This window comes from Lactuca serriola, chromosome 4, assembly GCF_051521515.1.
Source record: "Lactuca serriola cultivar US96UC23 chromosome 4, Lser_US96UC23_V15, whole genome shotgun sequence".
NCBI classification, from domain to species: Eukaryota; Viridiplantae; Streptophyta; class Magnoliopsida; order Asterales; family Asteraceae; genus Lactuca; species Lactuca serriola.
This window is the reverse complement of record NC_136411.1, coordinates 318,837,228-318,909,316: the sequence shown is the minus strand read 5'-3', so window position 1 is coordinate 318,909,316 and position 72,089 is coordinate 318,837,228. Positions and strand designations below refer to the sequence as shown.

The 72,089-nt window shown below is 36.8% G+C and overlaps 1 long non-coding RNA gene, 1 other non-coding gene and 1 pseudogene across 3 annotated transcripts; 2 read left to right on the top strand and 1 right to left on the bottom strand.

The window, feature by feature from the left end:
- The first annotated feature begins 23,832 nt into the window (after window positions 1-23,832).
- Window positions 23,833-28,840, top strand: LOC145097345 (disease resistance protein RPV1-like; annotated as a pseudogene). Its single transcript, XR_013704322.1, has 6 exons — window positions 23,833-24,472; window positions 24,770-25,883; window positions 25,978-26,271; window positions 26,380-28,024; window positions 28,309-28,480; window positions 28,549-28,840. The product of XR_013704322.1 is annotated as a disease resistance protein RPV1-like (transcript).
- LOC145097346 (uncharacterized) lies at window positions 28,099-29,945 on the bottom strand. Its single transcript, XR_013704323.1, has 2 exons — window positions 29,503-29,945; window positions 28,099-28,618 (listed from the first exon to the last, which is right to left on the bottom strand). It is a non-coding gene; the product is annotated as an uncharacterized LOC145097346 (long non-coding RNA).
- A 21,730-nt stretch (window positions 29,946-51,675) lies between these two features.
- On the top strand, window positions 51,676-51,807 carry LOC145049122 (small nucleolar RNA snoR104). Its single transcript, XR_013683236.1, has one exon. It is a non-coding gene; the product is annotated as a small nucleolar RNA snoR104 (small nucleolar RNA).
- The last annotated feature ends 20,282 nt before the right edge of the window (window positions 51,808-72,089 follow it).

Genomic DNA, 72,089 nt, shown 5'->3' with positions numbered 1-72,089 from the left:
GATTGTGGACTTAGGGTAGTTGTTATCCGTCCGACTGTCGTTGATTTATTAGTTATATATCATGTATATTAGTATGGGATACGAATATTTCTCATTTCATTAAATGCCTAAATCACTAGTGACAAGAACCATACACACTAAGTTAACTATAATAGGTATAGTTAATGCTACTACTACTCGCTATAGCCACTACTCTATACCCTATAATACACACTATTACGAGGCTGTACACTGATAAAAGAACACACTATGAACTATACTAAAGACTACTACTCTAGAACATAGAGAAAACACTAAACAGGCGATAACACACTAACCCACTACGAGATACTCTATTCGCTACCCACTACGCCCGGAGTTTTCCGACAGGAAGACGACACTACATGTATAGATCTATACGGGGCAGACGCTATTACATCCCGACTGTTAAATTCAGTCCGCGCCGTACAGGCCCAGGGATGCCACTACTTCACTATATTGTGCATGACCGCGAAGGTCATGGGGTCCTCTATTATCCTCACTATCGATAAAATACAAGGAATACACTGTAACCACACTAAAATACTACACTAAATGCTAAACTACATCCCGAAGTAAGTAAGTATCTATCACTAAAGGAAGCTTGCACCTCTATCGATTACAGGCTTAACCTATCCTATCACATTACTATTTGGAGATTTTGCTAATATACCTTTACAATAAACTGTTTTCAAAGATGAAGAATGCATACTTTTTCACAGACTTTCGCTTACAACGTATTTTCTGGAAAATATAGGATTTTCTAGGCATTCTACTGCTTATGAATGTAAATTGCAATTTTTCGTACTAATGGTTCTAATGCTTTTTTTATACAAAAATTCACACTAAATTCTTATGAACTCCCCAGCTTTATGCTGATACTCGTTTTCAAAATAACTTGTATCCTCAGGTCAAAGATAGACAGGTACAGGTGCAACATTTTGGAGAAGGTGGAGCATACAAGATCCATCTCTTATTTTTGTGTTACGTTTGGTGTTCGTTGAACAATACAAAACACTCTTGTAATTAAATTCACTATGTAAATGCAATGGTTGTATGTTTCTTGTTTTTACTATTATACAATTGTGATGATACTGTACATGACGTCCTCCACCCCGAAACGTATTCCGCCGTTATCGGTTTTGGGGTGTGACACGTGTTCATCAGATGAAGATGAACTGGGCGAGTTGTTCATACAACTCGGCGAGTAGGATCTATTTTGCTATCTTCGGTTTTGGGGTGTGACACTGTTGGGTTTTGAGCAATCTAACACTTCCTAAGTGTGCATGCAACCCTAATAAACCTTGGATCTATGTTTGTCTAAATACATGCAAAATAATAATTTTTCCAAGGTTCATAACCTATCTAACATGGCATTGGGTACCTTTAAACATAAAAGAATTAGATGAGATTACATACCTTTTGATGATGAGTTTGATTCTTAAGGAGTTTGAGGGCCAAGCACCAATAGTGTGAATGCCTCAAATGGAATCACAAATCACCACAAACTCTTGGAAAACTTTGAGAGAGTGTATACGCACTTATAAAATCGGCCACACACAAACACACACACTAGTGACACTAGTGGCTATTTCATGCAACATAAGCATGCTTATATAGTGTACATGATTAGGGTGAAACCCTAATAACCCATGACCTTTCCTTTTCCAAGGATCTATGGGTTAAAAGCTCCATGGATCATCCATGGACTTCCATACAAGCCTAGCCCATTAACAAATGAGTGTTAGCCCACACCATATAAAACCAATAGCCCACAATCTAATTAGTCTTCCTTTTAATCTCTAAATTAATTCATAATTAATTTAAGACTAAGACTAATTAAATAACATGACTTCATATTAATATATTATAACTTATAATATATTAATAATCATATGTGTATAACTCTCATAAAATTATCCATAAATAGTTTGGACGAAATGCAACCCAAATGGACCATGCCAGGTCGGGTCAAGTATATACCAAATAAGTTATGGACTTAGACACCTTATCCAACAGACTCCCACTTGGATAAGTCTAATAACTATATTTGCGTATGTTACTTCAGGAACCAACCATCAATCGTAGCTCTCGAAAACTCTGTTGAACTATGAAGTGCCATTTTAGATAAGTGATCATATAATCCTCTGTTCTCATGATATCAGCCGGACAAATACATGGAACAACGTCGTACTTATTGTCTAGCAGTTTGTTTCCCGATTTCCGATTTGTTTGACAAAGAACTTAATTGAACACATCAATTTAGTTCTGACCGGCCGGTACATAGGTCACAACAAAATCATCGAGGGGCCCAGATATCGCTTCTATTTCTAGAAGGAACAGATAAACTTCGACTCATATGCTTATTCTACTACTTGTTGAATTGTACACAAAGGCACGTTTTATAACATCAAGTTACTGATGCGTTTACGTGCAATCAATGCACAACAAACTCATAGGTAACAACTCATATCTCTAGGTTTGAAGATTTATATGATATTACCGTCTCACGATCACTCGAGATAAATTCCATGAAGTGATACAAGTGAGCGTGGGTTTATTCCAATACTCATACCTTATGAGTACTCATGAATGTTGTAGCAACCACTGCTATGACTAAACCCATTTAGTCATCTACAAACTCGATTCATGACAGTCTTGATTCATACCTACTTCCAACATATGAACGACTGTGGAGTGTTTAAATAACTTAGTCATTCGGAAAGAATAACCTAACTATTTAGGAAGTCAAAACATGCAAAGTGAAACACAATAATAATCGAATCCATTATGGTCTTAGAACCCTTTTGAATATAAATAGAACCCCCTTTTATTTATTACCATATTGATTACACATTATTCATTGTATAATGTTTCAAACAATCAACTTAAGACTTGAATAAAAACAACAGTCGTCCCATGCTCCTAGCATGTACACTTTGTTTTTCTAAACAATAGCTATGCCATACTCCAAGTATGCACACTATGTTTGTCTATGATCCTTACATTGTGATGTAGATCAATTGAACATGATTCCAATGATACTCATTTCACAATCCCAAATCCTTATTCTAAATGTGAGAATCCCCAATTCCTATCATTTACCAAAAAATCTGTTAGATTTTAAACTTTTATGCAATGTTCCTCTTGTAATGATTATGCACAAAGTCACCAAAACCTTGTCACCAGTCATTACAGAGTTTTCCAAAGAAGGTAAACTTCTATGGAACGGAAGTCTCATATTCAAAGTACATTACTTTGAACATCCTTCTTGCATTAAGGTTTTCTAATCTTACATAGATTGAATAACTTCCACCTATGGAGACATTTCCATAGTCCCATTTTGACTATCACTTCCGAACAAGAGTTACTTCTTTTCAGAATATGTCAATATGGTCCTTTCCGACAACTTACATCATACTTCCAACTTTCCCTGAGCAACCAATCTTTGTCGAACCTCAGATTGTCCTCAACAATTTCTTAATCACTTTAGTCATATCCAGTTCTAGACTTTTCCCTTCTCAATGCCTTAAGCATTATGAAAATTTAGAAAAGATGAATATTATAGCACATGCAACCGATCCTATATCCGAAGCATATGGGACACGATTCATGATGTTTGACATAAAGACATGATACTAGACTAGTCTTTTGCTACAATATTTTTTATTTGCCATGTTTTCAAAATTTAACTATGAAGAGGGATGCCGTAATCATAATCGAATTTTGAAAACGCAATATATATAGAATTTCTTCAAGTTGAACCATTCCAACATAAAATTCATATATATATATATATATATATATATATATATATATATATATATATATATGTCCTTGACTAAAGATGATTAAAATCTCAATCTAAGCTTCTAGAATTGAAATGAAGTATAATTTTCTCTCCCTTAATTATAGCAAAATGACTTTACAACCCCTGCAACTTCACGAATTGAAACTTTGTTTTCTATAATTAACATTGTTAACTTGCAACACTAAATGTAATAATCATGCTCCAACTAACATGATGATTATCAGCATAACACTTATGCTCCCACTAGCTCTGACATATTTCTAGAAATCTGCTGGACTTCTGAAATTTAGATTCATACACCCTTTCTTAGATAGCTCACATGTGTGTCTAAACAATTTTCACAATGAAAAGGGATACCGTAATCATAGTCTTAATTGTTTAGACGGTTGCCATTTCTCACAAGTCCATGTTAGTGTGCCGGTGAACCACACGCGCTCCACTAACGACGTTTGAAAATGCAAATAACACAATTGATATCTATGTAAAATCTACTTAGTGACAGCGTTTCCTCACCATCATTTTCATGAATCGGAGAAAAACCTTATGACACTTAGATTTTATAGTGTATGAGTTCCTATCCATGTGAATTTGTTAAAACCATAATCACAAGATAAGGTTAGTGACAAATTCAGCCTTACATGGATTAAACTTGTTCAATCTTAGTTTCTTGTCACCTTGGTAGCACAAGGCCCACCAATGCTTCCAAGTTGAACTCTGATAACTGACATGCAAATTCAACTTATTTGAAGTAGGTATAGGAATAAGAATTATGTCAACACGATAGGTTGCAAACCTTAAGTCGTGTGCTAGTGATAAATTACAGGTTTTACTTTTGATTAAATCTTGAAACTCTTTCAGGATCTTTAAGGCTCCCACTGTCCCCTTGACATATAAGTTTCCCCAGTCAAGAACCATTCCTTGACAAAACAAATATTCAAGGGACAATGCGGATTCTTATCAAGACTAACACTTCACACAATTGGTCTTAGTTGGTCTTTGTCTCATCCAAGACATCATAACTTACCAATCTCAAATGTACAAGAGTAGAAAATATTTTACTCTTACATTTGACTAGTGTTAATAAATCTTCCTTTATGTCACTCAAAGTTACAATCTTGGAGTATGACTCTAAGAATTGTTTTGGAATGAAGTATGACTCATCTTCTTGATTTTAACCAATCCAACAATTCATGACCTCTCTTCTTAGCCATAACAAAGCACTAAGACGTCCTTAGAGTATGAATTTGTGATTTGGTTTCATACTCATTAAAATGATCATGAAATACAATACTAAAGTACTATCCCATCCTTTCAGATTTGAGAAACTTTTATCTTTCTGCCTAATTTGATTCTTCTCATTTGTTTTGTCATACATTGTAACCTTTCCAATGTTACAGAATTATACTTAACCTTATAAGTATAATCATATTTACTAATCTTTAGTAAATCATGACAAATCAATCATTGTGGTGGACCTTGACCAACGCACACCCAGTGTACCTAATTCCTTAGTCCTTCAATTGACTCACATATACATGTGATCAAAGAATTAGTCTTAATTTTCAAAGATGAAAATTCTCATTCATCATACAATACAACTTGTATGATTCCAAGTTTCTGTCCAATTGAAACTTGGGTGATGAAAAACTTTCTTCATTTGGTAAATTCAGACACTACCACAAACGAAAGAATCAAATCCACTTTCCAATATTGCTATTACTGGAAACATATAAGCAACAATTTTCCACAGATGTCATTGTAAGAATATATTTTTTTAAAAATAAATAAAATTAAAACCCTTTTTTTTTCTTTTATTTTAAAACTTTGCGGAAAAACTTATCCTTACAATTCATATGAAAACCTTGTTGTTATCTATTCATAAGCAAAATATTATAACTCTTAAGCAACAACTCAAAATTCTGATTACCGAACCATGCGATCCAAACCCACCTTCACAATCAGAATCAACATATACTTACTTTAAGCTTCCTATCTTTTCTTTGATTCTTAAAAACATCAACATGTGAACCATTCACATTATGTAATCAAAATATCTAAATAGAAACTTAATAGAGTTAGTCAGTGGACTTTACCCGAAGTAGAGTCAAACTTTTTGACTTGATCAATCTTATGATCTTTCAGGTAAATATGGCAGCTTCGCAATCAATGCCCCTTCCTTTGGCAACAAAACACATGGACCCTTTGGTAACGGCACATGAGACTATCTCAGAATTTGCCTTTCTCTTTACTATTTGGTCAACTGAGTTGACTATAGCCGATCCCTTTCCATTGGGAAGAGAAATCTTTTTCTAGATATCCAATGCTACCATTGTCAATGTCCATTTAAGACTTGGGAAGTTGTTCTTTTAATCAAATTTGCTTTACTGGTGTTCCAAATCATTGCCTGATTCCACAACACCAAGCAAATAGATAACATCATTAAGGGTCATGTCATAGTCTGTCTCATAATAGTCCCAAAGAGACTCACTATGTTACTAAGAAAGTGATTGAACATCCAACTTTCACGAGACTTTGACACCCAACTTTCCTGGCTTGTCAATTTGTGACTTTATCTCCAAGATGTGAGCACACATAGACTATGCTTGCCAATAGGGATTGAGTGACTTTAAATTTTTCAAGAACTTGTGGGTGAGGGAGAATAATTGGAGGATGTGGAGGAAGTGAAGCATGATGTTGAGGGACACCATCTTCAAGAGATTTGGGAAGATCATAGTTGTCTGAACCATACATCTATAATGGGAGAAAATCAAGTTAGTTTTCAAAGTCCTTAATATAACACCCAATATGAAATATTAAGGCTAGGACCCAACACAATATTTTATAATTTGAAAGAGGAATGCCGTAATCCAAGCTATAAAATATTTGAAGGTAGGCGAATGACGATTCACCAATTTCCACCATGAAAAAATGAAATAATTTATTAGGTTTTAATTGGATTTGAAATTCCTAGATCTTTTGAGATTTATTGAACTTTTCAATGGCATGTTTCAATCTCGAGTGTGCCCTCTCAGATTTTGTGACTGGGATGCCGAGGATCACAAAACAAGGTGTGAATAACCATACCAATTCACTTGGTACCCTTAATATTATCACCTAATCAATGTGCCAGTTAACCACACACGCTCCATTGATCTATGACAAACATTAAGTCACCCTTCGTGATCCTTACTAGTCCAAGTTAGTGTGCCGGTTAACCACACACGCTCCACCAACGACTTGGTAAGGTACAAAGTGTGAATTCCATGGGCTAGCACCAAATTCACATTTTTCCTAAAGTAACTAAGATTGGGAATTAAATAAAACATTTAGTTACTTTATAATATTCATCATACTTAATGATAATTTATAAGTCCTTGTCTTACCCATTCGGCTAACGACCCTCCACCAATCAAGCAAGCGGTGGGTGAGAGTGGACACCCATTAAGTCGCCATTTTATAGGCAACAACCTTATACCCACCTTATAGACCGGCTTCGTGAATGAGGCCTACTAACGGTAAAACGACTTGTTCTTATACATATATATAATTAACCATTAATGTTATAAATAGTATAAGTGTTGAATTTTAACTTTTAAAATTCTAAGTGTTGGAATTAAAGTTTATTAAAGTGTGTGAAACTTTTCCAAATTCCAAAACTTGAGGGCAAGTTTTGTAACTCTTCAAAACTTTTCATTTCATAACTTATGAATTAAAGGTTCATAAAATGAAGACTCTTCATTTTATGTAACTTATGTGTTTTTAATGTGTGTTAAAGAAAAGTGACCTTTGGATATCCATAACTTGAGGACAATTATGGACTCCATTAAAACACAAAAATGATCAAGAATTAATCCTAAACAATTCAGCAAATAATTCCTATCATCTTCTAAATTCATAAGAACATGAACATGATTATCAAAGTTTCAAGAATTATATGAACACATACAAAGCATGAAATTTTGATATATGCTATTGTAAATGGATTAGAACAACCATTACACTAACTAAAATAAGTTTTAAAACATCAAAACAGTTTAGGGTAAAGTTTCTAGTCCATTTCCAGCAGCAAAAGTCAAAAATCTGCATTCTGAACCTTCTACTCGCCGAGTGCACGAACCTACTCGGTGAGTAGGATGAATTTTGCCTTGGACTCGACGAGTCCCCCCATGGACTCGGCGAGTCCATCATGCAGACAGCAAAAATTTCGACCTTTTTCACTATTTTGCATCAAGTATCAAACAAGCAAGCCTAGGCTCTGATACCACTGTTGGGTTTTAAGCAATCTAACACTTCCTAAGTGTACATGCAACCCTAATAAACCTTGGATCTATGTTTGTCTAAATACATGCAAAATAATAATTTTTCCAAGGTTCATTACCTATCTAACATGGCATGGGGTACTTTTAAACATACAAGAATTAGATGAGATTACATACCTTTTGATGATGAGTTTGATTCTTAAGGAGTTTGAGGGCCAAGCACCAATAGTGTGAATGCCTCAAATGGAATCACAAATCACCACAAACTCTTGGAAAACTTTGAGAGAGTGTATACACACTTATAAAATCGGTCACACACAAACACACACACTAGTGACACTAGTGGCTATTTCATGCAACATAAGTATGCTTATATAGTGTACATGATTAGGGTGAAACCCTAATAACCCATGACCTTTCCTTTTCCAAGGATCCATGGGTTAAAAGATCCATGGATCATCCATGGACTTCCATACAAGCCTAGCCCATTAACAAATGAGTGTTAGCCCACACCATATAAAACCAATAGCTCACAATCTAATTAGTCTTCCTTTTAATCTCTACATTAATTCATAATTAATTTAAGACTAAGACTAATTAAATAACATGACTTCATATTAATATATTATAACTTATAATATATTAATAATCATATGTGTATAACTCTCATAAAATTATCCATAAATAGTTTGGATGAAATGCAACCCAAATGGATCATGTCGGGTCGGGTCAAGTATATACCAAATAAGTTATGGAGTTAGACACCTTATCCAACATAAACTGCCAACATTTTCTCTATGGTTTGATGTAAGACCTACTATTAGGTCAATTTTCATGAACTTGTGTTACATCATTAATACCAGTATATTGGCGGTTGACTACTCTATCGCTATGTCTTTCATTCTGATCTTGGATTATGTTGATTTAATCCATGAAACATTCTATTCATATTTGCACTCGACTCTTATTATTACTATCATTTCTATGATCTTCCAGTGAAAGATGCCTCCACGAAGGCGTTCGAGCAGAGGAAGACCAGCAACTCAAACCCCTCCTCCGCCACCTCCTCCTCCGCAGTTTGACCATGTGCTGTTCCAAACAGCGGTGACAGCGGCTGTGACAGCAGCCATGGCCCAAATGAACTCTGGGGATGCGAGTTGTGGTAACTCCAGGTTCGGTGAAGTCCATCAACGGGTGCAGGGATGCACTTATAAGGATTTCATGAACTGTAAACCTACCTTCTTCGATGGTATCGGAGGAATCCTGGCATTATCACAATGGTTCGAAAGAACCGAAGCTGTGTTCGAGATGTGCTCTTGCCCCGAAGAGAGCAAAATCAAGTTCGCTACTGCCACCCTCACCAGCAGGGCGCTGTCATGGTGGAATGGCCATGTCAACGCACTCTCCTTGGTCTCAGCCAATGCCATGGGCTGGGACACTCTAAAGGAGCTTATGAGGAAGGAATACTACCCTAGGGGCGAAATCCAGAAACTTGAGGAGGAATTCTGGAACCTCAAGATGGTGGGGACCGACATAATAGCTTACACGGCCAGGTTCTGTGACTTGGCGGCTATGTGTCCCAATATGATCCCATCCGAAAGCAAGAAGATTGAATGGTACATCTGGGGTTTAGTGCCCCCATACTGGGGAAATGTTCAAGCCTCACGCCCTACCACTTTTTTGACAGCGCCAAGGAATTGGCCCAGAGTCTGATCAACCACGAGATCTCCTCCACTCCAGCAACAGCAACAAACAAAACAACCACTGCACCATCCGGTCCATCTGACAGGAAGAGGAAGCGTGGGGATAGGAAGAAAGGCAAGAAAACTCAAACCTCCTCGAGGGACCAGCAAATCGTGGCGGTCCATGCTGTCACTACTCCAACCACTCCTGCACCACCAAAAGCTTACAGCGGGAATCTGCCCAAGTGTCCCAAGTGCCCTTTTCACCACCACGGACCCTGCCATGAATTGCAGTGTTCCAACTACGGGCGAAAGGGCCACACAGTTCGTTTTTGCAGGGCCCCTCCCAAACCTATCTCGTAAGTTCCCAGTGCGGCAGTGACTCCGACATGTTATGGCTGCGGTGAAGTGGGTCATTTTAAGAAGAACTGTTGGAAAGCTACAAATGCTGGGGGAACCGGAAGGCTACTCGCTATCGGTCACAATGAAGCGGTAGCGGATCCCACGGTAGTCACGGGTACATTTCTTCTCAACAACTCTTATGCCCGTGTCTTATTCGATAGTGGTGCAGAACGAAGCTTCGTAAATCATAACTTTAAACACTTACTCAAACAAACTCCTCAACCACTAAAAGAAACATTCGTCGTAGAAATGGCTAATGGAAAGACCGAAAACTCTAAAGAAATCTACCCGTGTTGTACCCTCACGTTAGACGACCACTAATTTCCAATCGACCTTATACCAGTCTCAATCAAGAGTTTCGATGTTATTGTTGGTATGGACTGGTTGAGTCTTCATCGCGCGGATATCCTGTGTTACGATAAAGCCCTTCGCCTGAACCTTTTGGATTCCGAAGCCCTAATGATCTATGGAGATAAACCAGGTACGAGCCTTCGTATCATCTCCAGTATTTAGGCTCAGAAATACTTGCGTAAGGAGTACCGCGCCTTCCTTGCTCACGTTGTCGACACAAGCCAGAAATCGAAAGATCCGAAAGACATTCCCGTGGTATGCGAATTCCCTGATGTCTTCCCGGAGGATCTTCCAGGCCTACCTCCCAAACGTCAGGTTGAATTCAGAATCGACCTAGTCCCAGGAGCTACTCCCGTAGCAAAGTCTCCCTATCGTCTAGCACCTGCCGAAATGCAAGAACTATCCGGTCAACTCAACGAACTGCTCAGCAAGGGTTTTATAAGACCGAGCTTCTCACCTTGGGGAGCTCCGGTCTTGTTCGTGAAGAAGAAGGATGGATCTTTTCGGATGTGCATTGATTATAGGGAACTAAATAAACTCACGGTCAAAAATCGCTACCCTCTCCCTCGTATCGATGATCTATTCGACCAACTTCAAGGAGCAAGTTACTTCTCCAAGATTGATCTTAGATCCGGGTATCATCAGTTACGGGTGCTTGAGGAAGATGTTCCGAAGACAGCTTTCCGAACCCGCTACGGGCACTCTGAGTTCGTAGTGATACCCTTTGGACTGACTAACGCCCCCGCTGTAATCATGGACTTGATGAATAGGGTGTGTCGTCCATATCTGGATCAGTTCGTCATCGTCTTCATTGATGATATACTTGTCTATTCACGAAGCGAGAAAGAACACAGGGATCATCTGCGACTAGTCCTGGAGACACTACGGTCAGAGAAGTTGTATGCGAAGTTCTCTAAGTGCGAGTTTTAGATCCGAAGAGTGGAATTCTTAGGACACGTGGTTAGTGAAGAAGGAATCCACGTAGATCCCTCCAAAATTAAAGCTATTGAGAACTGGTCAGCACCGAAGAAGCCTACAGAGATTCGTCAATTTCTAGGCCTCGCTGGCTACTACCGCAGATTCATCCAAAACTTCTCTCGGATTGCGAAGCCTCTCACTACGTTTACACAGAAGGGTGTATCATTCGACTGGGAAGAGAAACAGGAGAAGGCGTTCCAGACCCTGAAGCGAGCCCTATGCACCGCACTAGTATTATCCCTTCCCGAAGGGACAAAAGATTTTGTTGTATACTGTGATGCATCCAATCAGGGGCTTGGTTGTGTCCTGATGCAACGGGGTAAGGTTATCGCCTATGCCTCGAGACAGCTAAAGACACATGAGGTGAACTACACTACTCACGACCTTGAGTTAGGAGCGGTCGTCTTCGCACTAAAAATCTGGAGACACTACTTGTATGGGACGAAGAGCGTGGTGTACATTGATCATAAAAGCCTCCAACACATACTGAACCAAAAAGAACTTAACATGAGGCAGCGTCGATGGGTCGAGCTACTTAACGATTACGACTGCGAAATTAGATATCACCCGGGGAAAGCCAACTTAGTAGTAGACACTTTGAGTAAGAAGGAGTATTCTGGTCGGAGAACCAAGTCATTGACGATGACTATCCATTCGCATCTATCCGCACAGATCAAGGAGGCTCAGCTGAGAGCCTTAAAGCCTGAGAATGTGACGGGAGAATCTCTACACGGAATGGATAAGAATTTGGAGGTTAAGGGTGACGGAGCGTATTACTTCAGGGACCGAATCTGGACTCCAGGCCATGGAGGTTTCAGAGACTTGGTCCTGAAGGAAGCACATAACACTCGCTACTCCGTCCACCCAGGTTCAGATAAGATGTATCTGGATCTCAAAAAGCTATACTGGTGGCCGAACAGGAAAGCGGAGATTGCTACCTTTGTGAGTAAGTGCCTTACTTGCGCAAGGGTCAAGGTCGAATATCAAAAGCCATCAGGACTCCTCCAACAACCAGAGATACCAAAATGGAAGTGGGAGCGGATTACAATGGACTTTATAACCAAACTACCCAAGACAGAGGGTGGGTTGGATACCATTTGGGTCATCGTCGACAGGTTGACCAAGTCCGCACACTTCCTACCCATCAAGGAGACGGACAAGATGGAGAAGCTCACTAGAACATACCTTCAAGAAATAGTACGACTGCATGGCGTCCCTATATCTATTATCTCAGGCAGAGACAGTAGATTCACCTCTAGATTTTGGCAATCATTGCAGAAGGCACTAGGGACGAGGCTGGACATGAGTACAGCCTACCATCCGCAAACCGATGGACAAAGTGAGAGAACGATCCAAACTCTAGAAGATATGCTGCGAGCTTGTGTGATCGACTTTGGGAAATCGTGGGATACACACTTGCCTCTTGTGGAATTTTCCTACAACAATAGTTATCATACGAGCATCAAGGCAGCCCCTTTCGAAGCCCTCTACGGCCGGAAGTGCAGATCCCCTCTGTGTTGGGCTGAGGTGGGTGACACTCAGTTAGCTAAAGGACGAGTTCCTGACAGCGCTCTCACTGGTCCGAAAATTATTCGAGAGACGACCGAGAAGATTGTGCAGATTCGTGAACGACTAAAAGCCGCTAGGGATCGACAGAAAAGCTACGCTGACAAACGAAGAAAACCCTTGGAATTCCAGGTGGGAGACCGAGTCCTTTTGAAGGTCTCTCCCTGGAAGGGCACGATACGCTTCGGGAAGCGTGGAAAGCTAAACCCGAGGTACATAGGGCCTTTTGAGATTCTCGCTAGAATTGGGCCTGTAGCCTACAAACTCAACCTACCCCGCGAGCTAAATAACATACATCCTACTTTCCACGTCTCAAACTTGAAGAAATGCCTGTCTGACGAGACTCTCGTGATCCCCCTCGACGAAATCGAAGTCAATGAGAGCCTCAACTTCGTGGAAGAGCCTACGGAGATTATGGATCGGGAAGTGAAACGAACGAAGCAAAGTCGCATCCCAATTGTGAAAGTTCGGTGGAACGCCAAGCGGGGACCGGAATTCACTTGGGAGCGCGAAGACCAAATGAAACTCAAATACCCCCATCTCTTTGCTTAATAGTATTGTAATTCTTATATGTATGAATTCTAAATTTCGGGACGAAATTCCCCTAACGGGGGGATGATGTGACAACCCAAACCTTTTGCCGTTACAAATCCCGTCTTCACTAACGGAAATCGTCGTTATGTATTATTTTTCCGTGACATTTGGAGTCCTCGACTAATAAATGTTTGTCTATTCGTATTTGCTTGGCATTATCATTCTATTATTGAGTAAATATAACTTTAAGTGTTAAACCCTGTTTCACTAAATATAGTTATATTACTTTTAACCACTTCACCCGGGTAAAAAGTTTTAACCCGTCAAACTTTAGCATCGGGTAGCCGTGTACCGGGTGAAATACCCGAGACATATTTAAGCAAATGAACACCACATTTCATCCCTTTTACCACTCATTCACCCTCTCTCTCACTACTTTCTCTCTCTAGACCCAAACCGACTCCAAACCGCGAATCTGGGCTTCCAAAACGTAAGGATTTCTTCCCTATCTTGTTCTAAACATACTTCATTGTATTTAGAGGCCAAAAACCATAGGATTTAAGTGATTAAAGGGAGTTTACGGCCTAGGAAGCCCCTTAGGCCGTAAACACCCAAAACTTGGCCTAAAGTCCCGTTTTTCCTTCCTATAAGCTTGTGTACTAATTAAGGGAATTACCTAGGTGAGTTTGGACATGAAAACTTAAAGATTTAGAGCCTAAAAAGGAGTTTACGGCCCAAGCTTATGCTTAGGCCGTAAACACCCAAAAACCCTTGTTAAATGTCCCAAAAACTCATCTAGGGCATGTAGTAATTTAGTCTTGACCTAGGGAAATGTTTAAGGACATTAAACAACACCATTTGGAGACAAAAAGAGGAGTTTATGGCCAAGTCTAAGCTTGGGCCGTAAACACCCAAATTTTATGTCAAACAAGTCCTAAAAACACATCTAGGGCATGTAAGGAAATTAGCTATGACCCTAGGAAGTGTTTAAAGCCATAAAACACCTCATTTTGAAGCCAATAGAAGAGTTTACGGTCAAGGCTTTACTTGGGCCATAAACTCCCCAAATTTTATGACAAAATGACCCAAAAACCCCTCTAAGGCCTACTAGAATTTATCTAAGACTCAAGGAAGTGTTTTGGCCCCTTTAAACATCCATTTTGAGGGATTAAATGGAGTTTACGGCCCAAGCACAAGCCTTGGCCGTAAACTCCCCAAAATACCACAAAATGAGGGTTTTAGCCCTCCCAAATGGTCCTAGGCACTTGTTAGAAAAATTAGGGAAGTAATATGAGGCTTAAACTTACACTTTGGAGGGATACATGAGTTTACGGCCAAGCCTAGGGGGCTTATGGTCGTAAACTCCCAAGGAGTGGCCTTTAGGCCTTAAACTCCAAGGGAGTGAACTCATGGACTTCCCCGCAAACCCCTCTTGGCCTTATACCACTCCCGGGAACCCCTTCTAGGCCCTAAAACCCCGAAACGATGCTAGAATGCCCAAATACTTTAACGGAAAGCATAAAGAGTCTAATTTATTGTAAAATACATATTTCATATGAATCTAGGGTCCTAAAATGTGCACAAGTCATTATTTGGCACAAAACGAATAACCGACAATTTTACCCGATTTACCCGATTCACCCGATTTATGTGATTTCAGGTGGGTTCATACCCCTTCAATGAACCTTTCAAATGTTTTACATGTTTTAGGGGGGGGATACAAGTCAATTATACATGTTTATGGAAGTTTATACAAGTAAATTATTCATGTTACAGGAATTAATCACATGTGATTCACTATTCATAGTTCAAATCACATGTGATTTACCACTATGCCTTATAAAATGATTTTACATTTTCAAAACTATTTTGGATAAATGAACAAGTTTTTAAATGTTTCCTTCGGACAAGATTTTCATTAAATAAATTTTTTTATTAAATGTAACCACACTAATATATTTATATAAGTAAGACTTGAAGGACTTAGGACCGATAGCACGCCTTATTTCCTGTTCTTGTTTGATTGTGGACTTAGGGTAGTTGTTATCCGTCCGACTGTCGTTGATTTATTAGTTATATATCATGTATATTAGTATGGGATACGAATATTTCTCATTTCATTAAATGCCTAAATCACTAGTGACAAGAACCATACACACTAAGTTAACTATAATAGGTATAGTTAATGCTACTACTACTCGCTATAGCCACTACTCTATACCCTATAATACACACTATTACGAGGCTGTACACTGATAAAAGAACACACTATGAACTATACTAAAGACTACTACTCTAGAACATAGAGAAAACACTAAACAGGCGATAACACACTAACCCACTACGAGATACTCTATTCGCTACCCACTACGCCCGGAGTTTTCCGACAGGAAGACGACACTACATGTATAGATCTATACGGGGCAGACGCTATTACATCCCGACTGTTAAATTCAGTCCGCGCCGTACAGGCCCAGGGATGCCACTACTTCACTATATTGTGCATGACCGCGAAGGTCATGGGGTCCTCTATTATCCTCACTATCGATAAAATACAAGGAATACACTGTAACCACACTAAAATACTACACTAAATGCTAAACTACATCCCGAAGTAAGTAAGTATCTATCACTAAAGGAAGCTTGCACCTCTATCGATTACAGGCTTAACCTATCCTATCACATTACTATTTGGAGATTTTGCTAATATACCTTTACAATAAACTGTTTTCAAAGATGAAGAATGCATACTTTTTCACAGACTTTCGCTTACAACGTATTTTCTGGAAAATATAGGATTTTCTAGGCATTCTACTGCTTATGAATGTAAATTGCAATTTTTCGTACTAATGGTTCTAATGCTTTTTTTATACAAAAATTCACACTAAATTCTTATGAACTCCCCAGCTTTATGCTGATACTCGTTTTCAAAATAACTTGTATCCTCAGGTCAAAGATAGACAGGTATAGGTGCAACATTTTGGAGAAGGTGGAGCATACAAGATCCATCTCTTATTTTTGTGTTACTTTTGGTGTTCGTTGAACAATACAAAACACTCTTGTAATTAAATTCACTATGTAAATGCAATGGTTGTATGTTTCTTGTTTTTACTATTATACAATTGTGATGATACTGTACATGACGTCCTCCACCCCGAAACGTATTCCGCCGTTATCGGTTTTGGGGTGTGACACGTGTTCATCAGATGAAGATGAACTCGGCGAGTTGTTCATACAACTCGGCGAGTAGGATGAAGGTCTTGGACATCAGTTTAGAAGGAGAACTCGTCGAGTCAACGCCTAACTCGACGAGTAGAGTCGGGATTCAGGACAATTGATTGGATAGGGACTCGGTGGGTTGGAGAGCCAACTCGGCGAGTCGGGTCAACTGAAAGTTGACTCTGACTTTGGTTTATGACTTGGCCAGGGGTAAAATGGTCATTTTACCCAAAGGACAGTTAGCAGTGATTGATTGAGTGTTTTGTGGCGATTATAGCCGGAGGATTTCCGGAGCAGCAGCAGTAGTAGACAGTCCATTCCCACACCGATCAACAGCTATTTCGAGGTGAGTTTCCTTCCGGTAGGAACGAGTCTAAGGCACCAAGGCCGGCCCGTATAGACGAGATGTTAGTATTAGAGTGTGGGCTGAGCCCATATCTCTTGGTTGAGTTGATTATGATATATGCCAGTATGATAGAGTTTCCTATACTTGTTGTCTGCGTGATACTTGTATATTATGGGTTAGCGGTTGAGTGTGGGCAAGGCTCGTATCTCTCCGAGAGTGGAGTGTGGGCGAGGCCAGTATCTCCCAGATAGTGGAGTGTTGGCAAGGCCCATATCTCCCGACTAGCGAAGTGTGGGCAAGGCCCGTATCTTCATGAGTGTGGGCGAGGCCCGTATCTCCTAGTTGTATGTTGTATGCTTGCATGGTATGAGGTATTATGGGGGAGCTCACTAAGCTTCGTGCTTACAGTTTTCAGTTTTGGTTTCAGGTACCTCTTCAGCTAAGGGAAAGGATCCGGCGCGGTAGCGGCATATCACACACACTCTTGTTTCCGCACTATGGATTTTCTGGGATGTACTCTGAAATATTACTATGATATTACCGGTTTTCATACATGGAGTATTATTATGAATGTTTTTTTAATGATGTTTTTATATATTAACCTAAATTAAAAATGAAATTTTTAATCGGTATTTTTGGGACGTTACAAGAAAACTGTTCACTTGTCAAAAAAAATGTTGCCCAGACTTATCAGAATGAGTACTGAAGAATTAAAAATCTCACTTCCATGTGAACTAACATGAGAAGCAGTTCCAGATGAAGATCCCTTATTAAAATCAGACTTAGATTTGAAATCTTTGGGATACCCAATAAGTTTATAACACTTTTCAATTGTGTGTCCCTTTATACCACAATTTTTACAAATCAAATTCTAATTTCTACCTTTAAATTTTCTGTTATCATTAATTTTTCCAGCAAAAGCTGAAGAAGTACTACTTTTGTTGGACAGAACAGAAGTAGACCCATTCTTTTGATTAGACTTTTCTCTAGACACAACAGAAAAAGCAGTTTTAACATCAGGTAAAGGTTCCATTAGCAGAATGTGACTCTTAACCTGATTAAAGGACTCATATAAACCACTTAAAATTTGCATAGGCTTCATGAGCTTAGAATGGCTTTTAGACTGAACAGCAGCATCACAAACACATTCAATACACTTAGTTAGACTATCAAATTCCTTCTAAAGACCATCAAGTTTGTTAGAATAATCAGAAACAGACAAACCATTTTAAGAAAGAGAATTGATTTGTTGATGGACATTAAAAACAACAGACCCATCAGCCTTGTAATAAGTATCACATAGATCATTCCAAATATCCAGAGCAAACTCAGAGCATACATGCCCAATATAGATATTTTCAGACAAGGAGTTAAGAATCCAAGAACAAACAATAGCATTTACCCTATCCCATTTAAGAGATCTAACAGGATCCTTTTTTTCCTGAACTTCAGTACCTTCAATGAAACCTTTTTTATTTCTAGCTTTCAAAGCTAATCACAGAGCTTTTCCAAACTCTGAAATTCTCAGCTCCTAGTAGTTTAAAACTAATAATAGTACTACTAGCATAATCAGAAGGATGAAGATACAAAGGATCATCAAAATCAACTGTTTCAGATTTACCGGAAGTAGATCCTTCAGGTGTTTCACCAGTCATGACTATCAATAACCAGAGACAAGAAAAATCACGAATCCAAACCTAACCTTAGAAGTTTACAATCAGTTTCTGTAAATCAGTCTAGATTCATAATCATATAAGATCAAAGCAGGATGAGATACAGACGTAAAACAACTAAGATTAGCAGATAGATGATAGATCTAAAAAAACCACAAGAAACAAGAAGCAAAAGTGTGCGAGAACTTACAGTGATCCACAATAAAATTGCACAACAAACAGTAAGGTTGTTTCGATAGATCAAAAGATCTACCACTGACCACCACAGGGCATTCAAATGCCAGACACCAACTCTGTTAATGAAACCCTGTTTGCACAATCTTGACGTTGACCGTCAGGATAATGTATGTGTTGAGATTAATTCAAGTTAACCAACCTATACAAGATCTGAACGTTTACTCTCAAGATCGTGACAAGATAACACCAGAATTGATGGATGGAGAGACGACCGCTAGATCTGAATAAGATCTAGAATAATCTTTACGATCTTAAACGCAGACTAACAGACAAACCCTAAACAAAACTACACTCAAACGGAAGTAAATCAGAGCCAGATCGAGACACACCCTCAAATCTGAAACCCTAATAAGAAACCCTAACACGGAACAACAAAAAACGCTGAACCGGGCTCTGATACCATCTTACGAAAGTTAAAAATCATGAACACACAAGAAATCACAACATCAACGATTCTTATTCAAGTAAGAACCAGTTGGTTTTCAATTACTTACACAAGAAAGCTCACTACAATCACAATCACACTCACTCTCAGATATATGTTATAGTCTATACTCTAAACACAGAGAAACTCAAAACAGAACAAGAACACTCAATCGAACAGTGAGTGATTACAGACTCTATGAGAGATTACAGACTCTATCGAAGAACATACAAAGAAACACTAGAAAAGAGAGAGAACCCTAATAGAAGAAGATTGATCAATGAATAATGACCAAAAACACACATACGTATCTACTTATACACCGGGTCAACCCGACTACAACAATTATAACTAGCATGTTCTTGACATAATCCAACTTTACTCCTTAGCCCAAATCTTTCTTCAACTATGCAAAATAACCCCTCCTGCAAATATCTAACAATACAAATACACAACTATTCCAAATAAATAATAAACATAAATTAAGAACATAAAAGGATATAATACTGAATTATAAGTTTGAAGAATAAGATATCAATTATCTCAACAAAATTGCTATCCGTAGGAAACAAAGCCATGTTGATGTTGATGCACAATTTGCAAACAAAGTTTGGAATGAGATAGCTATCAGAGATATAGCTTTTGGTGAATAAGATTTATTTGATAGACTTCCAAAGGTTAGTTATTCCATAGATAATCAAGAGAGATTACTCCAAAGGCTCCTACTTTTAAACTTTTCTAGAAAAAGTCCATTATAAGTAGGGATGAGCAACGGAACCGGGTACCCGCTTTCGGAACCGAAACCGCCTCGTAACCGCTGGTTTTGTAACAAGAACTGCCTTAGGCGGTTCCAATTCCAGTTCCTAATCTTTTTGGAACCGCCTTAAGTGGTTACGGTTCCGGTTTTCATTTAATCGGAACCGTCGGGTACCCGCCGGAACCATTAATATATATATATATATATATATATATATATATATATATATATATATATATATATATATATATATGTGTGTGTGTATGTTAACTTTATTTCAATTTAGAGACAAGTAGTTCCTTTTCTATTTAATTGAATAATAGTCAATTACTTTGATTATATACTAAGTTTGAAAATTTGGTTTGTAGGTAAATAATTAGGAAAAAGCTATATGATTTGTTATGTGAACACATATAAAATATTAATGATATCCAAGTACTCTTTTATATGCAAACTAGGTGAATCCCCGCGCGTTGCTCGAGAATAAAATTATATAGTTAAAATAATAGATTTTACCAAATTATTATGTAATATTTCTACTTTGAAATAAAATGTTAGTAGTAAAGCAAACATATAGTTAACATGTTAGTTTTATTAAACATTATAGTTTTATTTTTAGGTCATTGTGATATATACAACTATTTGATAATTTTATAAACCGTTTAAAATTGTGTAAATTATATATCAAATGAATGATAATATAACGGGTAACAAAACGTATGAACCGCAACTTTTAGTAACATAAAAATAGAAAAAAAAATCTATTATAACATTTGTATTAAAAAGATATATACAACGAATAATAAAAAAATATGAAAAACAAACACTATAACTTTTAATAACATAAAAACACTAAAACATCTATTATAACATTTATTTTAACTCTTCATATTTAAATCACAAATCTCTTCAAATACACTAATGTTTTTAATGAGAAAAACTTTACAACCTTATAAAAGAAAGGAAAATAAAAAGTTATTAGTGATTACTAATTAATAATCATAAGTTAAAAACTTTTGAGTTGCAACTAATAAATATACATAAATTATAAAACTCTTGAGTTGTAGCGTGAGTTTCAAATGAATGCGGTACTTGAAAATGTATATTTATTATTATTATTATTATTATTATTATTATTATTATTATTATATTCGTCTAAATAATTGGTTTTGATGCATCATTTTAATCACTTTAATTATTAAAAATTAAGATATTTAATTATAAATTTATAACATAAATAGGTGCATATACATGTTAAACAAATCACACACACACACACACACACACACACATATATATATATATATATATATATATATATATATATTCGTAAATGTCATATCTAATTCTTGTCGTAGTAATATGGATAAATTACTTTCATATGAAGAACATATCATGATAAGTCTATCATAATTACATATCAAATGTTCAAAATTATGTTATCTTTTAAATATTGTCTTTTAAATATGTTGTGTAGAATAACCTAATAAAAAATAATAGAAAATAAACATAATCAAAATAGAAAAACTACAATTAAATAAATAAGAGCATTGGACGGTTGAATATAAAAATAAAGATGCTACATAAGCAAACATTTAAATCAAAAGAAAAAACTAACATTCGTCAACTCTGCTTAAAAAAAAAAACTATATCCATTTTATGAATCTTGTTTCTTCATTTAACACCATTCAACCATAGAAACTTGATGACAATTCTTCACTAACCTGCAATCAAAATATTTTTCTTGAAAAAAAAGAATCAGAAAGATATTCCAACTAAAACATTGATGTTTGGAGAGTCACATTCAAGATCGAGTAATACACACAAATGACATATAAAGATTAAATGAGAAACTGAATATAAAGAAAGAATAGAAAAACTTCATTTGTTTTGGTTGAAAGCAAAAATCATATTATAATTACCATCGATGCGACATAACCCATTTCTTCAAATCATCATATTTGGATCATGAATGCTTCAACTATATGAAAACTTTTGAATCACAATATCTTCAAATCCTTCTTACATGTAAGATTTTATATAACACAAAAGACACAAAAGATTGGGCTTCTTCTTATAGTAAACTTTTCACTAAATGCTAATTAAACATAATATAAGTTATAAAACTTTTGAGTGTTAAATCATAATTAAGAAAACTTTTGAGTTGCATTAGTTAAAAAATGGAGTTTCAAATGAATGTGGTTTGAGGAAGTTAAAAATGAGGGTTTCAAATGCATGAGATTCAAGAAAAAATGTTAGCTTCATAAGTATGTATGATGATTAGTCAACTTCATTTCTTTATATTGGTTGCTTGATATACAACAAGTTGATGTTTCTATCATCTATAAAGAGGATACATTTCCCACATCGTCTAGTGGTAAGCAAAGTAATGGATTCCTTATTCCATAAAAGAAGAGGAGTTCTATTTTTTTTTCTTAAGTTTAACAATTGGCCTACAATTAAATGGACTACTTCGAAAAGGGCTTGCTCAAGTTATAGAGGTTATTTTAAAACATGATTTTTAAGCAATTTCAACTAAATTTGCTTACCATTAAATTTAATGGTTCTCAGCTTGAACAGGTTGTGCGACTTGTAAGCAACGTAGAACTAGTTAAAAAGATTTTTGAAACCGGGTACCTGGTTCCCGGTACCGACGGTTCTTTGAGCGGTTCCAAAATTCAAAGAACTGGTGTAACCGGTTCCGGTTCCAACATTTCAAGAACCGTCGGTTCCGGTTCCATTCAATTAGGGCGGGTATAATTCAAAGAACCGGTGTAACCGGTTCCGGTTCCAACATTTCAAAACCGCCGGTTCCGGTGGGCGGGTATCCGCTTTTGCTCATCCCTAATTATAAGCATGTCTGCAACGCAATACAAGGATTTATTAATACAATTTTATGCGATGAATGGGAAGGCAGAAGAGGATGTGCGGAGTTCGGTTGGTATAAAGGAACTTGTTGCTATTAATCCTACCCTAAAATTTTCAAATTTCTTTATTAATCATGACTTTGAAGTTGTTAAATTTTATGGAGAGAGGTTTTTTCACATTTGTGGATTTTTCATTGTTGAATCCACATGATTCGATTGTCCTTATATATATTTTCAAAACACTTTTGACAGCTTATTAACTTAAAAAAGAAAATCAATAAGACAATAAACAATTTTCAAAAAAAAATCCCAAAGACCCTTTTAAAAATCAAAACCCTAACAAAACATGTTCAATCAAACGATCTTATATAAAATTGATAGTTAAGGACCGGAGCTCCAACTTTTTGACAAATATAAGTATCAATTACACTAATTATATTAATTACATTTAATTACTGGATGTGTTCATAAACACAATTAGAATAAAATAATAAGTAAAAGTAAGGAGCATATACTCAAATAATGCAACATCTTTTTCAAAAGGGAAATATATATATATATATATATATATATATATATATATATATATATATATATATATATATATATATATATATATATATATATATATATATATACGTATTAGAGATAATAAAAATTGTCTTTTCAAATAAAGCTAGTGTCTTTCTAGACCAAACAAGTGCCTTTTCTTTTCCACCCAATTCCAGCTTTTCCAAACATACACATTCCGCTCACATTCCCTTACAAGTTACAAGTGATTCATCGCATCCAAGTTTCTTTGCAGTCATATTTCATAAACTTCGCCAACAAAGATTTAATTTTTATTAGATCTTTCAATCATAACTTCAAATGGCGTCTTCTTCAACTTCATCCGCTAATAAGAGCTTTAAGTATGATGTATTTTTGAGTTTCAGTGTGAAGATACTCGTACGAGCTTCGTTGATCATCTTTATCATGCTCTTCAGAACAAAAGCATTCATACTTACAAGGACGACGAGAAAATCAAAAAAGGGAAAAACATCAGTGATGAGCTCATTGGATCCATTGAAGACTCCAAATTCTACGTTATTGTTTTCTCCAAGAGTTATGCCTCTTCATCGTGGTGCTTGGATGAACTTGTTAAGATAATGGAGTGTCAAAGGACTAACGATCATATCGCTTACCCTGTCTTCTACGACGTGGAACCTTCGGAAGTCCGCAAACAAAGCGGAGCAGTGGCAGAGGCCTTTGCAGGACATGAAAAGGAAGAGGCTGCTGGGAAATGGAGAGAGGCTCTGAAAGAAGCAGCGGATCTCTCTGGATGGGAGTTGAAGAACACTGCTGAAGGGTAATTCTTTCAATATCTCTGCAATATTCTTGAATTTTGAAAATTTACTGATCTAGTGTATAACCTGGATGTAAAGGGGTGGTATGTGGCATCTTGTCTAATTTTAACTGGAGTTTTTGGTCTTTCTGCAAAGAATAATGAAATATGATTGTGCATCTGTTTTATTTTTCATATGGGGTTGTATACTTGTTTATTATATATAGATCTGAAAGTAACTTGTCATGTGGGATTTTGAGTAGGCTAATTGATTTTTTTTTTTTTTTTTTTTTTTTTTTTTTTTTTTTTAAATAAAAGCAGGCATGAAGCTAAATTCATCCAAAAAATAGTTGAAGACCTTTCACTCGAGTTACATGCCATCAGTTTCAACATTGATGAAAAGTTAGTAGGAATGGAGTCCCGGGTCATGGATGTAGTATCATGTTTAGGAACCGGTTCTGATGACGTCCGGATGATTGGGATAAAGGGAATGGGAGGTGGTGGGAAGACAACTTTGGCCAGAGCTGTTTTTGATCGCATATCCTTTCAGTTTGAAGGTAAAAGCTTTGTGCACAATGTTAGGGAAGTTTCAAATGCTTCTTTGTCCGGTTTGAAGTCTTTGCAGAAACAAGTCCTTCGGGACATCTTAAATGATAAAGGCATCAGTGTAAGTAGTGTTTTTGATGGAAAAGAAATAATGAAAAAGATGATGCGTCATAGGAAGGTTCTTATTGTTCTAGATGATGTGAATCGTATAGACCAGCTTGAGGCGTTAGCTGGTGATATTAATTGGTTCAAGCTAGGAAGTAGAATTATAATCACAACAAGAGATGAGCAAGTGCTTTTAGCACACGGAGTAGAATTCGTTCGTGATGTCAGTCTATTATCGAACAAGGAAGCAATTTACCTTTTCAAGACGTATGCATTTGGCAGAGAGATTCCAATCCAACGATACAAAGAGTTATCAAAACAAGTTGTAAGCTATGCCGCTGGTCTTCCCTTGACGATTAAAGTTTTAGGTTCGCTTCTGTGTGGTAAAAATGAGCTTGAATGGGAAGATGCCCTAAAAAGATTAAAAACAATTCCACTAGCAGAAACTCTGAAAATATTGGAATTAAGCTACACCAGTCTAGAAGACGATTACAAGGAAATATTCCTAGATATTGCATGCTACCTGAAAGGTTGGGAGAAAAACAAAGCAATCAAAGTACTTGAAAGTTGTGGATTTCATGCTAGAATTGGTTTACGAGTTCTAGAGCAAAAATCTCTCATAACTTTTAATTGTGCTTCTTATGATTATGAGTGGGTCGGAATGCATGACCATCTTAAGGAAATGGCTATGAATATTATTCGTCGCTTGCACCCCGATGAGCCTCACAAGCATAGCCGATTGTGGAAAATCGATGAAATTGAAGATATATTGGCCAATGATTTGGTAAGGATCAAGTTTTACTTATATGTTGGGAAAAAATTAACACATCTATAGTTATTATGACACAAGTTTCATGGTGACTTCTTTTGGATTGCAGGGTACAAAAGCAACAAGATGTATACAATTCCACACTAAGAAATTCAATCCGCATATTCTTATAAAAGGTCTGAGAAATATGAAGAAACTTAGATTTTTTTCTGTTCGTGGAGATACTTCCAATGATTTTAAGTTTCGTATAGTCGGTCCACACTTCCCAAATGCTATACGATATCTGCATTGGACTGATTACCCTTTTAGGACTTTACCCAAAACATTTCAAGCAAATAATCTTGTTGCACTTGAGATGGATGGAAGCAAAATTGTACAGCTTTGGGAAGGGGGAGAAAGAAAGGTAAAATTATATATGGTTGATTGATGGTTTCCCATGATTCATTATAATGATATACATTCATAGTTTTGTTATTACATCAATATTCATTTTTCTTTTTGCTTATTTTAGGTTCTTTACAAGCTCAGATTCCTTGACCTCAGTTGTTCAAGTTTGAGGACCCTTGACCTTGGGCTGGCTCCAAACCTTGAAGAGTTGATTCTTGTTGGATGCAAGAATTTGGAAAAACTTCACTTTCCTGGAAGATGTCTAAATCTAAGATGCTTACTACTCACTAATTCAAAGTTGAGGACCCTTGACATTGGGCAGACTCCGAATCTCGAGAAGTTAGATCTTCAAAATTCATATTGTTTGGAAGAACTTCTCATGGGCAATGAATGTCAAAAGCTCGCCGAACTCAAAATTAGTGATTCAAATTTGAGGACCCTTGACCTTGGGATGACTCCAAATCTCAAGAAGTTAGTTCTCACAGAGTGTCGTAAATTGGTAAAACTTCGCATTTCCATTGGATGTCTAAAAAAGCTTGTCCATGTAAACTTAAGTGATTGTGTGAGGTTTAGATCTTTTTTCTTTGCATCAAAAGATTATACATATTCTAGTGTGGACGAATCACTTGCGGTTGCTCCTTTAGCTGAGTTAAGTCTAACTGTGAAATCCCTAGAAAGTTGCCCGCTTCACCCTAAAAGTAACTTGCCAAAGTTTCGGTTTAAATATTTTTATACAGAAGATCGACCCTCATTGACTAGAAATCTTGAGATGCTTTTATCTGTAGGTATGTGTGCTTGCACAAACCTTGAGACGTTTTCACAAAGTATTTGTGGTTTACAACGTTTAAGAAAGCTTAGATTCAAAGGTAGTTTTCTAGAGGTGACCAAGGACCTTGACCAGTTGAAATCTCTCGAGGAGCTAATATTGTTTTCTACAAAGATAAACCATCTTCCAGATAGCATTTGTAAGTTGAAACATCTGAAATCTCTTGAACTTGATGATATACGACTACTTGAGAGGTTACCTGAGGATCTTGGCCAAATAGAATGTCTAGAGAGGCTCAGTTTGTTGTCTATAGATATTAAACACCTCCCTGATAGCATTTGTATGTTGAAACATCTTAAATCCCTCAGACTTATATTCTGTAGTCTTCTTGAGAAGTTACCCGAGGATCTTGGCCAATTACAATGTTTAGAGGAGCTAATCCTAACTAACTGCAAGTTTTTACAAGATATCCCGAATAGCATTTGCATGTTGAAACGCCTGAAAAATCTTCAACTTCATGAATGTTCGCTGCTTGAGAAGTTACCAGAGGATCTCGGTCAATTAGAATGTTTAGAGAACTTAAGCCTATGGAAGAATGAGTTTTTACAAGATCTCCCGAACAGCATCTGTGAGATGAAATGTCTAAAATATCTTAATCTCTACAAATGTATTCGAGTTGAGAAATTGCCTGAGGAACTTGGATGTTTGGAATGTTTAAAAGAGTTACATATAAATGGTACAAGCATAAGTCATCTTCCCCAGAGCATTCTTTCGTTGAATGGTCTGGGTATTATTGGGCCAATACAGCTTCTTAAGTCGTGTGGGTTTGCACCCATGATGCAGATACCCACAGATACCTACAGATATAAAATACATTATTGGGTACGGGTACCCATAATTCAGGCACACACAACAGGAGTCTCCTCTACCATACTCCACGGATGATTTTGAGAAGTTTTGTGGCCCGGAAAAGACAACTCAAAAGCAAGCATTATTGTAAAAGGTACTTTCTGCGTTTTTTTTATTCATCATGTTACATTGATTTCAATTTTGAAATTATTATATAATGATAATTCATTTTTCAGCCAAAATCAATAATTATAACTAAAAAGATACAAGTAATAATGTACTGTACATAGAGACAATGTTTGTGTTACATGTAGATCTTTTGATGTCTTTATCTATGTGGAGGATGGAAATATCAAGCTACTTTTATTTTGTGCTCTGATATTGCTGTTTTGTACTTGTCAAAAAAGTGATTTTGATCATATAACTGATTTCTATCAGGCAGCTGCATCTGGTCTGTTCTTCTTCAACAAGCGTGGGAACTGGGATGAATATTTATTAATTGAGATTAATTTGGTATCTATGTAAGGGAATGTATTTATTATCTTAAGCCATGTTTGTTCTCAGCAACCTCTACTAATAATTTGGTCTTTTGATAGGTCTTCCTCTTGAGGTATAACTAAACTTTATCTCATCATTCCCATGGACTTCTGTTAATTCTTGATGTCATAATTCTTTCAGGATCTTGAGCTTCTACAATTTCAACCAACGAATATGTATTTATGGAGCTGAGTGCCTCATGACTGAAGTTCTGTGTATTTTTCCTCATTTTAGTCACAGATAATTTGAAAAGACTCTTTATAACTTGGTTCATCCTAATCTCATTCTCTTCTCTTGATTTTTTCCCATAAAAAAACAAATTAATAAGTTTTGGGAGTAGAGAAATATTGAGAAATGGATGAAAAACACACTCTAGTAAAATTCTCTGTATCTTGTCTCTTTTATAACATATGGCATATGTATGTATGGTGGTAGATGCATATACTTTCATTTTTTCCTATTACAACATTGAACTACAAAATATATACCCAATTATAGCAATGGCATTAAAATAAAAAGTAATTTCACTTTTCTATCTAGGTAGATTTATCAGAGGATAATGATTTATTTAGAAAAACTTAAACCTTAAAAGTACAATGCTTTATTTGGGTAGATCTTTCAAAGTATTATGTAGACTTTGAAAGCATACTGTTCTATTGAAGAAAAATTAAAACTAAATGCTATAGTTGGGTAGATTTTCAAAGTATAACGTTCTAATAAGTAAAAATTATAAGTACAATGCTACAATTGGATAAATTATCTAAGTATAATGCTTTAATAAGGAAAAAAAATTGAAAGTAAAATGCTATAATTGGATAGATTTTTCAAATTTAGGGGAATGAGATCAATAGTAAAATATTCTTAAAAACTGAATAAAAGATAACATCCGACAAGAAAAGAACTTGGATTTTTAGTGAAATTCCAAAAACAAAGACCATGAATTAACACACTCCGAGTACTGAACAAGAAAACAAGCAATTTTTTTTTTCAAATTCGTCATTTAATTTCACTATATTGACCCATTAACACTAATAATTGAATCTGAAATCTACAAATCAATTATTCATATAGGATTCAAGAAATTAATCTATTGACCTCATTAAGAAGAATTGATCATCGTCTCCAGCCACACCCAGGATGCTGAGGGGCGGAGTACGGTGGGAAGGGGTATCTTTTTTCAATTTGGTACCAGAAATTCAAGATCAATCCATGTTTTCGTAATTAGGGCTTCCTTCTCTGCTATTTTCTTTGAAGCTAAACATCACAAAACGCTAATCGTAGCAAACCCTAGAGGCATCGATGATGAAATGGGGAGTTACTCGGAGGGGGAAATCAGAAAGGGGAGGAAATATTGAGAGGCATCGATGATGGAAGCAGGAGTTACCAGGAGATGGTGGGAATGAGGAACTCCGCCTCCGATCTGGTCCCACAACACCATCTCTTATCCTCGTATCTCTAATCACAAGTCCCACACCATTAGGCTGCTACAGGATGGTCACACCCAACCCACCGGAAAAGTGCTGCTATATGTGCGTCACGTCAGCTTCACACCCAACCGATCACCAACCCATTAAAGATCGGAAATGATTATCACTCCACAATATTCTTTTTTTTTTTTTTTTTTTTTTTTTTTTTTTTTTTTTTTTTTAGCATTAAATTAATTAAAAAGCATAATTTATAACATAAATATATTTAAAAAACATAGAATAATAAAATCATATTTCAATAATATATATATATATATATATATATATATATATATATATATATATATATATATATATATATATATATATATATGGGTTTACTTTAATTTAATGATAAGTATAAGGGTATAATAAGATATAAAAAAATATTTTCAGGGACCATATATGTAACTTCAATACAGGAAACATTGAATGAAAGGGACGTTGTTGATGCTCTTTATTTCCTATTTCTTCACCCGTCTTGCCAACCACACCACATCCAACCCACTCACATTGGGGGCGGTGTTCACGCGTCTCCAAGATGTACACCTCAGCATTCCACGCGTGGAATAAACACCACTCCGGATAGCCTTATCGTTTATCCACTTCACACACCACCATCTCGGATCTGTTTGAACACAGAGGTAATGGTAAGGAGCAGCGACTGTGTTGTGTCGCTTGAAAGGAAGGTGTGGGGGAGAGAAAATATAACAGTTTAAGGTTAGGTATTAAAAAAATATAAAATAAAATAAACGTTAATGAATTATATATTTTTAATCCAAAACTTGGTTTTTTATACAAACTCCAACCACAAAACACTAAAAATGCAATAAAATTGTAACTTTGTAACATTAAAATTAGTTTTTATTCCAACCATACATTAAAAATAATATATAGAATAAAATAATAATTATAATGGTGCTAAAAATAATATATAATAAAATAATGGAGTTATATTGAAAAGTACATTTGGTGTTCGGAGATAGACACGCCAAATTTGGAGGCCACCATGAGTCTTCACAAAAATGGTGATGATTTTGAAGGTCCGTTGGAGTGGTTTTTAGAGACTTTGCACCATTATAATGGTTGGTTGGAGTTGCTCTTAGTCTACATCATGCCATTTGCAATTTGGCACCGTTTGCCCGATAGTATAACTATTATTATTCTAATAAATGAATATGCTTATTTTCCTATTAGTAAATGTCATAATTTTAGAACTCCTCATTAATATTATATGTCATCTATCATACCACTTGTGAACCTATTAACTATCCATTTTAAATTTTAAATTTCTCACTCTAATTTCATTAAATTAATCATTGTTTCTCCATTTTAATTTTTAGTTTTTAAAATTTTTCATTTTAATTATATTAAATTAATAACATTATATTAAAAAATAAAATTAATATAGATGATAAAGTGATATAAATTCATATATTTATTTAAATAAACGATTATAATTTTATGTAACTAAAAATCATATCTCTTAAGAAATAATTTATTTAAAATAACTAATTAATAATTTTTATTTTTTAATATGATAGTTTAATTAACTTTATAACCGACATTCTTACGGGATATAAACTAATTGTGAATATACAAGAGGCTAATCCATTACATATGCATTAGTGACTTCTATATTCATTGGGAAATTTTAAAAATAAATAAATAACTAAAATTAACAAAACCCAGATGCAGAAAAAATAAATAAATAACTAAAATTTACACCAACCAACACATTGTTGGGCTAGATAATGGCCGAAAATATGCCAATTTCGTAGTCCATAAAGCAATTTTCTCATTAAAATAGAAATAGTTTAAGAAAAACTTCACGAATGGTCTTAATGTGTAACATTCGTTTTTTTGAAATGGTCAACTAAAGACTTAAGGATTATGAGAAAAGGTTTTTGGGAAAAACCTAATGTCGCAGCGCATGAGTGAAAGTACCGTGGCGCGGCCATATCTTCTAAGTGGCGGCGTGGTTAAGTAGACTACTCATCGCGGTGGCGGCATGGTTCAAAACCCTAGATTTCGGGCATTGGGTCTTACTTAATGGCTCTGACTTTTAGGGTTACATGTGTCACACCCCGCTAAAGCGGAAACACGGGACACGACAAATACATAGGGTCTCATAGTAAAAATTAAAAGACAACATCAACCATAGTATTTAAAAGCATTACAAATTTACAATGAGTTTGAACAAATAAAAAAAATTACAACGTATTTGAAAAACAACCCATACGAATACTCCTACACATGATGTGTCTCTAAGTGTCAATTACTAGATGAATCCCTGAAAAAGCATGTAAAACGGGCATCGACTAAATAAATGTACATTGCTAAAATGAGTAAATAAGTTTGTTGTCATCATGAGAAATAAATTACATTGCCAAAATGAGATGCAATGTTCATATTCTCATGGGAAATAAAGTTTGATGCTAAAACGAGATACAAGGTTTGTATGTGCATAATGATTATACCATGAGTTCACAAACTAAGTCTAATGACCGAGGGGTTCCCTATTAAAATCCACGTATGTCGCTCACATAGATAGAAATGGTAAAATGCACTTCGCGAAATGAGCAAGTGAGGAGTTGTCTACCTCCTAATAGTCCATAATGACCATGGGCTCAAAAGAGTTAAGGAGTTGTGTGAAATGGTTCCAGGGACTTTACCGCGATACAGGCCTCATGAATTAACAATTGCAACACATACACAAAAAAAATCATATTTTATACAATTTAAAATAAATACAATGAACTTAATTGAATAATTGACATGTTTTTCCACCCAAAAACATTTAAAAATTTTAAATAGTGTTCATGAATACGCATAATGCTTTGAGATGATGCAAACGGTGCCTTGAACTACACTCCACTCATACCACTACCGACTCATACAACGATGTTACATACTAATGAGTCTCTAATCGAAATTTAATACTAGTATATTTACTACTATATTAGAATTATGCTAATATTGTATCAAAATTTTGATATTAATAATTTACAAACATTTTTCTGTGAAATACGAATCGATTTGTTATATAAGAAATCCAAGTGGAATTTCCCATTATTGAAATATTAAAATTTAACATTTTTGGAGGTGTTCCAATGATTAAATACTCAAAAACTAAACCAATTTAATTCTAAAAATTTCTAAACTTTAGATTTAAGTTCTTACTGTAATTTAGAACCTCCTTGTAATTTTTCATGATTTTTAAATATGTTTAACTATTTTTGTACCATTTAATTCCTCGAAAACATCATAAAATCGTGAAAAATACTAAACGGTTTAGGTAAATTACTAATATTTTTGTACAACTGTTATACAATGTATATAAGATGGGAAAAATATCAAAATTCATTTTTAAATAGTGGAAAACCATTTTTGGATTTATGGATGTTTAATCTTGGGAAATTAGAAATAAATAGCAAACAATTGAAATAAATCCTCAAACTTTTTGTACAATTGTTATTTAATGTATAAAAACTGAGAAAAATACCTAAATTGGTTTTTAAATAGTTTAATATGATTTTATGATTTTTTTGTGTATTTATTCTTGCAAAAAGTAGAGTTAAATGTTATATAGTTTAGAAAATTGCCTAAACATTTTATTTGTGGTTAACTGTAGTACAGGATACCCTGGTAAATGTAGCACTCAGTTCTTTGTGATTTTCAGTCTAGACCCTTGGGGGTGGAAGATTTGGTGCATTTGGTCCGTGTGGGGCAAAAGTGTTAATTTTGGGAAAGTCGGAGTATGCTAGGCATACTCTTGAAGGTGGATAACAGAGCTTTTCCACATATGTTGGGCATATGTGGAGTACGCTTAACGTACGTGAGCTGCTTAGAAACCCTATTTTTCGAGGTTGTACCCTATATAAGCCATACGATAGCCTTTTTTCCTTGTTTAACCAGCCTCCTCACCTTTGAAAACCCTAATTCGTTCCTTAGCCATTGTGTGGTGCTTTTGAGCTCTTAAGAGGCTTTTGTGGGGGATTTTGTGCATCTAGAGGGGGAAGAAGAAGCTTGAAGACTCATTCTTTGGACAAGAGCCTTGAGATCCGACTTTAGCAGCTTCATTTCGTGGCTTGTGAGGTATAAAGTTCAAAGTTTGTCATCTCATTTCATAGATCGATTCTTTGGCTTCTTTTTGGTCTTTTGGGTCCCTTTGGGTGGTGGTTGTGAGCTAATGTCGTTTTTGGAGCTTATTCTTGTAGATCTGGACATGTTATGGATTTTTTAAGCATAAAGGTGCAAACTTTATGGTGGTTTTGGTCTCATGCATGTGTTAAGTCATTTATTAAGCTCTTTTGAGATCTAGAGCCCCATTAAGCCATGCATGCACATAAATTTGGCAAATTTATGTCATTAACCACCTTAAGGAAGTCAAATATGAGCTTGGGTCGTAGTCCTAATCGATTAGGAGCTACATTGGAAAGTTGGCCGAAGTTGGTGAGTACGTGGGGGGTACAAGCTTGTATGTTGCGTGTACAAGCCCTTTTAGCAGTACATTGAGCGTACAATGCGTACTCAGCAGGTTGGGTTTCATTGCTGCTAGGTTTTAGGTAAAACAAATAAACTAGTAAAACAATTCCTAAGTTCACATTCAACCTACTTTGGATCTATGTTTTAACTATTGAACATATAACTTTGAGTTGCAAAATAAGAACCCTAAGGGAAGAATCTATTTTCGAAAATTAGCTAGGAAGGGTTCTAGAATTACAAACCTTTCAATTGTTAAAGTAAACAGTTGATAATCCTTAGATCTTTATCTTATTGGAAGCCTAGCACCATAATTGTCGTGCCTCTAACGGAATCACACCCAAGAGCTAGGAGGCTCCTTAAACAGTCAAAGTAACTTAGCCCCAAAGCTAGGGTTTAAAGGATAACCCCAGAATTCCCCTACTTAGGGCCTAAGCAAATCCAAATCCTTATCCAATGCCCTTGGACGAATTCATTAGGGTTTCCCCTATGAATTTCATCCACCTACTCTAAGGAGGTTCTAGAACATTCCTTCCAACTATTTAATAATTGTAAACTATTCTCTGTACTTTACAATTGATACAATTAACCCCAAAATTAATTCCAATTAATCTCTCGCTAACTATTAATTAAATATTATGATGTCTAGTTAATATATTTTTTTCATAACATATTAATAAATCATTTATATTAATTTACTAATCTTACAATAAATTAATTTTTCTCCTTTCAAAATTTCCTTGTCCAATTGCTAGGTTTGATGGTAACCCAAAAGGACTGTGTTGCTATCAATTTAAGTACATACCAATAGTTATGGGCTTAGACACCTAATCCAACAGTCTCCCACTTAGATAAGTCAGTAACTATAATTGCTAGTATGGCCTCTAAATTGACTAGCAAATTGTAGCTTCCAAAAGTTGTTGCCGAACTCTGAACCAGTTAGTTATGTGTACTAAGATAAGTGATCATATTACCCTTCGTTCTGCAAGATATCCCTGGACATAGGACATGGAATGCAATCAATCTATTTGTAAAAAATCTATGTTTCCCGATTTCTAATTTGTGATGATATAGAACTTCTAATTGAGCACATCAATTTATCCCTGGCTAGGCCCAACACAGAAGTCAACACCAAATCATCGAGGGGCCCATATATATCGCTTTTCCTGTCGGGAAAAAGGAACGAATAAACTTTGACTCATATACTTGTATCTTTTACTCATCAAACCATACATAACAATACATTTTATAACACTAAGTTACTGATGCGTTTCCGTATCACCAATGCATAACCGACTTGTAAATTACAGACTCATATTTTTCCGTTTCAATATTATAAGATATTATCGTCTTAGTATTACTCGTGATGAATTCCATGAAGTAATAATCTGAGCGAGGGTTTATCCAATACTCAAATCTCCATTTCTAAGTACTCATGGATATTGCAACAATTCTATTGCTATGTCTAACTCCCTTAGACAATCTGCAATCCAATTCATGACAGTCTTAATTCACCACTTACTTCCAAAAGTACGAGCGACTATGGAGTTTGAATAATCATATTATTCGGGAAGTAAAACATGAAAAATATGAAACACAATAATAAACGATTGACAAAAGGTAGTAAACAAACTCATAAATAATACTTTATCAATTAATCACCAAAAGTCAAGTACATTTACTTTGTTACAAGTTTCAGAATAAACTAATCTAACTGCTAAAACTAATATCATCTCTCAGTCCAATGCTCCGAGCATGCTGAATATGCTTAAGCCTACTTAGACCCTTTGTGAGGGGATTTGATGGGTTATCCTCAGATGATACCCTCTTTACAACAAGATGGCCTTCTTCGTGTAGCCCCCGGTTCCTCGTACGTTAGTTAAATATATAAATTTTGCACATTTGTTCTGGGACTCGACGTGTTGGAGACCCCAACTCATCGAGTAGCAGTTAAAATTTGGATGCGGGAAGAAGAACCTACTCGACGAGTCAGATGCCCTGACTCGACGAGTAGGCTTGTCTGGATGAAACACTAATTTAAGGGTTTTCACCCTATTTAAACACCTTAACTCTCCAGTTGTGGCCTCCCTCATCGCCTCCCTGTGTCCAGAAACCCTAAATCGAAACCCTAACCTTGTTTGAGTGTTCTTGAGCCATTTTTGTATGTATGTGGTGGTTGTGAAGCTTGAGAAGGAAGATGGAGCTTGGGAGTTCAAGTGGAAGCTAGTAGATCCAGAGGCTGTGTCCCATTTCCAGCTCATTTGGTAAAAAGCTTCAACCTTGACCATTTATCTCTTAGATCTCTAGTTAGGGTTCATTTCTTCATTTTCTAAACTTTTATAGAGCCACATTCAAGATTGTGTGGTTCTAAGAGGGTATGACTTCAGATCTGGAACCATTGAGGGTTCTTATGGCATAAAGGTGCCAACTTTATTGCCATAAGCACCCCATGCATCTTGTAGACTCCATTTTAGGGCCATTTGGGCCAAATACCTCATGCATGGACATCAAGTTTGGGACTTCACGTGTATTATGGACCCATGAGGTCAGATCTATGTTTTGGATGCATTAAAACCAACTGAAATCGAGTGTATGGTTTTGGACATAGAGGGACTCGGCGAGTCACTCATGTGACTCGGTGAGTCAGGACGCATTTCCCATCAAATCCTTCTGATAATGGACCATGTGTTAAGTTAGAAGAACACTCAGTCGGTTGGGATCAGTAAGGACCTGGGAATCATGGGACTCAGCGAGTGTATGAACTAACTTGGTGAGTCAAGGAAGAACTCAACGAGTCCAGCACTAAGAGCTTCACTTTGCATGAAGATGAACTCGACAAGTTCATGAGGAAATCGACGAGTCAAGGACTAAACGTCCCGACTAGCATGAAGATGGGCTCGGCGAGTCAAAGGATGAACTCACCAAGTCACTTACAAAGGGTCCCGACTCTGTATCAGGTAACTCAACGAGTTGGTGGACCAACTCGGCGAGTTGACCGAAAGTTGACTTTGACCGGGGTGTTTACTTTAACTTTGACTTTAACCTAAGTTGACCATGAAATGGTAACTAAGGAAGATGATTATGTGTTGGATTTGAGAGGAGTTGATCCCTGCAGCGAGGACAGTTCAGATACTTCACGACATTGAGGTAAGTTACCTTCCCATAGAAGTGGGTCGAAGGCACCAATGCGGGCCCACTAGTAGTTGATTATCGTTGAGATGATTGTCTTTGTGATAATTGTCTTGTTTGCTACTACCTGATATGTTTACGTGCTAGCATGATACGATATATGTGATAGTGGTAGTAAGAGGGGAATAGTCCCGAGTTTGGTTGTTAGGACCGAAGGGTAGGTCAGGCACCCTATATATGTCTGACAATATGTTTATGCTATGTTCTGTATCATAGTGGTAGAGGGAGAAATAGTCCCCGGAGCCGGTTGGAATAAACCGGAGGGTAGGTCAGCACCCCAGAACTGCTTGACATGGGTAGGTTAGCACCCCAGAATCGCCTAGCAGGGCAGGTCAGCACCCCAGAATCGCCTAGCAGGGCAGGTCAGCACCCCAAAATTGTTTGACATGGGTAGGTCGGGCACCTTAGAATTGCCCGACATTATGTTGTCGTATGGTATGTGGTATGATGGGGGAACCCACTAAGCTTTGTGCTTACGGTTTTTAGTTTTGGTTTCAGGTACCTCTTCGTCGAAGGGGAAGGAGCCGACATGGTAGCAATGCATCGCACACACACAATTCCGCATTTTGAGATCCATGGCATTGTACTCTGACGTTATTACTATTGATGATATGATTTTTGAAACTTGTGATTGTTGTTTTATGGACTGATATGATATCGATGATGTTTTAAGTAAACTGTTTTATGAGTAACATATTTAAAAACAAAATTTTTTGTCTTGAATTTTGGGATGTTACAAGTTGGTATCAGAGCCTTGGTTTGAGGGATTCGGACACACCTTCGGGGGTGTCTGGACTCAAATCGAGGGTTTGAAAGATTTTCCACATGAAAATGGTTTTTCTAAAGTTAAAGTAAAAAGTTTTGAGAAAGAACAAGGTGTGTGATGCGTGCGACCGGCTGAGCTCAAGTAATTTTTCCCCAAGATACCCATACATTTTATGTTATGATATGATTATGAGAACTGCATGCTAGATTATGGCTAAGGGTCTAGGAAGGATGCCTTTTATGCATATTGTATGTGTATGCTAGAATAGGGATAAGGATATAGGAAGATGCCCGATATGCCTGTTGTATGTGCTTATTGAGCTGCATGATAGTACTGATTAGACAATGATATGATAGCCTGAATAGGGTATGATTGGTTTCGATTACTCAATGCCCGGATGCTGCTTGCTTTGTGCTATTAGGGGTCCTAGTTATGTTTAATTAACCGGTAAACGAATACGCTAAGTTACATATTACAAGGACTGAATAATTTCCGAAGGTTAGGTTTATCCCTACTTCGCAGCTCTCGTTTGAGTCTAATCGTTGTAGGGAGAGACCTCTCATTCGAAGAATTATCTAGTATTAGTAATATGTGTTGGTATTCGCGAGCTGGTTAGGGAGATATGGCTGGGACTTCTTATGCAACTGATGGCGGAGAGTGGGTTTGAGAGTTACACTAGGGAGTTGTCCTTATATGTTTGGAAGCTGGCATCACTATAACCGTTTACTCTCTAAATATCACGGCCACCAAGGACAAGAACCTCGTCATCTGTCCTTCGCAAACACTTGAGTATATTCGTAATCGCTATCTAATAAGCTCCACCCCGATTTCCTTGATAGTGGCTAACCATGCTCAAAGAAAAAGACACATCAACATGAGTACATGTCATAACGTACATGATTGATCCGACAACGGAAGCATAAGGTACACGACTCATGTTAACTATTTTCTCATCTGTACTCAAGCATTGAGTCTTACTCAATTTGGTATTGCTCTGGATAGGTAGCTCTCCTTTCTTGGAATATTCCATACTAAACCTCTTTAGTACCTTGTCCAAGTATGTGCTCTGACTAAGTCCACTTAGTCTGTTCTTTATATCCCTCAATATTCTAATCCCACGAATATAGGAGGCTTCTCCAAGGTCTTTCATGGCGAAACACTTTCCAAGCCAAGACTTAACATCTTTCAAGGTTGGAACGTCATTACCAGTGACTAATATGTCATCGACATATAACACCAGAAAAGTTACTATACTCCCATTAGCCTTGATATACATACAAGACTCATCTTCACTCCTTGAGAAACCAAACTCTTTGATTTTCTCATGGATGCAAAGATTCCAGCTGCGAGATGCTTGTTTCAATCCATAAATGGATTTCTCACGCTTGCACACTCTATTGGGAAACTTTGAATCAACAAAATCCTCTGGCTGACTCATGTAAACATCCTCAGCCAACTTCCTGTTAAGGAAAGAAGTCTTGACATCCATCTGCTAGATTTCATAGTGATGAAAGGAAGCAATGGCGAGTAATATCCTAATAGATTTAATCTTAGCTACTGGTGAGAATGTCTCATCATAGTCAACCCCTGGAGTTTGACTGGAACCTTTTGTAACCAGTTGAGCCTTGAATGTGTGTACTTCCATCCATGTCGGTCTTCTTCTTGAAGATCCATTTGCACCCAACTGTATTTTGACCTGGCACATTATCAACCAAATTCCTAACTTGGTTGTCATACATGGACTTTATCTCGCTGTCCCTTGCCTCTTTCCACTTGGAATCCTATGGGCTTGCCATTGCTTCCCTGTAATTAGCTGGTTCATCCAGATTTACTAGTGTCCTATCATTGATAAATGTGTCACCGTCCGAAGTAATATGGAAACCATATAACTTAGATGGCACACTAACTCTAGTGGATCTTTGAAGACGTAGTGAGTTATCAATTGCTTCAACAAGAATTGTTTCCTCTGGTTGAGTGCTAGTATGATCTGAGGTTCCTTCATTGGTTGACTCTTGAATTTCTTCAAGGTTAATGGTAATCCCACTATCCTCTTTGAACATGAGCTCCCATACTAGAAAGTCTCCTATTCATGCTATAAAGTCCACGTTTTCACTAGGTCTGTAGAACAAATATCCAAAAGACTATTTTAGGTAACCAATGAAAACACATTTCTCATGTTTAGTTGCTAGCTTGTCATGAGTCCCTCGTCTTACGAAAGCTTCACAACCCCAAACTTTAATATGTGCTAACGAGAGAAATTTCCTTGTCCACATCTTGTGAGGTGTTTTGGCAACTTTCTTGGTAGGGACAAGATTGAGGATTTGGGCGGATGTCTCTAAGGAGTACCCCCAGAAATGAATAGGAAGTGAAGCATGACTCATCATAGAGCTGTTGGATTAGGTGTCTAAGCCCATAACTAAAATTGGTATGTGCTTGAATTGATAGCAACACAGTCCTTTTGGGTTTCCCTCAAAGCTAGCAACTAGACAAGGAAATTATGAATGGAGAGAGATTAATTTATTATAAGATAAGTAAATTATGATTTATTAATATGTTAAAAGATTAATATATTAATTATAAATCATAATATTTAATTAATAGTTAACCAGAAATTAATTGGAATTAATTTTAGGGTTAACTGTATTAATTATAAAGTGTAAGGACTGATTTGCAATTATCCAATAGTTGAGTGGAAGGTTCCAAAACCCCCTTGGAGGGTGGCGGACAAAATTCTAAAGGGAAACCCTAATGATTTCGTCCAAGGGTCTTGGATAAGGCCTTTAGATAAGCTTAGACCCCAAGCAAAGGAACATTAGGGTTTTCCCTAAACCCTAGCTACCTCATCTATATAAGGAGGCCTCTGGCTCCTAAAAGGCTAAAATTGGCCACTCCTTTTTTTAAGAAACCCTAGGCCGAAAATTGCATACCCTAGCCTCTCTCCTCATAAGTTTCCTTCTTGTTAGTTCTTGGGTGTGATTCTATTAGAGGCATTACATTTGTGGTGCTAAGCTTCCAAGAAGATCAAGATCAAAAGGATTACCAATTGTTTACTATAACAATTGAAAGTTATGTAACTCTAAAACCCCAATTTGTTATCTTCGAAAATAGCTTCTCCCCTTAGGGTTCTTGTTTTGCAATTCAAAGTTGTATGTTCAATAGTTAAAACATAGATCTAAAGTAGGTTGCTTGTGAGCTTAGGAATTGTTTTTCTAGTTTATTTGGTTTGCATAAAACCCATCAGTGGTATCAGAGCCATTGGTTTTGTTTTAAATTGAATTGCTACAATAGTTGAATTTCAAAATTAGGGTTTATGGCTATTAAACCCTAAAAGACCATGTTTTTGTTTTAGGGTTTTGGCTTGAAGGGTTTTTTCGAAAACCCTAGCCTCCACAAACCCTAGCAAAAACATGGGTTAAGGTTTTGGAAACCCCTTGCCATCTCCCTTGATTTTTGAAAACGCCTTAAGTTTCTAGGGTTTCTGGTTTGGATAATTGTTTCTTAATTGGATTAATTGGATAATTATCCTATACCCTAAATTTTCGAAATCTAGAGGGTTTAGGATTAGGATTAAATTAATTGTTTAATTTAATTAAATAACCCTTACAAGATTTAATAAATTGATTAAAAGTTAATTAATAGATAATTATTAAATCTAGTTTTTGGTTTATCTTGAATATAAAATTAAAAGTTTAATTTTTGAAAAATTCATATAAACCCTAAAGTCTTAAAAAGTTTAAAACACACCTTATATATATTATAATTAAAAGTTAAATATCATATATGTATATGAATTGGTCAGTCGAATCGCTAGTATGCCTCATTCACGAAGCTAGTCTATAAGGGGTATAAGGAAACTGTCTATAAAATGGTAGTTGAATGAGTGTCCACTCTCACCTACCGCTGTCACACCCCTAAAACAGAACGGCGGAAACGTTCGGGGGCGGAGGACGTCATGTCAAGTATCACAACACATGCATTATAGTAATCAAAGTACAAAAAACCATTGAATTAATAAGTATAAGTTTTTACATTACATATTCAAACATGAAAAGTAGGTATGGTAAAAGACAAAAGACGCAACACGGTACTAGGCTGTCTTCTCAAAAGCTTCGAGAGTGTATCTATCTACTAGGTTTTTGAGAATACATGTTATTTTGAAAGTGTAGATCAACATTTAAGCTAGTAAGTTCATACGTATTTTAGTTATATAAATTAAACTCCAAGATCGTGGAAAAGTTCGTCGGTTCCTCTAGAAAATCCTATATTTTCTGATGTGATAGAAAGATAACCACAATAGTTCCTTCTACAATCACTTATTTTATACTTTTTATATATAACCTAATATCGAATGGACAGTTAAATGTGTGTATCTGCCCTAAGTCCACAACCAAAAAAGGAACATGAAGTAAGGCGGAAGTCACACATTCCACTGCCAATTGGATATTACTTATATATAACTCTGATGTATAAACTAAGAAATTATAGATTCAACCATTAAAGGTCCTTTATGTTATACTAGTTTTAAGAAAGTAATTGATTACGTTCAAAAAAATCCTACATTTTCTGCTTTATGATTGATAAGTAGTTTTAATTCCATAAAACCGTTCCATTTAAGTAGTTTTAATCCTATAAAACCTTTCCGTTTTGATTGTGGAAAGTGACTACTATAATATTATTTCTTAAAAAGAATAAAATACTGGTGAATAGCTACTATAATATTAACCTGGTTAATTAGGGTTAAAATGTGATAAAGTTGTAACCATGCTGATAGACTAGAATGAACACGACGACCTTCTGGTGTCGAAACTAAATATGTAACATTTGCCACCCCTTGGCCTACTGGCCAAGCTGTAGCTAACAGTCGGGATGTGGGATTGTCGGTACCGTATAGATCTATACACATAATGCCCGCTCTCCTTCCAGGAGACTCTGGTTACAAGAATGTAACATAGCAAGTATATTTCTATGTCTTGAAGACATACCATCACATTTTAGTTTGAGTAAAAATATAATTATATCATTTTCTTGACAAAGTAGTTTAAACCTCGTATACTTATCTAGAAAATAGATTACTCGTTTTTTTCATAAATTATACCTATTATAATTTATATGTTCTATCTGGTTAGCATGATCTCTCATGAATGTAACCCTTTGCTCAACATGATACAAAGGTAACGATACTGACTGAAGTAACCTTTTATATTCCTATAGGTATAATATATATAATTAAGAAGGAAAAGGCCTTCAGATAAATAACCCCACCTTAAGCCCACATCGAAACAAGGAAAATGGAAATAAGGAAACTCATTAGTCCTAAGCCCTTTAAGTCTTATTTATATACCTATACATATATGAACATGATTTTGACAATTATAAGTTTAAAGAGTTATAAATATATTTTAAAGAGTTTAACAGTATTCTAAAAGAGTTTATGTGATTTTGAAAAGAGATTACATGACTTTAAGTCATTATGGAAGTATTTGGTAATCCTTTATTGTAAAAATCATGTTTTAAAAGCATAAGGAAATCTTTTATGTGATTGATATCACATGTAATTATTTACACAATTAGCTTGTGTTCAACTTGTATCCTCCACCCCCCCCCCCCCACGGCTAAAAAGAATTTAAAATCATTTAAAAGGTAGATTATAGGGGTATGAACTCACCTTGTATGTGTGTTCTCGGGTGATAACGAGGTGGTAGTGATGATTCTCGGGTTAGAACACGTGATAACAACAAATCCTTATAATATTATACACGTATATTATTTATGGATTAGTTGTATATATATGTTAAATATCTTTAAGGGACTAGACTAATTCAAGCAACTTACTGATTTTCTAGAAGTATTTGGATGCAAATACGAACGTGTTCTTGAAGGTATGTTGAAGTTTGAAGTGTAACTGGATGTGCTTGATACTTGAGAGTATATGATAGGAAACAAGGTTTGTAATTTGAGAGGAAATGAGGGTGTTTATGTTTGTTGATTGTATAAATGAATTCATTTGTGCCTTAAGTATGAAGTATACTCCTAAGGCAGTGAATGAAGTGTTTACGGTGTTATCACATTGGGAATCAAACTTGGATAAGAATATGAAGATATTTTATGAGTGTTTACAGTTAAACTCTTCTAGAATGAAGTGTTCACGGTTTAGATGAATAAGAATTGGAGTCTTTTGGACCTTAAAGTCATTCTAGAAGTATGTTCACGGTCCATAGTCTACATGGGAAAGAGTTCACGGTTTGCTTTTGATTCTTGAATGGAGCTCACAGTTTGCTTTTGATTCTTGAATGAAGTTCACTGTTTGCTTTTGTACTTTAAAACTTGTTCACAGTTTGATTCTTAAAGGGTGTTCACGGTTTGAACCCAACCATGAACACCTTTTTATTTCATAACATGGACTGTGAACAAGCATTCTTGATGTTTCTTGGATCATAAACTCATGTTCTAGATGTTCCTAGGCCATAAACCCCTTTATGGTGTGTTATTTTACGCATTAAACTTTAACACCTTAACTTATCTTGTCTTGAATATTAAGTTATAGGTGGATAGTTTTCAATATAAGTTTTCATAACTTATAAATATGTAGGATTAACAAGGCATGTATATAAAAAATAACTTGTATAAGCATATCCTTAAATTATTCAAGTTTCTATGGTATTAATGTTATGATATGGATTTACATAGACTTGAAATAACGGGTTGCTACAACCGCTTCCTTGATTAGTGGAGGGTCGTTAGCATAAAGTATTTGATAGGACAAGTTAATCTCATTAAAAGTATAATGTCATTAATTACGTACTAGAACATCTTTTTCAAAATCTCGACTCTAGTTACTTTAGAAAAAATGTGAACAATATGCTAACCCATGATATTGCACATTAGGCTTTATAAGTCGTTAGTGGAGCGTGTGTGGTTAACCGGCACACTAATAAGGACTAATAAAGAGTCGTAATGGGTATCTCATACTTATCATTGTTGATGGAGCGTGTGTGGTTTACTGACACATCAATAGATAATGATAAAGACAATGAGGTTACCAAGCACATTTGCATGGTTATTCACATCTTGTTTGTGATCCTCGGTATCCCAGTCACAAATAGAAGAGCATAATCCAAGATTAAAACATGCCATTGAAAAGTTTCAATGTATATCAAAAGAATTAGGAATTTCACTTATTTTGTTTCGTCTCATGGTGATATTGGTGAATCGTCATTCACTTACCTTTATGAAATTTACACTTGGATCTTGGCATCCCATTTCTAAGTTGTGAATTCTCATAGTTGGATCCTAACCTTAATATTATATCTTTGGGTTATTATATTGAGGTATCTTGAAATCTAACTAAAACTATCTTTCTTTTTCAGATGCCTACTCCTGGAAACACTTCTGCTTCATCATCCTCCAACCACAACTTCTCTTTGCTCTCTATTTTCCCTAAAGTCGTTATGGATGGCTCTAACTAAAATGATTGGATGTGCAATATCAAAATGGAACTTCGATTTGAGTTCAAAGAGTATGTCCTTGAAAAGGAGCTCAAAGAGATTGATGAAACCAAAGCCACTCTCGAATAATATGTTGCCTACAAGAATCACTATGATGATGAAACAAAAGAGGCATGCATCATGGTCGCTACCATGTCCCCAGAACTGCAGAGGTACTATGAGGACTACTGGACTTTTGAGATGAACAATGACCTTATGGAAAAGTACCATAAGCGAGCTCGTCAGGAAAAGTTCGAGGTAGTTAAGTCACTCATGGCTTGCAGTATGAAAGAAGGGGACTCAGTGGTTAGTCGTGTGCAAAGAATGCTACGCTACATAGAGTATTTCATCAAGCTCAACGTGCATTTTGATGAGGAATTGGCCATTGACATGGTCTTGAACTCATTGCTCGATAGTTATGGTCAGTTTATCCTAACTTACTATTTGAACAACATTGAGCAGACATTGGCCCAATTGTACAACTTGTTGCAGACAGTTGAGGCAGGAATGAAGGGTAAAAGTGTAGCCTCCATTTCTGCTAGTGCCCCCGTCTTAGCTACTGGACAGGGAAAGGGGGAAAAGAGGAAAGGTCCTCCTAAGAAAAATTAGAAGGGCAACGCCTAAGATGGGTCATCTAATGGTGGTCCTAAGGCCAAGCCCAATGCTGTCATTCCCCATGTTTCCGACCCAAAAGATGTTGATTGCTTTTATTGCAATGACAAAGGACAATGGAAACGAAGCTGCCCAAAATATATGTAGGACATTAAGGATGGAAAGGTGAAGTAATCTTCAGCAGATATTTAAACTATTTACTCTAATAACTCATTATCTTCTGGTTCATGGGTCCTGGATATAAGATGTGGTGTTCACATCCGTTCTGATTTGTAGGGGATAAAAGAAAATGATGAGGTGGAGCAAGGGAGGTTAAACTTGATCATGGGAAACAGAAAGTCTTCACCAGCAACCAAGATCGAAGTTTATCAACTTTTGTTTAATAATGATGTTAGATTAGATTTATTGAATTGTTGCTATTCGTCTGAGATGATGAGAAACATTATTTCATTTCATGCATTGTTCAAACAAGGTTTCAAATATTCTTTTAAGTATTTGAATGGTTCAGTTTATGTTTATAAGAATTGCATTTTTGTGCTTGAAGCTTTACCTTGTGATGGTGTGTGTGAAAGAGTGACTTGTGTTGAAAGCTTAGGTAATAGTGTGTTTAATATTGACTTGGATAATAGTGTAGACAAGGCATGTTTGTGGCATTGTCGTCTTGGGCACATTAACAAGAAACACATAGCCTAACTCCAAAAGGATGGAGTATTGGAATATTTGACCTAAAATAAGATGATATGTGTGAATCTTGTCTTTTGGGAAAGATGACAAAATCACCATTCACAGGGTCTTGTGAAAGAGGTGAAGGTTTGTTGGATCTCATACATATAGATGTGTGTGGACCCTTCAAATTAACCACAAGAGATACTAATCGATTCTATGTGACTTTCAAGGATGATTATAGCATATATGGTTATATCTACTTAATCAAACATAAGTCAGAAACCTTTGAAAAGTCCAAAGATTTTAAACATGAGGTCGAGAATCAATTAGGCAGGAAGATAAAGGTACTTAGATCTGATAGAGGTAGAGAATATCTTAGTATCGAGTTCAATGACTATCTAAAGGAATGTGGAATAGTTTCACAATTAACTCCTCCTAGGACACCACAATTGAACGGTGTAGCTGAGAGGCATAATCAGACCTAGTTAGACATGGTTCGTTTTATGATAAGTCGTGCTTCACTTCCTATTAACTTATGGGGGTATGCCTTAGAGACAGACGCCCACATCCTCAATCTTGTCCCTATAGAGAAGGTTTCCAAAACACCTCATGAGATGTAGACGGGTAAAGTTCCCTCATTAGCACATATTAAAGTCTGGGGTTGTGAGGGTTTCGTAAGACGAGAGACTCATGACAAACTAGTAGCTAGAAGTGAGAAACGTGTTTTCATTGGTTACCCCAAACAATCTTTTGGATATTGTTCTACAGACCTAGTGAAAACGTGGTCTTTGTCACACGAAGAAGAGTCTTTCTAGAGAGAGAGATTATATTCAAAGAGGACAATGGGAGTACCATTGACCTTGAAGAAATTCAAGAGTTAGCCAATGAAGGAACCTTAGATGACACTAGCACTCAACTAGAGGAAACAGTTCCTATTGAACCAGTTGATAACTCATTACCTCTTCGAAGATCCACTAGGGTTAGTTTGCCACCAGAGTTATATGGTTTCCATATTACTTTAGATGGAGACACATTTATCAGTGATAGGGCACTGGTAAATATAGATGAACCAGCTACTTATAAGGAAGCAATGGCATGCCTAGAGGATTCTAAGTGGAAAGAGGCAATGGACAGTGAGATAAAGTCCATGTATGACAACCAAGTTTGGAATTTGTTTAATAATACGCCAGGTCGAAAGACAGTTGGTTGCAAATGGATCTTAAAAGAAAGACATACATGGATGGGAATGTGCACACATAGAAAGCTCGACTAGTTGCAAAAGGTTTCACTCAAACCCCGGGGGTTGACTATGATGAGACCTTCTCACCAGTAGCCAAGATTAAATCTATTAGGATATTGCTCACCATAGCTGCCTTTCATGACTATGAAATCTGGCAGATGGATGTCAAGACTGCTTTCCTTAATGGGAAGTTGGCTGAGGATGTTTACATGAAGCAGCCAGAGGGTTTTTTTGATGCAAAGTTTCCCTATAGAGTGTGCAAGCTTGAGAAATCCATTTATGGATTGAAACACACTACAAGAAAAAGACCCTTTTACGACGCGCAAACAACGACACTCGGAGATTTATGTTACGCAAAAGAGAGTGACGTTAAAATGTGTCATCTCTTCAAAAAATTTAAGGATTTAGGTCGCGCATTATTGCGTGCCCTTAAATTAATGACTTATGTAAAAAAATTAAAAACACGGAGGGCACTTTATCTAAAAGGTGCGCCGTCTATGAATGTGCTTTTATATTTTTTTAAGAAACGTGCTTCTCCTTAGAGGGAAAATAAAATCCCCAAATTTTTTAAACCCCCGCCTTCTTCTCCCTCGTCTCCACCCCCTAATCGAAGCTACCAGTTGAACAACCCCTAATCCACACCATCACCTTCTCGTCTCTCCTTCTCCACCAGGTTTTCTCTCATCTCTATCCTCCACCTTCTGGATTGTAAAGGCGTCGTTTTATAATTCTTTTACCAAACGCACATCCATTATCCTCAATTACAAAAGACGTCCAAATCTAGGGCTTTTTTCGTAAGATCTCATTCCACCTTACCTCATACTTACCTCTACACAATTGACTGTCACCACCATTATCCTCAATTACAAAAGGCGTCCAAATCTAGGGCTTTTTTTTCAAGAAGAAACCAAACGGGAGTGCTCTCTGCAACATTCGCTACCTCCACTCGCCCTACCTGCCGGCGACCTTGGTTCTTATATCCTCCCAGTTTTTTGCGTTCTTCTTTCAGAAATTTAATTGAACAAGATCTTGTGCCAAGCTGTTAATCTAACGATGGCGACATTTTGATTTTGATCTCAAAATACATCAAATACGAGCTTATGCTGGAACTGATTACCTATATATCTTTTCCTTTATGGGATAAATACACCGAATACGAGTACTAACAACAATAGTGGTCTAATCTTGCAATGATATACACACGGATATCGGAGCATCCTAATCAGCAATTGGACCGCTATTATAACAGGTGATATACAATTTTTTACATAGAAGAGCCTCTAGCTTTTGTTAGGTCCAAAATAAACTAAACATGGTCATACACTTTCCTACAATTTACAGCTTTAGGGATTAATAGCAAGTCGCCCTTTATCTGAACTAAAAACCCCTGAGGAAGTTGCAGCTGCAACAAATTCTAAAGACGAAGCCAATATTGAAGAAAGTGAATGGGAATTTCATCTAGATGCAGTGGAGAAACCTTCTAAACCTGTAAGTGAAGGCGTAACAGAAGCTGAAGAGGTGGAGTCTTATATTGCCATTAGAGAAGAGCTGTACAAGAAGGCTAAAGAATTTGATTCCAAGATTATTGATTTTGAGACTGCTATCAGAAGACCCTACTTGCATCAGGTTTTTGACATTTTTTTTATAATGTATATAGAGGCAACCATAGATTCACCTATTCACTTCATCGTACTTGTGAACTTTGAATATGTGTGGGTCCGAAGGGCTTCATACGGACGGAAAAGTGATATAGGATAACGAAAGGAATATAACTGTTAACAGTTGATCAAAATCAAAGATACAATTGGTATTCTTTGTTTATGTTTTGTTACTGCTTAATATATAACTTCTGCATTTTAATTGCCACAGAGACGACAACCTTTAGGGTTTGCGTTAAGGCTGATTGTTATAGAGATATGGAAATTTTAATGAGAAAGCATAACTGAAGAACTTATAAAAAGACTAGAGTATAGAGTTTCCTTGGCTGATGAATGGATTATCTTTAATTATGTAGTAGGTACTCCACACTCAAACAAACACTAATATAGTTTTATAGGCTTTCAAGTTTCAATATTGTATTCCTATTTAACATACTGAGTCTACTCTTGCAAAAGTTGTGGCGAATTTTTTTTTCTTCATGCAACTGTATCACAAATATAGCTAACTGGAAATATTATTATGATTAGGTTATCTAGTTCTTCATTTAGACCTCTACTTGTATTGCCTAGTTAAAATATATAACTTTTAGCTCTTTTTGTGTTTATTTGGACTGATTAGATGTTACATGGTTGAGAATTTGGAACTGCTATCACCTTTGTATGGTTACCTTGGTTGTTCACGGCTGTTATCTTCTATACAGGTTTAAGATGCAATCAATCACCTATTTACTATGGGTGATAGTGAAACAGTTGTTGCTCAATCATCAGCTATCCAAGAGCATCCATCAACTACAGTTAATAGAGATTTGGCTGCTTCTACAGGTACCGATACCATGGATGTAGACAATGTCATTCCTCATGAGGATGATCGAGCATCCATCCAGGTAGTATCTTACTGCTGCTATAGCAACCCCCTATGTTCTTTAGAGTTCTTGGGCATAAACTTCCTCTTTTTGCTTCATATGGTGCCTTTTTTATATATATTTGTAGAAAACCATGTTACACATCACCCAAAAAAATGAAAAGAAACTGAACAAAAAACTATGAGTTTTGATTTATGTTATAGATAATAAAGGGCATTTGATTACTTAATAGTTTTTAGAATCAGTCTGGAGACTTTCCAAGAATTTAGAAAGTTTCAAGAATCAAAAGCTACAGAGTCTTCTTTGCACTTTTTGAATAGCAACTAGCAAATCCCTTCTATCTTAATGTTCTTCATATAACTTATTTGCTGCATGAAATCTTTTCTTGATGCATAAGAATTTCATGCTTTCAGACTTTACTTACATGGTTGCTTTTTATATCAGGCATCACCCGAACATTGTTCTATTGCTTTTTATCGAGAGTGGTAAGAACTAAGAATTACTTTATTATTTTATCTTTTTCTGTTATTTTTTCAATCTGATAATTTATATATATATATTTAAAATGACTTGTGATATTAATTTGTCTAATAGCTTTTGATGAGCATGTGCGTATGGGTAAAACGGGAAGAGGAAATGCTTGGGAGATGGGCTTTGAGAGTTTCCTTGACTTTGTTCAAGCCCTGGAAAACAAAGACACTCCAGAGGGAATTACATATCTTTTCTGATGTTTAGATCTTAATGGAAGAGGCTTCTTTACAACAGCTGATATTCACACCCTTTTCAGGTATAACTAATTATTATTAGGAAATAGGAAATTGAAAATTGGAGGTAAAGGAGGGGAGCATTTAAAGTTTAAATTTTGCCTGATATACCCTTCCTACAACAAAAAATAAAAATGAAAAATCTCTGCTTTTCCTACTTGTTGCACGTGAGACACGTCTGCAAGCCTCTTGACTATGAGATACATATTTTCACCATATATTAGTAATAAAAAAATAAAAAATTGATTTGATAATTGATTGGTACACTACACTATAGGGATGTGCACCAAAATTAAATTTATTTACTACTAGTGGCATTTAAGATATGTACAGGAGTGTCTGTTGCCTTTATAACTGGTACAGTGCTAACATGGAGGACCTTGGCATCGACAGGTTTTAAATTAGTCTAAATTATATTTATTTACTACTAGTGGCATTCTTATGGATAAAGAAAATAAAAGGTGATGAATTCTAGTGTTCTGTTTGCAGGATTGATCCCTTGTGCTGTTCTATTAGTGGGACTTTTCTTTGTACCAGAATCTCCTAGATGGCAGGTATGTGAAGTATCATGATTCATGAAGCTGTTTAATTTATCTTCAAGAAATTATGTTTGACATCATGCATGCAGGAAAAGATTGGAAGAAAGAAAGAGTTTGATGCAGCCCTAAGAAAACTTAGAGGGAAGGATGCTGATATATCTGAGGAGGCGGATGAAATCCAGGTGTTCATATCAAAGCTCTCAACTTTTTTTCTTATTTTTGTTAACGAATAAAAACTATAGAATTATTTTTATGTGTTATCAATGGGGTCTTGAATATGTTGATAGGATTATATAGAAAGACTACAAAAGCTCCCGAAGGCCAAAATATACGATTTGTTTCAGAGAAGATATTTGCGATCTATCACTGTAAGTTTATTTTCTTGACAACTCTTGTTGGCTACGTAAAAAAAAGATTTTTATAATTGTAGTCTGAATCTTGTTTTGACCATACATGGTACTTTTTTTATTTTCTGTGTGTAGTTTGAATCTTGTTGGCTACTTTAAAAAAAGATTTTATAACTTGCTCCTGGACGTGATTGTGCTATTGAGTTTGATCTTGGAAATGGAAGCTATACTGTAACTTGCTATTGCTCATACAACTTTTGCTGGAATGTGAGTATCATAACTCATGCATTTTTATAAAAGTTTAAAATATTAGTTTATGTTTTTTCTATATAAAAGATAAAATCTATTTGTTGCTATTGTTGTAGTGTACAAAAGAAACTCATCGCCTTGTGGACTGTGAAACTGTGTCCAAGTGGATTATGAAGAAAAGTGCAGAGTCTGAAAATATGAATTGGTAAAGGTCTAAACTGCCCCTTGGCAGGTATGCTGATCGAATTGCTAATGATAAATGGGAGGTTAAAGAACATGGAATGGAACACAAAGGTGATTATTTTTAATTTTAGCACCAAATATTTAAAAATATCATTTTTTTATGTTAAATCATAACTATAACTCAAGGTGCTATATCTTTTATCTACTGTTTGTAATGTTGATATGATAATATTAGTTAATAACGTATTTATATAACAACTCTATCAGTTAGCTAAAACTGATTATGTGATTAATATATTAAATTTCATAATTATTATTTATTACATTAATGCTTTTAATATGTTCTTTAGTTGCTTACACCATCAGTTCTCATTGGTCGATTGGTTAATGCCCACCAACATCTCCTAGCACTAAGGATATCAGACTATCTTGGAATACACCAAGTTCTGTGATATTTCCAATACCAATGATAAGGAGGAATTACAATCTGGTGTTATGGAAGGAGTCAATCTCTTTGGGAAGTAATGGAGCCAAGAGAAGGTAGTCTACTCTAGGTGCAGTATATTATTATTCTATTGGTGATTTGAAGCATGGAGTTGATGCCTCCTGCAAGTGAAGTTACTTAGTTGGAATTTGATGTACATAGTAGATTAGATGCAAATTTATATATTGTAAGAAATAGAATTGTATGACATTAAATTTAAGCAATGAATTCTATTTTTTGTATATGATATTTTATTTTCTATTATGAAACATTAAATACAAATTTAATTAGAAAATAATTAAACCTATAAAGATTATTTTTTTAAACATTTAAAATTATGATACACAAAAATGTGTGTCATCTTCATTTATGACATGGCCTCTCTTGGCAGGGGCTTTCTTGATACGCATTGCGTGTCATTAACACGCGCGTCGTAAGGTTACGACACACGAATGCGTGTCGTCTTCATTTATGACAGGGCCTTCCTTGATACACATTGCGTGTCGTAAACATGCGTCGTAATTGCACGTCGTAAATGAGCATCATAAATGTGCGTCGTCTATAGACGACGCGCAAAAGTGCGTCGCCTCTCTTTATGACAGGGCCTTCCTTGATGCGCATTTGCGCGTCTTCTGAGCCTTTTATGACGTGTAATGAGCGTCGTAAAAGGCTGTTTTTCTAGTAGTGACATGCATCTCGCAATTGGAATCTTTGCTTCGATGAGAAAATCAAAGAGTTTGGTTTGTCAAGGAGTGAAGATGAGTCCTGCATGTATATCAAGGCTAATGGGAGTATAGTAACTTTTATGGTGTTATATGTTGTTGACATATTACTCACTGGTAATGACGTTCCAACCTTGAAAGATGTTAAGTCTTGGCTTGGAAAGTGTTTTGCCATGAAAGACCTTGGAGAAGCCGCTTATATTCTTGGGATTAGAATACTGAGAGATAGAAAGAAAAGACTAATTGGACGTAGTCAACACATACTTGGACAAGGTACTAAAGAGGTTTAGTATGGAAAATTCCAAGAAAAGAGATCTACCTATCCAGAGCAATACCAAATTGAGTAAGACTCAATGTCCGAGTACAGATGAGGAAATAGTTGACATGATTCATGTACCTTATGCTTCTGCTGTCGGATCGATCATGTACACTATGACATGTAATCTACATGATGTGACCTTTGCTTTGAGCATGGTCAGCCGTTATCAGGGCAATCTGGGTAGAGCTCATTGGATAGCGATTAAGAATATACTCAAGTATTTTCAAAGGACAAAGGACTGGGTCCTTGTAATTGGTGGAAATGATACTTTGAGAGTAGATGGTTATAGTGATGCTAGCTTTCAAACGGATAGAGACAACTTCCGTTCACAATCCGACTGGTGATTAATTAAGAAAGTATTATTTATAAGTATGTTTACTGCCTTCTGTAAATCGTTTATTATTGTGTTTCATATTTTGCATGTTTTTACTTCCTGAATAATATGATTATTCAAACTCCCCAGTCATTCGTACTTTTGCAAGTGAGTAGTGAATTAAGATTGTCATGAATTGGATTGTAGATTGTCTAAGGGAGTAAGACATAGCAATAGAATTGTTGCAATGTTCATGAGTACTTAGAAATGGAGATTTGGGTATTGGATAAACCCTCGCTCAGAGTATTACTTCATGGAATTCATCGCAAGTAATACTGAGACGATAATATCTTATAATCTCGAAACGGAGAAGTATGAGTTGAAATTTACAAAGGTGGTTATGCATTAGTGATACGAACACACACCAGTAACTTGGTGTTATAAAACGCATTATCATGTATGGTTTGATGAGTAAAAGATACAAGCATATGAGTCAATGTTTATTCGTTCCTTTTGCCCTAACGGGAAAAGCGATATCAATGGTCCCCTCGATGATTTGGTGTTGACTTGTGTGATGGGCCCAGCCAGGACTAAATTGATGTGTTCAATTAGAAGTCCTATAGCATCACAAATCAGAAATCAGGAAACATAGATTCTGTACAACGAGATCGATTACATTCCATGTCTTATGTCTAGGGATATCTTACAGAACGAAGTTTTATATGATCACTTATCTAAGGACATGTAACTGACTGGGTTAGAGTTCAGCAACAGCTTTTGGAAGCTACAATTTGCTGGTCGATAGGATGAACTGACCATACCAACCGGGTAATGAGTTCAAGATATTGTCAATGGCCAATTCCTCATCAAATTTCACATTGAGCTTGACCAAACGCTCTATGTAGCGTTGCATTCTTTGCACATTACTAACAACCGAGTCCCCATCCTTCATCTTGCAAGCCATGAGTGATTTGAATACCTCAAACTTCTCTTGACGAGCTCGCTTATGTTACTTTTACATAAGGTCATTGTTCATCTCAAAGGGCCAATAGTCCTCATATTACCTCTGTAATTCTGGAGACATGGTTGCCACCTTGATGCACGCCACTTTGGTTGCATCTTCATAATGCTTCTTGTAGGTAGCATATTCTTCGGAAGTGGCTTTGGTTTCATCGATATCCATGAGGTCCTTATCAAGGACATATTATTTGTCCTAAAATCGAAGCGCCATTTTGATATTGCGCATCTGATCATTATAGTTTAAACCATGCATACCGACTTTGGAGAAAATGGAGAGCAAAGAGGAGTTGTGGTTAGAGGATGATAAAGCAGAAGTCTTTCCAAGAGCAAACATCTGCAAAAGAGGATAGTTTTAGTTAGATTTCAAGATACCTCCATATAATAACCCAAAGATATAATATTAAGGTTAGGATCCAACTATGAGGATTCACAACTTAGAAATGGGATGCCAAGATTCAAGTACAAATTTCATAAAGATAGGTGAATGACGATTCACCAATTCCACCATTAGACGAGATGAAATGAAGTGAAATTCCTAATTCTTTTTGAGATACATTGAAACTATTCAATGACATTTTTTAATCTTGGATTATGCTCTTCTATTTGTGACTGGGATACCGAGGATCACAAACAAGATTGAATAACCATGCAAATATGCTTGGTAACCTCATTGTCTTTATCATTTTCTATTAATGTGATAGTAAACCACACATGCTCCATCAACAACGATAATTATGAGATACCCATTACGACTATTTATTAGTCCCTATTAGTGTGCTTGTTAACCGCACACGCTCCACTAACGACTTATAAAGTGTAATGTGTAATTTCATCGATTTATTCAAAACATGAGGAATAAATTACACTTTCAGCATAGACTAAAGAATCTAACACTACATAAGAAACCTCACGTGGTGGCTACATTTTGCCTCACTCTTAACCCTAATAAAGAATAATACATGACTATTTATAAGGAAAAGACTAGTCTTGGGATTTTAACGTACACTTCATCAAGGGGCCCATTGCCATCATCCATGGAGTGCTTTGAAACCCTACAATCTCTCCCTCAAAGTATGGAATGGATGACAATGCTTTAACTTCCAAAACAAGTATCTAGCAAATAAAAAGATCATGCAACGAGGAATAGATGAAGCAATCCACGAATCTTGATTCTTCAATAGTCTTCAAACATGGGCTCTAGGATATATAAATCAAGCACTGAAGTAATGTCTTTAAACTTCATTTTCGAATGTAATCCCAAAAAATCTTCATGAAAACCAAACCTGTGACAACCTGAAATTTCCACTCTGTACAAACAATATCACTTCAATATAAGTTATAACAGTCACAGTAAATTTTCAGACTTTTTCGTATAAGTTTGAGTAATTCAGGGTTTACACTTCAGGAGATATCAGGAGAGCGGATGCACTAGGGTTTTGTGTAACTCTGTTATTCCAACACTCTGTTATATTAGAGATCATTTCGAGAATAAAAATATTTTGTGCCAAAAATATCTCAGGACTATAAATAGAATTCTGAACCAATTTCATTCATTATTCGCATTTTCAACTAGAGAAAAGCCATTTTCTCTCTCACGGATCTTCAGGTTTTTATACCAAAACGTGAGTACCTCTCTCTAGTAGTGTTATATAGGTCTTAATGTGTTTATAACATAGATTAGATAGCTAAACAACTAGTTTACGAGTTTACTCCCCAAGGTGTTCTTGGGCGGTAAACTCCCGAAACAAAGCCTAGCCTTTCCCCCGTAATATGTTACTAACATAGGCTCGTATATAAGTGTATTTGGGACAAGAAAACAACAAAGAAACACAAAATTTTGGGTGTTCACGGCCAAAGAAGATCTTGGACCTTGAACTCCAAAAACTTGGACCAAAGTGTGCCTTTTGTGCACCTAAAGCCTTGGACATTTACATAGAATTGTTTCCACTTAAATCAAGGACATAAAACACATCAAAAACACTTCCCAAAGTGAGTTTATGGCCCTGATAAGGTTCTTGGGCCGTAAACATCAAACTAACGCACCAAAGTGTGCCTAAGGCCTTCATATGCTTTAGGTAAAAGTCTAGAACCTATCCTACATATGCATGAGACTTGAAAGCATCAAAAACACCCATCCATGTGAGTTTACGGCAACAACTCCGAAGGAATTGGCCTTGGGGCCGTAAAATCCTCAAAGGAGGTTAGTAGTGCCCTAAACCCTCCCAAGAAATTAACCACCAAGTTAGAATACTTCTAGGGATCTTTTGGAACTTCAAAACACAAAATATCACCAAACTTGAGAGTTCACGGCCTTAAACTCAAGGGTTTACAACCATGAACTCCTTGTATGATGGCCTTGGGAGAGTAAACTCAAGTATAGGGTCCTTTGGAACCCTAAACCCAAGTGCCTTGTCTCACAATAACTTAGATGCAACCCTTAGAGCTTATAACACTTATATAAGGTGTTTATTATGTTCTAGGATGTCTTAACTTTATCAATTAGTAATTTAAGACTAATTGAGTGAATATATGTGTGATTATATGTTCATTAGGATCGTAGTGTGTGTACAAGTCCTCACTTGACACCTAACAATCCTACACCGTCCAGTTCATCCAAACCACCATCTACAGGTGAGTTCATACCCCTAAATCAATGTTTTAAATGAAATTAAATGCTTTAATGAGGGGGGGGGGGGGGAATACAAGTAGAAAAAAGTATGTTATTAAATCATTCATATGTATTTTATAACTGTGTTTTCATTCAACAGATTTCACGTACTACAAAATGTGATGCATGAAATGGTTTTAAATCTTAAAAATACTTTGTTATCAAATGTATTACTTTTGAAATGATTATTAAAATGACATCAACTCATTGTTAATTATTGTTCAAAACTCTTAGATGTCTTACAAAACCATTTTTACATTCTTGAACTAAACGATACATATACACTTATATTCTTATATATGTATTGATGTTATAGTTTTCATCTTTCATTTAGTTTCCCACACTCTTGTGTAGTAAGGGTGTATAAACCTACTTGATCAACCAATTACCTTTCAGTTAACTATCATAGGGATAGTTAGAAGATATCAAACATTATTCCTATTACCAGGAATCACACAAGAGTCAGTTCATTCATGAGTCTATACCAATTCATTAGCTGATACATGAGTACGTTTACATATGCTTACATGATACATGAATACCTTACGTGAGTACCTTTACGTAGATACATTTACCTGTGTATACTTACATGAATACTTGTATCTCGATTTGCGAGGATGATTTATTAGTACCTTCTGTGTAAATTATCCTGCCTATCCCCAGTACCTCGGGATATCTAGACGGGACTAACCATTCCGAATCCCAGCTGATTAGCACCAGTGGTTGATGAACATCTACGGATGCCTACGGTTATTACTTATATTAGGAGTACCTTTACGGGACAAACCCTTCCTCCTCCCTGCTGCTGCTACAGAGGACAATTGGACAATCTTCGGATGTTCATTAGGTTATATATGTTGTGTTAGCCCTAGTACCTCGGGATAACCCTTACATATGTCGCGTTAGCCCCAGTACCTCAGGATAACACTTACTTTAGTACATTTTCCTATTTACTTTATTTTGTGATAGGTTATACATTTCACTTACCGCGATGTCGTGTTAGTCCCAGTGCCTCGGGATAACACTTACATTAGCACATTTTCCTATTTATTTATTTTGTGATACATTCACATAAACGAGGAGTTAGACTAAGTACTTTTAGTACTAGTCAATAGAAAGGAAAAACTATCATTTTACTTACAAAACATTCGGGTCTTGGTTGAAGACTACATTTTATACTAATAGAAAATAAGGAATTTTCTAGGGCTTTTCACACTTATATCAACATTTTCATTTAAAGGTTTACATGGCATTCATAACAACTTTTCAAAGCAAAACTATGACACTTAAATACTTATGAATTCACTAGCTTTAAAGCTGATACTCTCTTTCAAAATAACTTGTATTCTTAGGTCACCAGTAGACAGGTACGATGGCCAGGTTTTGAGAAGACGGAGCAGAAGAGTCACGTCTTTAATTTTGATTATATATTTTTGGTGTCTTATTACAATGAAAGAACACACATGTATTAAAACTTTACTTATAATGCAATGGGTGATGTTCTTGCTTGTTTACTATTTTACACTGTTGTGATACTGTACATGACGTCCTCCACCCCAGAACGTTTCCGCCATTCTTGGTTTTGGGGTGTGACAGATTGGTATCAGAGCATTGTTTATTGTGAATAAAGTATATCAACCCATAAAAGATATACTAACTATAAATACATAGGGATTAAAACACTCTGTCTAAGAGTTATACTTTTAAATAATAAAATATTTAAGTAAGTATACATGCTTGCATTCATACTAAAACCAGTGTCACAATGACAAAAAGAAAAGTATTATGATTGTTGAATATCACAAGTAAGCCTGGGGATATATAGTCAATCTTGGGAATGGCATAGCCTGATCAACTATGCTGGTTTGAGGAGTGATTAGCATATGCCCAAGAATGATTGTGATATGGCAAAAAGTCTAAAAACTTACCAACACAACCATAAAGAAATACCATAGGGGTATTTGTTTTTACTGTAATCATCTTAGTCAGTCCGCCTATTTAGCTATATCTTATATCCCTTTTCTCGCATAGATTAAAATGGCTGGATTTCACCATGGCGATCTATACTTCCCAAACCAAGGCAATGCTGGTTGGCTAGAGGCAGAACCAGAAGATGATCACCAAATCCCTTTGGATGATCACCATGCTTAGGGATTTTCCGATGGTTCTGACTCGGAGCCTGAAGTCAACAACCTACCCCCAGATGCTCAAAACCCAAACCTGAACCCCCGTCTTGTGTTTCAAGGACCCACACCTCTATGGGCCACGAACTTGAATACATGGAGCCAGGAACAAGGTCAGCCCATTCCCTACAATGGAGATTGAAGTTTCTACAACCTCACTGAAGGAGGTTCTACTGATAGAGTCCTACGAATCATGGTACGTAGGATTTCTCGGAACACGATAATGGCTCAGGCGACTATCAATCAAGTCTTGGAAGTTGACGCCAACTCTGGTATTAACACTGTCCACATTCGCCAACTAGAGTTTGCTCATGAAAGGACTATGGTCCGCAATGCAAATCTGCAGAGGGAACTTGCTGAAACTCAAGCTGAAGTTAGATAACTTCGAGCTCAGCAAGCAAGAACGGATAGGCGTATAAGGGACATAGAATGCCTACTGTCGGGATCAAGAACTCATGCTAGTAGTTCTCGTCGCCGATAGAATCTTGTCGACTCATGTTTTGGATATAACCTAGTTTATGTAAAGCTTTGGTCTAATTTCCTGTCTTTATAAATCTTTGACCTGTTAGGTCTTGATCTTGTCTTAATTCTGTCAAAATTTTCCATCTTGGTTGATGTAAGGCCTACTTCTAGGCCATTTTTCCCGAACTTGTTACATCTGTAATTCCAGTATTATTGACATATGTCTAATCTTATGGAAATTATTATCCAAATGTTGTCATCTTCATTTAGTCATAATATTCATTCTGTTGTTGGGCTATGGGGAGTTAGTCCATGAGACACATTCATTATTCATTTATTCTTATCCTTGTCGTCATCTTTTAAACGTATAGTTAAAGATCCCGCCACGCAGAAATCCCAGGCGTAACCCAAACAATGAAGCACCAATACCACCACCTCAACCTCTTCAATCACCTACTCCTTTTGATGCCAACATGTTCCAGGAAACTTTCACAGCAGCAGTTACAGCTGCTGTGTCAGCAATCAATGCTCCTGTCCCTAGTGGATCAGGATTAGGTGCACCTCCCTCGAACCACTACGAAAGCCATGGGCACCCTCGGGAATGCACCTATAAGGACTTCACGAATGCCAAACCCCGCAGCTTCAATGGTACTGGTGGGGTTATGGTGTTAAGGCAATGGATTGAAAAGATGGAATCTGTCTTTGAAATCTGTGGATGCCAAGAAGGCAACAAAGTCAAGTTCGCAGCTTGTACCTTCTCTGACAGACCACTAACATGGTGGAACGGCCATGTTAAGTATCTGACTTTGGTGCTGGCGTATTCCATTAGCTGGGAAAAGTTGAAAGACATGCTGATGAAAGAGTATTGTCCTCGAGGTGAAGTACAAAAACTCGAGCAGGAATTCTGGGGTCTACAAATGGTTGGATCCGACATCGCGACATACACAAATAGGTTCTGTGATCTGGCAAACCTATGCCTTGATATGGTTGCTCTCGAGAGCAAGAAGATAGAGAGATATATCTAGGGACTGTCGCCCCAGATCCAGTCAAGTGTGTTAGCTTCCAGGCCTATTACTTTCGATAGCGCGAAAGAACTGGCACAATCTCTCACAGATCACCGGAAACCTCAGAACCCAACAATCCCTGCACCTGTACCACAAATGGTCAACAACAACAAGAAAGGGTGGTCTAAGAGGAAAAGAGGGGCTTCGCAAGAATCCTCCAAGAGACAAAAACTTGTGGCAATCAATGCTGCCACAGTAACTCCCGTTGTCCCTGCGAACCCCTTACCAGCAAAAACTTATGCTGGAACTCTCCCGAAGTGCAACAGATGCAGCTTCCACCACCACGGACCTTGCAAGGAGATGTTTTGCTCTAACTGCAACAGGAAGGGGCATACAGCCCGTTACTGCAAAACTCCAACAACTCAGGCCGCCCAGGTTCCTGACACCGGTATGGGCCAAGCTTGCTACGGTTGTGGCGAGGTGGGCTACTACAAGAGGAACTGCCCTAAAGCGGGGATGGCTGGAGGGGTAGGAAGAGTTATGGCATTGGGCCACGAGGAAGCAATAGCTGATCCTATGATAGTTACTGATACGTTCCTCCTCGATAACTCATATGCTTGCATACTTTTCGATAGTGGAGCAGAGAGAAGTTTCGTAAGTCACAAATTTGCACACCTGCTTAAACAAAAACCATGCGCATTAGATAATTCATTTACGGTAGATGGCTAACGGGAAAACAGAGAGCACAAACTGCATATACGTAGGTTGTACATTAACTTTAGATAGCCATACTTTCAAGATAGATCTCATGCCGGTCCCAATTAAATGTTTCGACGTTATCATCGGTATGGATTGGTTGAGTCTTCTTCGCGCCGACATCATGTGCTTTGAAAAAGCAGTTCGTCTTAACCTTCCTAACAACGAAACCTTAATTATCTACGGCGACAAACCTAGTAGGAGCCTTCGCATCATCTCGTGCATTCAAGCCCATAAATGCTTGCGAAAGGAGTACCATGCATTCCTCGCACACGTCTTTAATACAATTCAAGAAACGAAAAACATTCAGAACATCCCAGAAGTACGCGACTTTCCCGACATCTTCCCAGAAGAACTTCCTGGTTTACCACCGCAACGCCAAGTCGAGTTCAGAATCGACTTAGTGCCAGGAGCTACCCCCGTAGCCAAATATCCTTATCGTCTGGCACCGGCCGAAATGCAGGAACTTTCCAGTCAACTTAACGAACTTCTCAAAAAGAGATTCATTCGACCAAGCTTCTCACCATGGGGAGCACCGGTCTTGTTCGTCAAGAAGAAGGATGGATCGTTTCGCATGTGCATCGACTATAGAGAACACAACAAGCTTACAATTAAAAATCGTTATCCTTTGCCCCGCATTGACGATTTGTTTGATCAACTTCAAGGAGCCAACTACTTCTCGAAGATAGATCTACGATCCAGATATCACCAACTACGAGTGTTAGAGGAGGATGTTCCCAAGACAGCCTTCCGAACTCGTTATGGGCACTACGAGTTTGTAGTGATGCCGTTCGGATTAACTAACGCGCCCGCAATATTCATGGATCTGATGAATAGGGTGTGTCGTCCTTGCTTGGATTAGTTCGTCATCGTCTTCATTGATGACATACTCATCTACTCTCGAAGTAAGGAGGAACATAGTCAACATCTCCATAGAGTCTTAAAAACATTGCGGTCGGAGAAGCTCTATGTGAAGTTCTGCAAGTGCGAATTTTGGATTCGACGAGTCAAATTTTTGGGCCATGTTGTTAGCGAAGAGGGAGTACACGTGGACCCTTCCAAAATCAAGGCCATCAAGAACTAGTCAGCACCGAAGACACCTACAGAAATTCGTCAATTTCTAGGTCTGGCTGGCTACAATCGCAGGTTCATTCAGAACTTCTCCCGCATAGCAAAACCTCTTACAACACTGAACCAGAAGGGTGTAGCCTTTGACTGGGAAGAGAAACAAGAAAGAGCGTTCCAAACGCTCAAACGAGCCTTGTGCACCGCGTCGATACTATCCCTCCCCGAAGGGATAGAGGAGTTTGTGGTCTATTGCGATGCATCAAATCAAGGGCTCGGATGTGTTCTGATGCAACGAGGTAAAGTCATAGCCTATGCCTCGAGACAGCTGAAGACACATGAGGTTAACTACACCACCCACGATCTTGAGCTAGGAGCAGTTTTGTTTGCTCTGAAGATCTAGCGACACTACCTGTATGGTACAAAAAGCACGATCTTTACAGACCATAAGAGTCTACAACACATTTTCGACTAGAAGGAGCTCAACATGAGATAACGATGGTAGGTCGAGCTACTCAGTGATTATGAGTGCGACATTCGTTAGCACCCGGGTAAAGCCAATGTAGTTGCCGACGCCCTAAGTCGGAAAGAATATGCTGGTCGTAGAGTCAAATCTTTGACTCTAACTATCCATTCACACTTTTCCACACAAATTAAGGAGGCTCAGCTCGACGCTTTGAAACCTGAAAACGTGGCTGGTGAATCCCTTAGAGGGATGGATAAGAACTTGGAAGTCAAGGATGGTGGAGCCTTATACCTCATGGATCGGATCTGGACACCGAAACACGGTGGCTTCAAAGACTTGGTCATGACCGAAGCTCACAACACTCGTTATTCCGTCCACCCAGGTTTAAATAAGATGTATCTGGATCTTAAAAAGTTATACTGGTGGCCTAACATGAAAGCAGATATTGCTACCTTCGTGGGTAAATACCTTACTTGCGCAAAGGTCAAGGTCGAATACCAGAAACCCTCCGGTCTTTTGTAGCAACCGGAAATACCAGAATGGAAGTAGAAGCGGATCACTATGGACTTCATAACCAAGTTGCCCAAGACGACGGGTGGACTTGATTTCATATGGGTCATCGTTGATAGATTGACCAAGTCTGCACACTTCCTGCCGATCAAAGAAACAGACAAGATGGAGAAACTTACAAGAACTTACATTAAGGAAATTGTAAGGCTGCACGGTGTTCCTTTGTCTATTATCTCGGACAGAGATAGTAGATTTACTTCGAGGTTCTGGCAGTCATTACAAAGTTCCATAGGAACTAGGCTGCACATGAGTACAACCTACCACCCACAGACCGACGGGCAAAGTGAGAGAACTATCCAAACCTTAGAAGATATGTTGCGTGCCTGTGTGATTGTCTTTGGAAAAGCTTGGGATACCCATTTACCCCTCGTCAAATTTTCCTACAACAACAGTTATCACACGAGCATAAAGGCACCTCCATTCGAGGCCCTCTATGGCCGAAAATGCAGATCCCCTCTGTGCTGGGCTGAGGTGGGTGATACCCAGTTAGCTAAGGGACGAGTTCCCGAAAGCACTCTCACGGGTCCGGAGATTATTCGGGAAACGAGAGAGAAGATCGTTCAAATTCGTGAACGATTGAAAGCCTCTAGAGACCGACAGAAAAGCTACGCTGACAAGCGAAGGAAACCATTGGAATTCCAGGTGGGCGACCGAGTCCTACTGAAGGTCTCACCCTGGAAGGGCTTGATACACTTTGGAAAGTGTGGAAAGCTCAATGCAAGATACATAGGGCCTTTCGAGATTCTCGCGAGAATCGGCCCTGTAGCTTACAAACTCAATCTACCACACGAAATCAGTAACGTACATTCTACCTTCCACGTCTCGAACTTGAAAAAGTGTCTATCCAACGAGACTCTTGTTATTCCACTTGACGAGATCGAGATCAACGAGAGCCTCAACTTTGTGGAGGAACCAGTAGAGATCATGGACCGAGAGGTCAAGCAAACAAAGCAGAGCCGTATCCCAATAGTGACGGTTCGCTGGAACGCAAAGCGTGGACCTGAATTCACTTGGGAACGAGAGGATCAAATGAAACTGAAATACCCTCATCTTTTCGTTTAGTTATGTGTAATTTCTTATTTGCTTAAATTCTAATTTCGGGACGAAATTCCTTCTAACGGGGGGATGATGTGACAACCCGAAATTTCCACTCTGTACAAACAATATCACTTCAATAGAAGTTATAACAGTCACAGTAAATTTTCAAACTTTTTTGTATAAGTTTGAGTAATTCAGGGTTTACACTTCAGGAGATATCAGGAGAGCGGATGCACTAGGGTTTTGTGCAACTCTGTTATTCCAACACTCTATTATATTAGAAATCATTTTGGGAATAAAAATATTTTGTGCCAAAAATATCTCAGGACTATAAATAGAATTCTGAACCAATTTCATTCATTATTCGCATTTTCAACCAGAGAAAATCCATTTCCTCTCTCACGGATCTTCGGGTTTTTATAAAAAAATGTGAGTACCTCTTTCTAGTAGTGTTATATAGCTCTTAATGTGTTTATAACATAGATTAGATAGCTAAACAACTAGATTTAGGAGTTTACTCCCCAAGGTGTTCTTGGGCAGTAAACTCCCAAAACAAAGCCTAGCCTTTCCCTGTAATATGTTACTAACATAGGCTCGTATATAAGTGTATTTGGGACAAGAAAACTACAAAGAACCACAAAATTTTGGGTGTTCACGGCCCAAGAAGATCTTGGACCTTGAACTCCAAAAACTTGGACCAAAGTGTGCCTTTTGTGCACCTAAAGCCTTGGACATTTACATAGAATTGTTTCCACTTAAATCAAGGACATAAAACACATCAAAAACACTTCCCAAAGTGAGTTTACGGCCCTGATAAGGTTCTTGGGCCGAGAACATCAAACTAAGGCACCAAAGTGTGCCTAAGGCCTTCATATGCTTTAGGTAAAAGTCTAGAACCTATCCTACATATGCATGAGACTTGAAAGCATCAAAAACACCCATCCATATGAGTTTACGGCAACAACTCCAAAGGAATTGGCCTTGGGGCTGTAAAATCCTCAAAGGAGGTTAGTAGTGCCCTAAACCCTCCCAAGAAATTAACCACCAAGTTAGAATACTTCTAGGGATCTTTTGGAACTTCAAAACACAAAATATCACCAAACTTGAGAGTTCACGGCCGTAAACTCAAGGGTTTACAACCATGAACTCCTTGTATGATGGCCTTGGGAGAGTAAACTCAAGTATAGGGTACTTTGGAACGCTAAACCCAAGTGCCTTGTCCCACAATAACTTAGATGAAACCCTTAGAGCTTATAACACTTATATAAGGTGTTTATTATGTTCTAGGATGTCTTAACTTTATCAATTAGTAATTTAAGACTAATTGAGTGAATATATGTGTGATTATATGTTCATTAGGATCGTAGTGTGTGTACAAGTCCTCACTTGACACCTAACAATCCTACACCGTCCAGTTCATCCAAACCACCATCTACAGGTGAGTTCATACCCCTAAATCAATGTTTTAAATGAATTTAAATGCTTTAATGAGGGGGGGGGGGGGGAATACAAGTAGAAAAAAGTATGTTATTAAATCATTCATATGTATTTTATAACTGTGTTTTCATTCAACAGATTTCACGTACTACAAAATGTGATGCATGAAATGGTTTTAAATCTTAAAAATACTTTGTTATCAAATGTATTACTTTTGAAATGATTATTAAAATGACATCAACTCATTGTTAATTATTGTTCAAAACTCTTAGATGTCTTACAAAACCATTTTTACATTCTTGAACTAAACGATACATATACACTTATATTCTTATATATGTATTGATGTTATAGTTTTCATCTTTCATTTAGTTTCCCACACTCTTGTGTAGTAAGGGTGTATAAACCTACTTGATCAACCAATTACCTTTCAGTTAACTATCATAGGGATAGTTAGAAGATATCAAACATTATTCCTATTACCAGGAATCACACAAGAGTCAGTTCATTCATGAGTCTATACCAGTTCATTAGCTGATACATGAGTACGTTTACATATGCTTACATGATACATGAATACCTTACATGAGTACCTTTACGTAGATACATTTACCTGTGTATACTTACATGAATACTTGTATCTCGATTTACGAGGATGATTTATTAGTACCTTCTGTGTAAATTATCCTGCCTATCCCTAGTACCTCAGGATATCTAGACGGGACTAACCATTCTGAATCCTAGCTGATTAGCACCAGTGGTTGATGAACATCTACGGATGCCTATGGTTATTACTTATATTAGGAGTACCTTTACGGGACAAACCCTTCCTCCTCCCTGCTGCTGCTACAGAGGACAATTAGACAATCTTCGGATGTTCATTAGGTTATATATGTTGTGTTAGCCCTAGTACCTCGGGATAACCCTTACATATGTCGCGTTAGCCCCAGTACCTCAGGATAACACTTACTTTAGTACATTTTCCTATTTTCTTTATTTTGTGATAGGTTATACATTTCGCTTACCGCTATGTCGTGTTAGCCCCAGTACCTCGGGATAACACTTACATAAGTACATTTTCCTATTTACTTTATTTTGTGATACATTCACATAAACGAGGAGTTAGACTAAGTACTTTTAGTACTTGTCAATAGAAAGGAAAAACTATCATTTTACTTACAAAACATTCGGGTCTTGGTTGAAGACTACATTTTATACTAATAGAATATAAGGGATTTTCTTGGGCTTTTCACTCTTATATCAACATTTTCATTTAAAGGTTTACATGGTATTCATAACAACTTTTCAAAGAAAAACTATGACACTTAAATACTTATGAATTCACCAGCTTTAAAGCTGATACTCTCTTTCAAAATAACTTGTATTCTCAGGTCACCGGTAGACAGGTATGATGGCCAGGTTTTGAGAAGACGGAGCAGACAAGTCACGTCTTTTATTTTGATTATATATTTTTGGTGTCTTATTACAATGAAAGAACACACATGTATTAAAACTTTACTTATAATGCAATGGATGATGTTGTTGCTTGTTTACTATTTTACACTGTTGTGATACTGTACATGACGTCCTCCACCCCAGAACGTTTCCACCGTTCTTGGTTTTGGGGTGTGACAAAACCCGCCATAAAAACCCATTTCAGAACAAAGAAACCGAATCAATTCTTGTCTTTGAAGAGCTCCTTCTCCAAGTCACAAAGATTTTCAAATAAGCTAATGATATAAGCCATCAAAAAATATCATGTAACAACCTAAACTTTAAGATTCGTAATGCCACTTGATCGAGAAAATACTAGAAGTCAGAGATATAATAAGTCCTTAGCAGAGCTCAATAAATAAGTTCCGCTGTAAAGGATACTTCTCTATAAAAGCTTTAGCAGAGCTCGATGAAGAACTTCCACTGTAAAAGTTACCTTCATAATTCTACCACAAGCTTTATAAAAAATCTTCAACTTTGAAAAGTCACAATCCAATTTCGAATGGCCATACAAAATTCTCCCCCGATTTATTATCGAAAACGTGATTATAAATCCTTCTTATGGTCATGAGAATGATCTTGAATGGATAAAAATTACTGTGCTCCCCCGCGACAAAATGATATATACAATGAAGTATAAAATCCGAAAAAGTCGTGAAAATTTGTCGTTATTACGAATAACAACTTCCCGAATCGCCAAGACTTGATGGAACCCATAATTTTGTATTCACAAAAAAATATATGCATTAAAGAATTCAATACTGTTCACCAACCCTCAAATTTGTAAATTTTTCTGAATATAGGACAGAAACTGTCACTTGCTGAAAGACGGGGGCTGGAATGGTAATTCTACATCAATATACCCCTCTTTATGTAACAAAATTTGGAAGTGGTCCAAAACTGCCAAGGCATGAAAAGTATAGGGACCAGATCGTCAAATTCTTGAAGTGGCAGGGACCAAGCATGAAAGAACACAGCGACTGGAACATGATTTCAAGCGAAACCACAAATATGACTCCATTCAATTCCATCATTTCCAAGCATAAAGACGCGAATCTGAGTCACTTTTGTTTCAAGCACAAGCAACCGAACCTAGGTTCGCTCCAGGTTCATTGAACCGAAACCATGTTCGGTCCAAGCACAGGTTCGCTTTCGGTTCATCCCCCTTTCCTTCCATTAATTTTGTTCCAAGTGCTGTCGTTTCAAGAGCTACCAACCGAACTCAATTTCCTTCCAGGGCAAACAAACGAACCCAATCATAGGTTCGCTTTCGGTCCTCTCCCTTTCGTTTCAAGCACAATCACACGAACTCATTCACAGGTTCGTTTTGAGCAATAACGAGTGCGAGCTGAACATTCCAGGTAAGAGAGATTCACAACAATTTTGAATTTTCAATTTTGACCAACAGTTTGTCCAGATGAGATCGATTCGTTCTTCATTCGTTCCAATTTTGACTCTGAGGTATGAGCATACATCTGATTTAAGCCCCAACATCAGGCTTATTTTTCGTTTCTAGCACAAACACACGAACACTAAATCATTCCAGGTCCATTTGTGGTTCACCTCCGATAGTCAATTTTGACTTTTTGCCTTGACTGATGTTCTTCCAATTGAGTCCCGATTTCTTTCGTTCTCAATGAGTTCGCTTTGCAATACCAATTTTGACCTTGAGAATTGACCTGTAAAAGCAAACAGCTTCACAAAGACCATATCGGTGTTGAACCTCGAATACAAACACCAAAACCATTCCAGTTAATATCCAAGTCCGATTCAATCTCCATAACATTCAATTTTGACTTTTCTTGTTTGACAATTCAAATCGACATACACCACTGTTTATCCGTTCACCATCAGACTTCAAGATTGCAATCAATCAAACACCCAATCGCCACTTCCATAAATCGATTTCAATCACAGATTAAACTTGTTGGACAAAGTTGATACGATCAATAATCATCACCAGCATTATCTGTTCTTGATGTTCGTCAAAGCACACACGATCAAAGATTCACGAAAATTGGTTCTCAAACAACTCAATTGAAACAAATCGGTCATTCAACCACAAGATCGTCCAAGAAATAACACGATCAAACAAATATTGATTACAGAATGAATCCAAACAGGAAATATGCTATAACACAAACTCCATTATCAAGAGGATTAAATCGATTGAAGGAGTTTGTAATCGAAACTATGAAAACACAAAATTATTTTTGAGTCGATCAGAATACAAGAACACTTAATCGTCATATAGATGAACGCATCATTTGAATAATGAATTTTGATTTGAGAATCCAGAACTTGCGATATCGACACCAATATATTTCTAAACGATGAACAGTGGACGAAAAAGTGGGCTTATTGAGTGAAACGGATGAACAATAAAGAACCAGATCTATGGTCCAAAACGAATGAACTTGATCCACGAAGCAAACAATTGATTTTGGACTAAGCAATGAGCAGATCCAACTATGAGAATGAATAAAAATACGAGATGGATTAAAAAAAATACCCAGATGAACAGAGAAATACACCATAAGTCTTCATGAACAGTAGTTTGAACAGAAAGCTTGATTCCAAAACGCCAAAACACCAATAATCTTCAATATGTGTGCATAAAATCACCAAATCAAGAACCAATACTTCAAAAATCAATAGATCTTCAAAGACCCGCTCTGATACCACTTGTTAGGATTAAAACCCTAATTGTGATTTGATGAACAAGATGCGGAAAATAAGGATAAACACAAATATGAAGATTATGTCGAATGATCACTCGATTTATTCAAAACACGAGGAATAAATTACACTTTCAGCATAGACTAAAGAATCTAACACTATATAAGAAATGTCACGTGGCGGCTACATTTTGCCTCACTCTTAACCCTAATAAAGAACAATACATGACTATTTCTAGGGAAAAGACAAGTCTTGGGCTTTTAACCTACACTTCATCAAGAGGCCCATTGCCATCATCCATGGAGTGCTTTGAAACCCTACAAGATTAACTTGTCCTATAAAATCCGTTCTGCAAACGACCATCCACTAATCAAGGAAGCGGTGGATGAGAGTGGACACTCATTCAACTACCATTATATAGACAGATTCCTTTTACCCCCCTTATTGACTAGCTTCGTGAATGAGGCATACCAGCGATTCGACTGACAAAT